We start from the raw sequence: 71,015 nt of genomic DNA, 5'->3' as shown, positions 1-71,015 counted from the left end.
AAAATCAAGAAATAGAAATCAGATCCATCTCATGCTTATCTGTCCAGTGAAATGATCTTTGTGCTGAACAGCATATGAATTTACCCGTTTCTTTTGTCTTCCAGAGTAACTGTGATATCCAGGTTGACTTTGAATTCCACCTCTCTCTTCAGTCCATAGTAAGCAGTCCTTTACATAGGGTCACAATGCAGGATGCGCTTGGACTTCTGTGTGAAGTAGAGACAATTTTTACACTTAAGGCAATCCTAGTGCTTCTTGAGCTTTAGAGAAGAAAGCATGTGGGGTTTTTTTGTGGTACTCATAGCTGAAAGTCCTAAGTCCTCGCTGCTTATTCTTCATTTGGAGTCCAATGCTAGCTTTCCTATTTTTATGAAGGATGAGGCTGGTGACTGTAGGTTTGCTGAAGGGTTGTTATGGGACTCCTGAGAAAAAACCCACAAAAACTAACCTAAAATCTCATTCTACTCCAGCTGCAAAGCAGAGGGTTTTGGTCTGCTTTCTTTAACATAAACACTGAGCAGCATCTATTAGGACAGCTTTACAAAATAAAAACCCTATGAAAACAGAAGGCATGGCATACGCTATTGCCAGTGGCAAAAGTGAGACTTGTCACTTAATGCATGATTGGAAGGCATTTCACTATTCAAGATATGCAAACCTGTGGGACATGTACTTATGATTGCTTGATATTTCCCAGTTATTTTTAACTGATGTATTATCTGATGCACATCTCTCTATATAAAATGCGGAGCAGCTCAAAGAATAGGGCTCCTAAAATCTTGGTTCAGGCAGCATTTTATCAACCTTTGGAATTCAGTAAGAACTAAGAAAAACTTACGGATCTGTCTCAGAGCAACAGGAGAAGTAAACATCTGCTAGGCTGTCTCTTGCATCCTGGAGGGAGTTTGTATGCTTTTTATAGCAGCTCTTGTCTTTGCACAGCACCTAACGCAGAGGGGTTTTGAGCTAGTGCTTGGGATCCCTTGCCACTATTGCATAGCACTTAGTTAATAAGGAGACATTGTTCCCTGTAATGTAATGCTGTTGTTATTTCAAATATTTTGTTAAAGTTCTTTAATCTCTCTTTGTGATCGTCCCCCTCTGTATCTTTAATTATCAATGTTTTAAATGAAGAAATGCTGAAGTACAAAAGATTAGATAAGGAAACGTTCAATATCAAGAAAGAGGCTTTGAATGGGACTGTTGTATTGATTTGTTAAACTAGAGCCTGTATTTTATCAGCAATGCATAAATCAAATGGCATTGTGCACAACAAATGTACTTACAGTGGTTAATGGGAAAAGAGACCCTGTTCAGTGAGGTACTTCTGCTAGATGTGAGAGAACAAAAAGAGTTGTGTGGGGTGGGTTTGGGTTTTTTTGGGTTTTTTGTTGTTTGTGGTTTTTTTAAATTGGGAATGATGGAGTAGGTCTGTGAGAAAAAGATTCAGCTCATTTCAAATTCGAGGGAAGCCAGTTTGTTCCTGATTCACAGCAGTTCATGAGCTGTCACGCATCGAATACAGGTTCAGCCCAGTCTTCTAAAACAGCAGTGCCACCTGACAGGGTGACACAGAAAGGACCAGGAGGTGAAGCTCCAGGAGGCGACAGCCCATTGCATTGCTGTGTAGTAGCAGCGGCAAAGCGTTTGTCTTGACTAAAAATCAAATGAAGAAATAACTGAGGCTGTTGACACAGGGGTTATTCAATGCTTGATCCAGCATGGCCTCAGCCAGCACCCAAGGGAGAGAGGGCATCGCTTAGGGGTCTGCAGGCTGCCTTAGGACCATGTTCTGAGGGGGAGCTAAGTCTGGAGAGGAGATTCAGCTAGAATGACCTTAAGCTCTTCTCCTGTGTCCTCAGCCTGGGGATTTCATCTATGCCCTATGGCTCTGTCCTTGCCTTGTTATTTTCCTGGCCAGCATGGCTGTACAGACCCACTGCTTAGAGTACAAAGGACAGCAAGTTGTGATGTTTCTTTCTGACAGATTTTGCTTCATTTTATCATAAAACAACACCTAATCAACTTAAGCCAAGCTTTACAGGTCTAAACCAAAATAAAGTCCCACTACCCTTCTGTACAGGTTCACCTTATGTTAAACTTTGGCAGTTGTCCCAAGTGCAAGTTCTCTTGTTCCTGATGCATTGAATGATGTTGGGCAACACCTACCAGCATCTCCAGCCGGGCAGGAACTCTGTTCTCCCTTAGACCTGAGTCTAGCTGTGAATTTTGGGCCCTGTTTAACTTCTTTCTGTCCTGCAGAATATAAGTGTTGAAACGGGAAGGAAAGGGTGTGTGTGGGACTATTTGTAGTGTGTTGAACAAACCAGGTAGGTGTAAATAGCATCTTTGATCAACCTTTGAGCTGAGTATTGCTCAGGAAGCCCAACATAAACACCCCTCCTCTGGGTGAAAAGATGCAGCAGCCCCCTGCCTTCTGTTCTGCTGGCTGTGTGTCCATGCAGCACACTCTCCAGCTACTCTTTCTTGCCTCAGGCCAGGGGTAATTGCAGTTATTTCACAGGCAGCACCATCCAATGGGTTTTCTTAAATACACAGCAGGGATGGGCCTGATCTGACTAAGATCAGTTGAACAGGTATGTTCTTCCCACATTAAAGCAAATTAGTTTTGGAGGGGTATGAGTGAGAGCAAAATTTAGCCTAGTTTGTCTGCTTTGCGAATTGGCTCACATTGGCTGAGATTGAGTCTCACATCTTTCCTCGAGGCAGAGGCTTCTGTATGTGTGAAGACCAGGACTTACACGGAGCCATTAGAGCAGGCGAAGGGCTTTGATCTCAAAATTGCACCACTTGAAATTGCAGATGAAAAAAAAAAGAATTAATAAAACAGCAAGCAAGCCTGCAAGTGAATCATTTTACCTTCTCCTAGAGCAAGCTTAGTCTCAGTGCCTCTGAAATGGGAGCACGACTCTGGCAGGAGCCATGTGTTACCCCAAGGGTACTGAGATGCAATGCTCCTGATGGCCTTGTTGCAGCAAGAGCAAGGACATGCCACCTTTGGGAGGGGGAGATGCCAGCAGAGGCAGAAGAAAGCAGGATTCACTGTGGATAGGAGTGCAGCACATCTCACAGAAAGCGGTGGCAATGGGGAGCTGGGAGCCAGAGCAGGAGGCTTCGGAGGAGCTGGTCTGCACAACCTCCACTGCTTTTGCCCTGAGCTGGGTGCATGCTGTAGAGCCATTTCAGTGTGGCACGGTGCCCAAGCAAATTCAGCTTGCTTTGCACTGTAAAGCTGCTTTGCAGCTTCCAAACCAGACCTGACTTGTACCCTGCCAGCTCGGAGCAGCCTGAGCCTGGTAAATAGACATGCCCTGAGGATATGTCTACATTGCAGTGCAGAGGTGAGACCTGGGCTTGGTGAGACAGACCTGAGCTAGCTCCTGGGAGCCGCAGAGCTGCAATGCACTGGGGGTACATGGGGTGTGTGCTCCTCGGCTCTGGGAGGAGGGTGGAGGAGGAGGGAGGTTTCCAGTCTCAGTGAGTCTCATGACACTTTTGGGGACTGAGGCTAGGTGGTGGAAGGACCTTCTGGGCTGGTATGTGCTGTGCTCACCGGTGGGATGGCCATTCCCTAGGGATCATGCAGGAAAATCATGGCCAGCGGTACTGGGAAGTGGACAAAGTGGTAGTGCTGGAGTTTGGGTAAAAAAATACATTGCCATCCTTCTTAGGATACATGAATCTCAGGGTTTGACTGAAGGTCCTCAGCCCTGTACCCTAGCACTGGGACAAGCCTCAACCCTTCAATCAAGTGGTTCATCTCCTGGAGACCAAAACCATCTCTGCAGGGTGCAAGAGGAGACAAGTGGTGCAGCATTTACTGGGTGCCCAGCTGTGGGGCAGGAGTGCATAGGCAGATGTGATGGGCCAATTCAAGCACCTGTGGCTGCAGGTTGTGCTAGTGATCTAAGCTCTGTGTACATGAGGACATATAGCAAGAAAAGAATAAAAATAGTAGAAACAAGGAAAAACAGCTTCTGGTGAGAAGAATACAAAGAGATCAATTGAAAGAAGTTGCAAGGCATATGAAGTCTTAAGTGCCAGGCTGTTTTCTGCCTGTTTTCCCTCTACCTGCCTTGTACCTCGTGTAACCCGTGAAGAAAGATCTTATGTTTGAATTCACCATGTTGCCTCATGAAAATCTAACCAAGCTTTCCCTCAAAAGCAGGATGACAGCCCTGTATGGGATCCATGCTGCCCACTGAAGAGGTGGCTGTATCCACATGAGCCATTTTGGTTCACTTTACAATCAAATGGAAAGAAACGGGCACTTCCCACCCTATGGCAGCCCTCTCTTATAAATCTGATAGACTGACACTTCAAGGAAATATTTTCTTTCCACTAATTGGAAACAGATTTTAGATGGCTTCAGCAGATGTTATCCACTGAAGGAGTCCCACCTCCTGAGTCTGCGCTGCCATGTGGTTGCTGAAATTATACAATATTACAGAGACAAAAAAAAAAAAAAAAAAAAAAAAAAAAGAGGTAGAGAAAGAAACGGTTGGAAGAAGCTTTATCAACCCAAACCACAGGTGATTTTCAGTGAGATCTTGGGAAATAAAGCCTGGTGTGAGCAAGCACTCAATGCCAGAAGGATGGTGGCAGCCCCTGGAAGAAGAGCGGAGATGACCTCCCTTCCCAGCAGCTCCCAGTGCCTCCGAGGCTCCTCTGCTCTCAGCACTGAGCACTAGATGGCATCCAAGAGGGGAACTTGGGCTCCCGGATACAGTCCTGGGCTCTGAAATAATAACTGCAGCTGGATCAGAAAATGGGGATCCCATCTGGATGGGGAAAAAACCAAAAGGGCCAAGGAGTTGGACTTTTTCCAGCTCCTGCTGCCATCCTGTTGGGGTAGAGCTCTCTCCAAGTTCTGCTCCACCCTCTCAGCCAAGTGCTGGGCAGGAAAACAACGTGATGGGATGAAGAGCAAAGGCATTGTCCATAAATCAAGGTGCATTAAGGCCTGCATGGGTGCATTCACCCATGTCTTCTTTTCACCAGAGTGCTGCCAGCCTTGTGGGCACTTGATGCGCAGCACACTGCATACGTTGCTGTCTGTTTGTGTGCTGTCCCTTAAGGTGTGCAGCCTGGTGACAGCTGCAGGCGGCTGGAAATGCAGCTGCTCTGAGCTGGAAAACATTTCCTAATGAGCAGATTGCCTTTGCTTCATCCACCTTGTTTTATATATAAGGCAAGCTGTCCCTAGGCCATTAATGGGCTTTGGAAGAAAGCAGAGGCACCACAAGAGATAGCTCTTGCCTGGGTGATTTTTCCTCCTCTTTACCTTGAAGGTGTCTTTCTGCTGGCATGGGATGAGGAGGGGGAATGTTCAGCATCTCTCCCTGTCCCATGTCTGTGCCCTCCTGGGAAGAAGCATTCAACTTCAGCTCCAGGCAGGATTAGATTGCTAGCTTGAGTATCAAAATATTTGCTTTTATCATTTCTCAAATAAGCAGCAACCATGAATAAGCTCCTTGGGACAGCCGTGCTTGGCCCTGTGGCTCAGCCCTGGTTTGGCATGTGGGGTGGGAGCCAGCACCCAAGTTGGGGCTGAAAGGTGCTGATGTGTACGGCACAAAGGTGCAAGCAAAGGTGTGAGGAGCCAGATGGGGTGCCAAAATGAGTAAGCAGCTGTGGGTGGCTGCCTGGAGGTGCAGGAACCAAGGGAGGGACACGAAGCTCCCTCCTGCCTTGTTTGCACACTGCAGGTGACCTTGAATTAACAACTTAATGAGCGCTGGGCAATTAACCGGCATCATTTGCATGTGCCCTGTTCCCTGGTTAGGAGGATGTCAAGTTACAGGTCCCAGTGCATACTGGAGGTGACTTTTTGGCCGTCTGTCCTGACTCTTTTCATGCTCTCTCTAGATGAGCGAAGGGGTCTCTCTCAGGGCTGCAGCATCTGGCACTGCAGAGCCCCGCTGGCCTGCCTGTGCAGGCAGCAGCCAGGCAGACTGCAGCAGGTAGGAGCTGCCCTGACCTTATCAGAAAGCAAGTATCTGCCGTCTGCAGCACTCCGCCTTGCCACCCCCGCAGCCCTGCAAGGGAGAAATGATGGGGGCAGGCGCTTGATTTCCTCACTTGCTTAATCACAGGCATTCACTCCTGGGCGTAAATTTGTCTTGCGATTCGTGTGACAGGCGGGGAAGGAGCCATTGGGGTTCAATGGTTGCTTCACTGCCTGGAGGTCTGGCACCAAAAGGGTCTGGGTCTCATCACCACCCAGAAACCATTTTCCCTCTGAAACACCTTTGTGCTCACACTGTTATTTTTTTTCTTGTGTTTTTCCTGGTGTGAATACAGCTCCAAACAGGGATGCAGGAGAGCTTTATTGAGGTTCGGTTGGAGTTTGAAATAGTTTTCTTCCCAAAAGTATATGTACCTACAAGAAATAGCTTCAACTCAAGCCCTGGGTAGCCCAGAGTTACTACAGACTGCTGTTTGTGTGCCTGTTTCTTCTGCCTGCAATTATGGAGAAATTGCCATCCTGTGAGCAGTGAGCTGTATGAATAGCTTTATTATTTGTTATTATTAGACCTAGATGTGTGTTTTTCTTGAGATCATATCTGCACAAGAAGGCACAGTAATAATAGCCTTTTGGATTGGCCAGGTTTAATTTCTCTGGACTGCAAAACTTTTGAAGCAAGGTGCTGTTTATTGCTTTCTTTTAAAATCAATGGTATTAAGCAGACAGTTGCAGCAGAGAGACTCTGTGTTGTCCGGGCTGAGTTCTTGTAAGGGCAGGCGGTCAAGTTGTGCTCACTCCCTTCAGCTAGCATCAGCAAAAGGGTCTCTTCTTACAGCCTGGTGTCAAGCTATTTTAGGAAGCAAGATTCCCCTTTTATGGAATTATTTTTTGTGTGGGTTTAAGTACTGCCCTCATTTGCACTTTTCTTTTTCTGTTTTGGTCTATTCTATCTCTCCCTTCAGGTATGGTGTGTAATAGAGACAGCAACAGCTTCTCACCTTCTGACAGCAAGGTGCTCTCTGAGCATGGAAAACATGACCAAGAACAGGTCAAGAAATAGGAACAGATCATGTTTTCTCTTTGATGACCATTATCAAGAGTTTTCTATCACAGTCCAGTAGGAAAGAGAAGGGCTGGGTTCATTAATGAATGAACATCATGACCTACCAGTATTTTTTGGGCTGCTTATCAGGTGCTCATGCCCATGTGGACACAAGCAGATGTGGTCACAGAGCCACCCAGGCTGGCACTCTCCGAAAAGATGAAAACAAAACCAAATTGAAATGGTGCCTTGTCAGACTTGTGCGATTTGCGCTTTTGGCATTGGGTTTGTTACTCCAAAAGTCACCTCACAGTTGGTATTTTGCTCCACTTTCCAAGCAGCTGGTGGTATGAGGCTTTGCTAAAAGCAAGGGGGCTGTAAATGTGGGTGTGTGGCTGGAGAAAGGCAGGCAGCCAAGGACAGATAAAATGAGAACTCAAAATGCATCACTTTGGGGGATATTTTTTTCTTTTATTTTTGAATCCCAGTATTTCAAAACGGTCTCAGGGTTTGGAAACTGAAGGATTTTGACATTTAGTGTTTGGTGTTGGCAGTACTGGATAAAGAAGATAAAGAGCCCCATGATGGAGCACAGGAGCTATTTGTGCAATCTGTTGTGCAACAACTGTCATTGAACCCGTGTCTTTGTGCATTTAAAGTGTGTTTCCTGACATTTACTGGTAATTTTAAAGGGATTTGCTCTTTGCTATTTCATAATCGCTGGTTCAGAGCAAATTTGCAGATTTTGAACATCAGGAGATACCATTAATGCCATAGTCTGAGTCTCTGGATAGCTCAAGCCACTTAACTTCATCTTCTCCTGTATTGTGCCCAATACTTTGTGTTCAGCTATACCATGTCTTCTATAAAGGCCTGATATGAAGGTGGAAATACCAACCACCAACCCAACAGTTTGTTCCAAGACCTGATCATTATCACTATTTAAAATAAAATGGGTGATCTACTTCTCATTTTTCTTTGTCTGCCTTTGGCTAGAAGAAGAATTTATGCCAAATCATTCATATAAAAGCAAATATTTCTTTAGCCCTTTCAAAATAAAGCAAAAGATAGCTAGATATATATTGCAGTGAATCTGTGTACAGAGAAAATGGAATAGCATCCTTCCAGTGGTTTGATGCTGTGGTCTGCAGGCAGCAGCATGCATTTGTAAAGTCATTTGAGCTGTGTTAAGGTCAGTATCGTAACTTGAACATCATTTCTTTTAGTGGCTTTTCTTCTTTGTAGACATTTCTTCAGCCTTTTGAAATCCAATGTCCCAAGCAAAATTAAACTGGCACAGAAAAGTGAAGTGGGAAGGGAGGGTGGTGCGCTTAAGGGGAAGAAAAAAAAAGGCATTTAACTGGAAGTTAGCATGTGACAAATGTGTGGCTTGACCCCTTCTGGCTATTAAAAGGCTATACTGCAAAATAATTTGGGAGAATATTGTAGCTTGACAGAGGGTGTGAACCAAATGGTTCATACCAAGCCAGTAATTTGAGCGCTGTAGTTTTGTAATGTGCTACTATCCCAAACCTTGGATCCCACCACTCCTGAATTTTTGGGTCTGGCTCTTATCACAGTATCAAACAGCCTATGTGAAAGTATTCAGAAGGCAAACGGGGGAGAAAATCCTTTTCAGAGCTATAAAACCATCTCTGTTGTAAGGAGCTTGATCATTTTTGGCAAGGCTTTCAAAGAAAACAGTGTCAAGATCCTCCCAATGAAAAGGAACATTAATATATTAGGTATGTATTATGTAAATCCGTACTTTGGGGGAGTGATAGATAAGATAAATGGGAGCAAAGAGCAGGCTTTGAAGGCTATTGGTGAGATTTCGTGTGTGTGCTGTGCCCCTTGAAGGCTTGGTACAGCACCCACAGCCCACAGGGACGTTAAGGTCCTGCAGCCCCCTCCTGCTCCTGGGCCACTTGAGGGGCTGCTGCACTGTAACCATCTACATTTTGTCAGCCTGTGGCACACCTCACTCGGGCCACTGCACTGCAGCGTTACCCCTGAAAAACCTCTCTTCTCCCCGTTTTGTTTCAAGGGTTTCCTTTGCAATTTCAGTGCAGGTGGAGGAAAGCTTCATGGCAGAACCGGGCTGTGCAGGCCCTTTATGCCCCCCTGGACATTTCAAGGCATGGATGGCCAGGGTTGCAGCAAACCCAATTTGTGTGCTGAAGCAAATATTTGGGGAGGGTCCAGCTTGGCCCTTGCAAACACATTTAAATACTTCAGGATCTCTGACAATGAATTATTGAGATAGAGACTTGAGAGCAGATAAGCCCAGGCACTTGTGCATTGTATACAAATACACAGCCTGACCCTCGCATCTCAAGTGAGGCAACAGAGAGAGGGGCGTTGGAGCTATTCCCTGGCGCATCTCCATTCTCATGTTGTATAGTTGTGCAAGACAGGGTTGATAGAGGGACTCCCACACGTGGGGCCATGTGCTTCACTTTTTTCTTGCAGTGCTTCATCTCTTGATGAGCCCCACCATTGTTCCATGTATATTTTGCTTAAGATATCTTTCAAAAGCCTCTCCCTGCTTCACCAGTTACATGCCCAGGTCCCACCAGTACCAACCTATCAGAGCAGCATCTTGGCTCGTGTTCAGAAGACACAAGCCTGTGCATACCTCCTTCAAGGTTGCTCCTCAGCTCAGCATCACCTTCCTTGCTGCCCCACAGTGCCAGTGGCCAGCCATGCACCCACGCCATCAGCGCCCGTGTTCATTGTCAGGGGCTTGACACTTTGGAGGTGATGCCAAAAGCTAACGGATGGCCCATAAAATGGTTTGATCTAGACGTGGAAAAAGATATTTTATTTTTTTTTCTTTCACTTTTCATTTGGATGCTGAGAATTTTCAACCAGGTTATTGAGACAGTTTGCAATCAGAAATCAATCCAGGCTGAAAAAATGTAGGTGTACCTGTTTACATTATAAACCACAAATGTTTGTATCCTGCAACAAACATCTGGGAAGTGTCCAGACTAGACATTACAAATGTGTTAACTACCCCGAGTTAACCGGTAATCAGTTTGGGGCTAAAAACTCGAGTGTGGACCTTTCCTCTGAGACTGCTGTTTATAACGGGGCTTTCATTTAGATTCTGACCTAGAAGCGTAATTAAAGCATGGCACATTCTTGACTTTCAAACAAATTTCTGGGAGCTCGCCAGCACAGAACACAGACCCAGGTTTTACCAGGTTTGAAACGAGCAATGATGTACCACCTCTTTCATTAACTGTTATTGACGGTGAAAATGCCTGCCTGGTAGAAATTGTGAATTATACAGACAGCCCTTTAAGGCTCTGCTAATAAAGACATGAAAAGATTTCTGAGAACTGTATGAAAATACTGGTCTATTGAAATCCTTTTTAATGACACCAGTTGGGGAGAAGGTGTATTATTCAGGGCTGGAATTTCTAATAATTAACGTGTGTCTTTTGTATTTAAAACGCTGCTTTTGATTTTTGCGGTCCAAGTTTGCTCCAATTTCTCCATCAATACTGGGCCGTATCACCAGGCAATGGGAAACTATAGCCACAACCTGCTGGAGCTGCTTTGATGGAGCTGAAGGGTTTGGGTTTTCCAAGCAAATGCTAAAGAAGGGCAGTAGATGGTGCTGTTATTCTCTTTTTTGAGGACAGGGATGTCAGACGGAAGACAAGAGGCACAACTAGGACTATACGCAAGGTATTACTAGTCCCCAGTGCCCCCGAATCGTAAATCAGGCTACTTCGAATCGTGGGATTTGGCCTTCAGAAAATCTTCAGAGTAAATCGAAAAGCGTCCTTTTCTACAGCTTGTGCATTTTCATCTTTCAGATGAGATTTGGAGGTCACTTTTTCAAGCTTTTTGTTGTAATCATGTCACTTGAAATTTATCCTTTTTTTAATTTTATCTTTGTAATAATGCAAAGTGGAATCTTCTAATCATGTCAGGAGCCAGCAAGATTTAGGGGAACTAAATTAAATTATGGAGAAACACCAGGATTGTGAAACTAGGCAGTAGTACAGATGCTGGTTTCAAAACAGACTGGACTTGATCGTTGCTGGCAAATCAAAGGCATCTGACCCTGAGTGATTTGGGATGCCAGGAACAGGTCCATGACCACAGGGCTTCCTACCCCATGGGTCACAGCAGCACATGCTTAAGGGATGACCCTCCTGGCCTGCATCCATCTGTATACCAAATTTCCTGAAGAGCAGTAAACACTGTATCAGAATGACATTTATCAGCTAATTTTTTTGAATGACCTGAAGATTTATGAGGCTTGATTCTTCTCAGTGGCACTGGAGAGGGCAGAATTGGGGCCTCTTTGGATTTCACTTTTATTTGCCTCTCTCCGCAATGGCAGGTCTAAGTCCAGCCTTAGCAAACATTTCTTAACGGGGCAGCGATGGTTGCACAGGTTGAACAATCTGGTGCAGGTTGCCAGTATGTGAAAGCAGACAGGGGATGTGGCAGCTCTCCTGCCATTAACCTCCTCCTGCCTTGGGGTGGGCTTGGCAATGGCCCCAGCTTCCTCCCTGCAGTTTGCAGCCCTTCTCATGGTATTTTCTCCAGCAGCAGCTGATGGTGCTAAAAATAGTCTTGAACAGGGTAGTGGTGGTTCAGCTTTGGACTTCCCAGAAGTTTACTGGTATTCCGGCCTCATGTCTCCATTTTAGGCCACCTGATGTGCAGCACGTAACTTTGCTCTGATTTCCCCGTTTGGTGGGGAACAATCTCAGATAGCATACGGATAACAATCAGCGGACTGAACAGAGCTCACTTTCTTATTTTAGGATTGCTATAGACATGGTCATTAACAGCTCCACGAAATACAATAGGCAGGGCCTGGTCCTTCCCTGCTGCATGTCCCCTCTCCAGAAGAGCTGCTGCCAAATCCTTCCCGTGATGGAAAAGCAAAGTGGGTTCCTATGTAAAACCCTGCTGTAGGTCTGAGGGGGCAGCAGTGGTTTGGTGCTGGGCTGTGCCTCAAAATGAGCATCCAACCATGCACACTTTAGACATCAAACTGCTCTGCAATGTCATTCATGTTTGCAGCACATCAGGAAGAATAACAGAGATTCTCTACACTTGCAAGCAGAGCAGCCTGGAGCACCAGGGCTGCATCCTGCCCAGCCAAGGAGCAGCCCTGAGAGCAAGGGGTCCATGCTGGCAAGTTGGCAGAGCTGCTTGCTGAGCTGTTGCTGAGCCCCAGCAGTAACACTGGACTAATGAAACACGTTGTAGGGACTAATTAAAATTGTGCTGGGCCAAGGGGAGTGGGGCGAGGTAAGCGGGAGCGTAAGAGCAGGCTACAGATCCACTCCCCACTCCAACAAACAGTTATTTTACATTAAATAATGTGTGGGATAGACTACTTCCACGAGCCTCAGAGCACAAACCAGGGATGCTTCCCTTCCCTTCTCTCTCCCCAAACCCACCATGTGTATCAGGTGGAAATACGAGCTCTGGAAAGATTCCTCTTTCCCCAAGCCAGACCTTACTGTCCCCTTTGGACTCCTTCTATGGACAATAAGAAAAACAGGAACTATTTTACTTCTGTTTTGTTTTGGTTTTTGACCGAAGCAATACACTTTGACCTGGACCATGATGATGGGTCATGCTGAATGAGGAAGAGCTGCTTTCAATTTTAAGTTATTGCCATGCAATGAGCAGGTAGCTGTGTCCTGCAGATATAAAGGTGCAAGGGGCAGCATCCAGTTCCTGACCCTTTTCCAGTTCCAGGACTAGACTTAAAGAACTTACTCTCTTAAAATGACAAGATTGAATGAATAAAACACAAATCTTGTTTTAATCTTGTTGAGTTCTGAAATATAAAATCATAGAATCATTTAAGTTGGAAAAGACCTTTAAGATCATCAAGTCCAACCATTAACGTAGCACTGCCAAGTCCACCACTAAACCATGTCCCTAAATGCCACAAAAAATAACCCAGTTAATGTTTAAATCTGGGCAAGAACAAGTGTTAGTGCAAATGTTTTGTCTTCATATAGGTTATATCAGTGCTTCATTCCTTGTTCACCAGAAGTCTGGTCCAGCTGAGACAGGAGGGTGGTGAAAATGCGAGATCGGTTGGTCTCCAAAAAGGCAGGGCAAAATTCACTAGTAACATAAACTCAATTCGTTCAGTTGATCTATACAAAGAAAAACCTCAGTCCATACTAGGAATTCGGACTCTGAAAGGAAAAGCTGTGCCCTAAAAGGATAGCTGTTGTATTGTGTATTCCATAATTGCACTTATGAATAAAAAATTAATTATTGCCAATGAATCTCTTGCATATTATTGACAAAGGCACAGAAGCTTTTTTTTGGCGCTGCTGACTTACTCATTGTCAAGTGTGAACTGAGCAATTGTAGTGGCTGCTCCCTTAAGAAATTGTCCAAGATTCAGAGTTATTTGTGTGCCTTGGCTTGCATCAATTAACAGTACAATCTTTTTGTTATGAAAATGCAAACATTAGCAGCCTGAGGGGTCTTGTAAATGCAAATATAAAACTATAATTTCAATTTCCCTTTAAGTACAATAAAGGCTCTTTTTTTGTTTGTTGTTACAATGACAAGTCCCCTTTTTTTTTTTTTTCACTTTAAATGCAAAATCAAATTTAAGCCAGGGAATTTCAGTGGGGATCATTTTCAATCAGCAGTTTTGGGGTTGCGGGGAGTCTGAAGCTGGCTACTGAAAAGTGTGGGCTTCTCTCGCAAGGGCCCGGCTCTGAAGGGTGCAGGGAAGGGTGGATGCTTGGCCCTGCAGCGGAGAAGGTGAGCTGGGCTGGGCAGCGTGCCCACAGCTGGCGCGGGGCTGGCCCCCTCGGCTGGGGGAGAATTCCCATGTGAAGATTCTTTCCACTCACTTCAGGCATCTGAGGAGCCTAAATTAGGCACCCGCACTTCTGCCATGGTCAGGGGAAAAAGAGGGAGACCTTGAGATGCATCCTCCAGGGGCAGCTTGGCCCCCCGGATAGGTGACCATCACTGCGGGGCACCGTTTTGAGCCAAAAGTGATGGTTTTGTGCTCAGTGCCATGCAACGATACTGAATAAAAGAGAGCTGTCTCCTCAAAAGTAAGGTGGGAGATGGCACCTGAGTGCATGTCACTGAGACGTAATGAAAGAACTGGAGGAAAGTCCAAGGTCTGTTTTCCCCTTTCTTTTTACACCACACATATAAAAGTAAAATATGAAAACATTTATTTTGCTTTCTTCCTCCCAGGCTGGCCCCAATATGCCCAGGTATGTGTCTAAACAGACTCCTGGAAAACCTGCCCTTGCCAAGGCGCAGTCTAGCATTTGGGTTATAGTCTGCAGCTCTGTGAAAAAGCAGTGGGGAAGCATGTTCTTGCTGGGGGGTCCTACCTGCCCTCCCTGCCTGTCCGCCTGCCTCCACAGGCAGAGAAACACCAGGGATGCAGCAGGACATGCACCTCGGTACAGGATTTGGCCCAACGTTGGGTTGCCATCACGCAGACGGAAGGCTAAGGTCAGATATCAGACCAAAAAAAAAAAAGAAGAAAAGTGGTTAGATGCTGTCCTGAGCAGTTTCCTTTGGTTCTACACACTCTTCCCACCGCCTGGCCACCCTGCTTGGAGCTGCTAGCATCGCGATCCCACCAGCCTGGTTCCTGGGAAACCTTTCTTTTACTTCCCTGGTGATTTTTAATTAGACCAAAGGGGCAATTAACCAACATCATAATCCCTCACCCAATCCTGAATGTTCTCCTTACACTCATTTTATGAAGGTGGCGTTGCTGATGCAGGAGGGCAAAGCTGCTGCGGTTCGGTGGTGGTAGCTGGCAGGTGGGTGGCATGGCCAAACCTATCCTTCAGCCCTGAGCAGGAGCCGGCCTTGCCATGTCGGCCCCATCAGGGCCTGCCAGGCACCGGGGTCTGTGGGTAGCACACACACCGCGTCCCCTCGAAAAGGGCCTCTCTCACTCTCTCAGCACGCTGAGCAGAGCTGGAGGGCAAGAAGAAAAACCGGGAGAAAAATGTTTAAAATTATTTGTTACTGGTTTTCTCCCCTTCACACCGTTACCACCTTTCTGGAGTCCTCCAGCCTCGGATCGGCTGGCTGTTTTCCTTCCCCCTCTCCCATTCCACTCCTCTGGTTCGTGAACGCTAGAGGCTCCCTCCTGATCTGCGAAAAACTTTAGTTCCTGACTCTTTTTTTTTTTTTTTTTAACTTCCCTCAGGAAAAAAATGTGGAGTTAATTATCTATGTAAAATGTCAGATGCAGGAAAGGGGCTGTGCTTACTTGGATATCCCATCCGAGGCGAAGTGACTGATTCCCCCCTCCTTTTTTTTCTTTTTTTTTTTTTTTTTTTTTTTTTTTTCCTAAGGGGTGGAAAGGGCCTCGCGAAATAAAAGTGCAGAAACAAGCCGGTGGCTCCCAGAGCGGCCGGGGCGGGCGCGGCGGGAGCCCCCAACGCAGCGCAGCGCGGAGCAGAGCGCGGAGCGCCGTCGAGCCCACCTGCCCCTGGGAGTCAGCACCGCCCGGCTCATCGCTCCGCACCTTTTCCCCTCGCGTCCTGAGATCTTGATACATATATATAGTTTGTTGGGTTTTTTTTTTATCCCTCCCCCCGGCTCTTCCTCCAGGACTTTTCCACCGCCTTGGGACACCAGCAAACTTCTCCCTCGCTCCCCTCCTTTGCCTGGTGGTTTTGTGCTTGTTTTGGTTTTGTTTTGCCTTTTTTTTTTTTTTTTTTTTTTTTTTTTTTTTTTTTTTTTTTTGGAAGACCCGCCTGCGTTTCGCCTCCCCGTGCCCCACCGGAGAGGCCGGGAGCGGCTCCGGCAGCGCGGGCAGCACCTCCCCGGCGCACCGCGTGTGAGCCCGGCGGCCCGGCCCGGCCCGGCTCGGCTCGGCTCGGCTCGGCGCGGCACGGCACGGCTTGACTCGGCACGGCTCGCCTCGCCTCGGCACGGCACGGCACGGCTCGGGCGCTCGCCCCCGATAATGCAGAGCTACAAGTACGATAAGGCGATCCCGCCGGAGAGCAAGAATGGGGGCAGCCCGGCGCTGAACAACAACCCGGCCAAGAGCAGCAGCAAGAAAGCCCTGCTCATCTGCCTCGACTTCCTCTGCCTCGTCATGGGTGAGCAGCCGCGGGGGTTCCGCGGGGCTCCGCGCCCCTTCCCTCCGCTCATCTCCTCTCCAAACACCCCCCCAGCCCCCGGGACTCCCACTTTGGGAAAGTTTGGCGGAGAGAAGGAGGGCGGGCAGAGCTCGGCCGTGCCCCGGCCGCGCCGCTTCCCAAACAAAAGCGGAGCGGGGCGCGGAGCGGGGCCGCCGGCCGGGGCGAGCCGAGCCGGGGAGCGGAGAGCGGCGGCGCCGCGGGCCGGGCTGGGGAGCGCGTCCCGTCGGGGTCATAGCGGGGCTGGCGGCGGGGGGCGGGGGTAGCGGGGCAGCTGGCTGTCGGTGCAGAGAGGTGGGCACAGCCCCCCGCCCCCCCCCCCGTTTACTGGTGATGATTATTATTTTACTTATCGTTTCCCCCTACTGCCATGGCCTGACCTGGTGCTGGGACACACACAAGGAGGGCGGGGGTGGGGGGGCAGCCGGACCGCCGGCGGTACACAGGGGGCACTGTGGGCTCGGAGATGCGCCCCCGGAGTCGCCCCCCGGGCCGTGCCCCGCACCCCGCGGCACCTCGGTAGGCGGCAGGGCCAGCTCCAGGTGGAGGTAGTGCTCTACGGCTGCGACAAACCCTGCGGCTTGGGTTTCCTCGTATTTTTGTTAATAATGAGAAAAAAAGAGAAACTCTTGCCACTCTGGTTACTTTGAAGTGCTCGGATGTCGGATTTCGCGGTGGTTCTGCCTTTCTTCCCTCTCCCCTTCTTGCACCCAGTGCAGGCATCTCGCTGAACTCATTTCTTTAAAAGATTGCTTTGAAGTGCTCTCAGGCATCTCGTAGTGACTGGCAGAGGTCTTAGTTTGCTCGCCTGCTTGGCTTTTGGAAATGGTATGGCATGTAAGGAAACTGTCAACAGTCTGTCTCAAAAAGATTTTGCGTGCCAGAACATCAACCGTTCAATTGTGGCTGCAATGCTGAATATTTAATTGACAGACACAGGCAGGGGAAATCAACTGGCTTCCAACAAAGAGATTAATAACACAACAGCACGTGAGTTTAATACTCCAGACACCACAGTCTTTAAAACAATTGTTTCTGCTTAGAGCCCATTTTTTAAAGACTGTCAGTTTGATTTAATTTTTATGTAGTTTATTGATCATCTGGTGTATATTACGAGGCACTAATACATTAAGAAGAGAGGCATGGTTTTCTCTTTATATTCCCACAAGAATAGAGGCCAGTGCAGAAAGCTTCGTCTTCTTGTATCTGGAAAAAATAAAAATACTTGATATCCCATATATGAAACTAATGTAAGTAGAAACATAACTAGCTTGACTTACCTCACTTAAACAGAAGGTTAGATTCCTAGTAAAACAACTCCTACAAATCAGAACTTTTAAACCTTTATTTATGCAAGTTTTCTTAACTTCAGGCGTTCCTGGCATGAGTAAGTGCTATTCGAACGGGTAAAGGGTTTTTCTTCCCCTTCTCTAGGCTAAGGGTCCTAAATGAAAAAGCGATTAGTTGACATGTGTTATTCTACTTGTGATAGTTTGGGTAAACAGAACTTAATCAAGCATCACTGGGAAGGTATTGTTATCGGGGAATGATGTGATACAGCGAAACCTGTGGTTGTTGCTTTGTTTCACATTACTACAGGTGAAAATCAGAAAGTAAACAGTTGGTTTGGGTTTTTTCTTTTATTTTTTTAAATTATTTTTGGTGTGAAGAGCATTTGAAAGTAAGAGCATGAATTCAACAGCTGAAGGAAAGTTCAGATCTGGCTGATCACTGGCAGGTGAAGAGCACAGGTGGGACATGGTAAGGGAGGTGACTATGTGATGGATAGCCTGTGATGTGTGTTTGGGGATGGGCTTTTCAAATACACCCAGACCAGTAGTATAGGACCTGCTGGTGGATGACTGGGCATGAGTTGCTGTGAAAGCCAGCTGCCCCGCTTGCAGGAGGCTTGGCTTCCTCTTCTCTCTTGTCTTTTGCTAGGGAAGACTAAGAGCTTACAGTTTCCAAGCACTTGATTCCCATTTTCTTCCTTCCTGAGCTTGCAAAACAAACAAACACTTTGAAGGTGAAAAAAAGGTGCTCTAGCTGAAGCCTGTAAGAAGTTGGACAGAAAGCTGATGGGTATTTACATGTTCAGTAAAAGGAAAAAAAAAAATCCTATGTAAGATAATGAGAAGCGGAATTGGGTGAAATGACTTGTTTTAAGGTGGAGGTGCTTAGTAGAGGTCTTCTGCTGGTGCATGTAGGCACATGGCCAATGGCCTCCAGTACAGTTACACTGAGTTATGCCTCTTGAGCAACTGCCCAAAGGTGTTTGGAGTAGCAGGGAAACAGAAGGCTTTTTCTCATTTGAGGACCACTTTAAGAAATATTAAAATCGGTCATTTGATTTGGAGAGGTCTGTGATGCTGCATTGGCTTCTACTGCAGGTACTGCTTAATTCTGACTGGAATCATTTTTCTGTGGGGGCAAAATGAAAAGAATAAACTATGGCTGAAATGTCTTCCAGAAATGACACGCGTCAGCTGTCTATGAGGTGATAGATATGTACAAACCCTTCTTTGTTTACATACAAATTTAAACAAATTACCCAAAAGGCAATTATCATAAACATCTAAGAAAGTCAGAGTAAGTAAAGCAGAGCTATCAGGAGCTTCCTTCAGCTTTAATTTGGTGTGAGTTGTTAGGAAGATCCACTTTCGTCTTTCATCCTTAAGTACAATGGTTATCTTACAGTAAATGCATAAGGTGAAGATTTGTATCTTTGTTCCTTGGGGACCCAGAGAGAGAAGTCATGGAGCCATTTTCAGGAGTATGTTGCTGGTGGAGCAGGTCAGATGAAGGTCCGCTGAACCAGACCTCCCATTTCTCCTGCTTTTCCAACTTGTGTTGAGTTGGCAGGGAGCTGAATATTTGGAATACCCCTCTCCTCTAATGAGCACACTTGGCACTGACAAATCCCTGGTTTCTTGCATGAGCAAGAGGTTTCATCGCCGACACTGTGAACTTCCCAGAAATTTCATGTCGGCGCTTAACTCTTTTACAGAGGCAGAAAAGAACTGAGTGTGCATTTATTAAAGCAGGTCATCCGAGGGGGGAAAATAACTTTCTCCATCTGCTTCCTCCTCTTGGGAGGGCTCTGTTTAGAGAGTTAGAAGATGCTTCCTGAAATTGTTAGGGCTGCAGACGAGCTTGGTGGTGTGGAAGTGTCCCCGCTGCCCCATCCCTGTCTCACTGGTCACCATGACACATCTGAAAATGTGATTGAGGAGCTCAGCTGGGGGGGCCTGAAGTTGTCCATGCTAAGCCAGTCCATGTCTTTGCATTGTAGAGCTGTGGGGAACTTTCTGAACTGCAAAATAAGTGGTGTGATGGGAGGACCTCTCTCCACCTTCATCTGGTCATCCTCAGCCCAGTTGCAGCCCCATCTCTTTGCCAGAAGCATCTTGCTCCTCCTCCCTGGAGTGTAGAGTTGTTACTGATGGGGACTGGCGTGACCCTGTCTGGGACAGGTCCCACAGGGCAGCTTTCCCTGGTGCCGTGGGGTTTTGCTGCCCAGATGCAGCACTGTGGAGCTGCTGCAACCAGCCACCACCTTTCTGCAGGAGACATGGGCTGGGTGGGGAAAAGCCTCCTGCCCTGACCCTTGAGGTGGGATATTTTGGAGCCTGGCCCTGCAGATGTAGCATCTAGGGTTAAATTTACTCCTCTCAAACCTGCTTTTTTTCCCTTGGCAGGGACTCCCCGCATTCAGCAAGCTCTGAGCAGCCACCTGCGCTCTGCTGACGGGCACTAAGTTGAGCATTTAATCTCGGAAAAGGGGAAGGCTGTGTCAGCAAGGGCAATAGGGCAGATGAAGGTCTTCGGTAGCTTGTATTTGTGCAGCTTGCGCAGGTAGAACGGCTTCCAAAAAGTCCTGCTTGTGCTTTAAAGTAGAAGGATTTCATCTGGCATACCTGCTTTCTAGGCTCGTGGAAATCGGGTTTATGGGAGCATATGTTTCAGGCTGGTGAGATGTAAACTGCACATAATTTACTGCCCTTCTTATTTTCTGTCTCTAATTTAATTTTCTCTCTTCTGTCAATCCCAGTTAATCTGTACAACACAAGTTTTACTGCCTTTGGGAGGTTTTGAAGCAACAGATGGATAGGCCTCATATGACCTTGATATCTCTTCAGCTTTTTCACAAATTTGGCATTTCCTCTTCTGTAGTGAGCTTGATGCTAAAATGAACTTTGAAAGTAAATATTTATGCTAGCAGGACCTTGACATGTTTATGTAAGTGGGGATATAACCTTATAATTTGGGCTAACAGTTTAGATTACGCTTAACTTTCCTCTCCTGTGTAGAAAACTGTGTTGTCATCCTGCTTTCAGAAGCAAAAAGGATTTGAGCTCCACTGGGGCCCTGTCGCTCCATCACGAAAATTGGCGCAAACAGGCCTGGGATTGTCATTTAAGTGTAAGGAGTGGGAGGAATTAAAGATGAGGGATGAGGTTAGAGTTACTTGGATGCTGTAAAGTTGAATTTGATGAGCTAAGCAACTTTGCTTTGTTTGGGTTGGGGTTGTTTTTTTTTTTTTTTTCATTTTTAAGTCTATCCTGCTGTGCAGGGCTCACTTGATGTGTACGCAACATCTTTCTATACACTCCTGAAGAAACTGCTGACCCAACCGTTTCTTATTTTCAGCAAGGGACAACAAGATCCGACTGTACTAAACCAACTGGGCAGTCTCAATGCCTTGGCGTTGTCTTCTCTTTGTTGGGGAGGACTGAGTCCATACCACACGCAAGAAGCTGTGTGGGTGGAGAGTCGTCATTGTGTTTTGAGCATCCCTAGATGGGGTTTGGTCGTTAATGTTTATGTATTGCTTATTTTAATACCTGTACGATCTCTTCACAGCAGCGGGCTCCCTGCGAGGCAGCAGGGCCTGTCTCACGGATAACTGGCCTGGAAGTGCTTTGGCAAAGGCAGGTTTGGAGAGGTGGTGTCTTGGCATGGGGTTGTGCAGTTGTACCCCACCATAACTTGGGAGTAAAGGAGCTTTTTTGAGCCTTGAAAAGTTTCTTATTAAACCAACAGTCAGCATCTAAGCATGATACCCATCCTTAGTTTTGCCCCTCTCTTGAAAGACCAAAGACGACTGAAAGAAAAGATGAGAGAGAAATATTTTAGAGGTGTTTAAAATACAATTTTTCCTTGTGTTGACTTCATGAAAACCAAAAAAAAACCTATCAAGAGCAGGTTATTAGTGACAATTATACTTGAGGTGTTAATTGCAGAACAAGGAAATGCTGTACCTATGTCAGACTGAGTCCTCGGGGGTATAAATCTGCTTGCTTTCCTGAGTTGGTGGAATTTGGCCAGCCTGAAGATGTGTCTCCAGGAAAGCAGAATTATGTGCAACTGCTTCATGGCCAGAAGTGCTTTGAATCCTGTGTACCTGCTGCTGAGACAGGCAGGAGATGGGATCACAATTACAGTAGATGACATTTTTTTTAATTGTCTGTTTGTAGTGAGCACAGAAAATAATATAAACATTGCTCCCAGATCAAACAGATTATTTTTATACCCTTTAAATGTCAATTTCATATGCATGCCTTTCTTAGGCTGCTTTGGTCTGACTTTGTTTGTCTAGATACAGGCTGACGGTGTATCCTCCAGATGCAAGTGTCTGTGTATACCACCGAAAGATGGTTTGCATACCACAGTTGGGGAACCCGTGCTGCACGGGCAGAGTCTTGCAAAGCAGGGCTCTTCTTAGTGCCTGCATCTGAGATCGGAAGGGTGTTTGCATGCCTCCATGTCTGTCTGAAATGACTTAGAAGAGGGGGAGAAAAAAGCCCCAGCTCTGCTCTGTAGCTCGTTCTGGCGGAGCAGGCTCCATCCTCTCCATTTCATTCATACAATGCTCCCACTTCATCCATGGTAATCCAGAAGGGACCGTTGTGGTCACCCAGTCTGCCTGTGCCTCGAACAAGGGCATGCCTGTTGAAGGCAGCGTGGGGAAAGGCAGCAGCCTTCAAACCTTCCTATCCCAGCATCCACACAGCCGGTGCTGAGAACGGCAGCTTTCCCTGGCCCCATGCATCCTTGAGATGCTGTGTCGTGGTGCGGGGGGCAGCAGGGAAACCCCCTCCCCAGATGCAGCTTTCTCTCCCACGCAGCAGGATACCAGCTGGGGTTTTAGTACAAGTGCTGTCATATTATTTTTTATTCTTTCTTTCCTTTTGTTCTGTCTTAGGGCCCTGGCTTCTGCAGTTGTGTTGGGGTTTTTTTCATAGGTCAGGTTTCATATTTCAAAAAAAAAACATAGAGGTGTCTTGAAAATGAGAATCAAGTGAATGATAAAAAAAAAGAGGTGAGTTGAAATAATCCAGCATTTATTCTGTAATTGTAAAGTCTGAAGTCAGTCTTCTGAATATACTTCGTGAAGACTTCCTGTGAAGACGGCCTGAGAGTTGGGGTTGTTCAGCTTAGAGAAGGCTCTGGGGAGACCTTATAGTGACCTTCTAGTACTTAAAGGGGGCCTACAGCAAAGCTGGAGAGGGACTTTTTACAAGGGCATGTAGTGATAGGACAAAGGGTAATGGCTTTAAACTGAAAGAGGGTAGATTTAGATTAGATATTAAGAAGCAGCTCTTTACTGTGAGGGTGGTGAGGCACTGGCACAGGTTGCCTAGCAAAGCTGTGGATGCCCCCTCCCTGGAAGTGTTCAAGGCCAGGTTGGATGGAGCTTTGAGAAGCTTGGTCTAGTGGAAGGTGTCCCTGCCCATGGCAGGGGATTGGAGCTAGATGATCTTTAAGGTCGCTTCCAACCCAAACCATTCTATGATTATTTGAGGGTTTTTTTTCCACTGGCTGGTGTGGTGGAGCTGTGGGACCCCTGGTACAGCAGAGGCTAAAGTAGCCCTATGTGCTTCCCCCTTTGCTAACACGGTGATGCAGGCTACACTGCTGTGTGTGTGTGTGTGGGGGGGATGTCCTACCTGCACCCAGCGTTTGGTCTGGCTTTGCAGATACTTCACCAAAAGTTGGGAAGAGGCTGCCCTGTCTGTCACATATCCTTGTGGATAAGCATGGCCCCTTTCTCAGAAGGACATTCGTATCCCTTTCAAAGGCACCCTATCTATCCCTGTTTTGCTTTCTCCCATGACATCTGCCTTGGGGAAGCACTACCTGCTTCACAATTTTAACAGGTGAAAAGCTCCTTAGCACAGATTGGGTGTCTGTGTACAGGGTTGTGTTGGAGCAGCTGTTGGAAGTTACGCTTGAGAATCCCTTCTTGCCTTTTAGCTGCATGCAATGGCTTAGTTGTAACAGTGGGAACATGATCAGCAGAAGCTGCTCCTCAAGTTAGATCTGAGGAGGCAGAACATCACCAAAAAAGAGGAATTTGAAGTGTCTTCATGCAGCTTTTAATGCAAACCATTGGAAAACTTGCCTTAAGCATAAGTTTGTTACCAAGACAATGTATTAACAAGTTTGAAAATTAGGTTTGTCCTGGTGGTTTACAAAGTATCAGAAATTCCTATAAACTCCGTCCTTTCAAGGTGGTCACGTAAATGGGCTTGTTTTTCACATGCGTTGGATGTTTTGAAGACAGAGGGTTGAAAACTGTCTCTCTGCATAAAGTGAACATCATAAGCAGAACATGTAATTTAACTCCAGAGCTTCTGATACACTGGAAATGCCTGTGCTCTTGATGCCGTGCATTCTTGTTTCAGCATTGCCTCTAGCTTGCATCCATATATGAGCTTGTATTATCTGAGCATATGGTGCTCTCAGTCAGGAGCTACAGGGCTAGGATGGGGCTGCCAGCCAAAGCCCAGATGAAGCTGCAGTTGTTCTGACAGTGCTGGTGATACTGAATCACTGGAGAGTGTTCATAATCCTCTAGTACTTGCCCATAATTTTTCATCCCTAGCCCAAAAAGACGTGACATCTGTGTTCACCATGGCACAGAGAAGCTTGGGAGATGGCTCCAGCCTTTCCAATAAAACATACCAGTAAGTTTAGCCTATACTGCCCAAGAGGCACAGAAAATTTAGGCTGGATTGGCATTGTTGGGCTAACCCAGACCTTGCCCTGAACACCGAAGGGAGCTGTGGCATAGAGGTGTTCTTCACAGCTTTGGGATTTTGCAGGTGGCAGGCCATACTTCTTGGGGCTGCTGGTTGGAGGAGCTGAGAACAGCGCGGTTCTTCCTTCCACAGGTTTAAACAGAAAAAGTGAAAGTTACTGGTTAGTGGTTTTGGGCAGCCATCCCGCTTGAAACAAATGATGCTCCCTCTGAGAGATCGCTTCTCCCAGCAGTGTCAGGGTTGTAGCCTGCTGCTGTGCAGAGGAAGTGACAGGCTGCATGACATCCTGTAATTAGCTTTCACCTGGTTTTACTGTCAATTAGTGAGAATGGCAGCCATTTTTGAAAGCTTTTACATCAATGCCCCTGTCTCTGATCATGGACGTGCTGGAGACAGACATTGCACGCAGATATCAATTGCATTGCTGTTAATTCAGCATGTGCTTGTGCAAAGCTGAGACGTCATCGCATGCCTCCATGTCCAGCCACTGAATTTGAAAGCCTATGTGCCAAATGGGGTCTGCACTGCCTGTCTTCTTGCTGCTCAGCAAGTTATTTATGACCTCCATTTTGCGGTGGTGTGGTGGGCCTTTCTTTAAGCCTGGCTGCAAGGCTAAGCTTGAGGCTGGCTGGAGTGAGCAGCCAGGCCAGCCCTGGTTATCATTCCCACCAACCTGGACAGTGAGGTCTTTGCTCTGGTCTTTGTAGCAGCACGGTGGCCATGGCAACCGGTCCTGCGCACCAAGCACTTTAAGGGCTTCCAAGACTTTTCTGCAAAGCCCACCACTCTTTAAAGTGTTAGTTTCCAAAGGGAGAGTTGAAAAATAGTGGCAAAGTGCTGGTAAGCAGGTCTGGTCAGTGAACGCTGGGTGCATTCATGTTCTGAGTGATGCTCAGAGTAGTTTTGGATGGATGATAAGCTGATGGGAGGCATCAAAGCTCCTTTGAAATAGATAGCTGTGAATTAGTTTGGTATTAGCAGGTTTCTGAAGCTGCTCTTTGATCTCTCATCAGATGGCCTTTGCTTTTTGGGGAGCTGCTTCTCCTTCGATTGCTGGGTTGCAGACTAGCTGAAGTGCCAGAGGCATCCTGTGCCAGCATTTAAGCCCTGCTGCCCTTAGTCCTGCTTGGGCACATGACAGGGTACATTTATGTCTCTGGGAATTTCTAATCTAAGGAGACAGGGAGCATGAAGGAGCATCACCTCCATGCATGGGCAGGGAGCTGGAGCCCAGTGAGGGCACACTTCGAAGGTGGTATTTCCAGTATGGATGCACCTGGGTGTCCAGTGGGGCTTTTGCAGCTACTGAAGTATCTTTAATTCCTAACAATTTCAGTCAAGCTACAAACTTCAATGCTTCTGCCAATCCTGCCAGGCCATCGCCTGCCTGCCGAGGTATCTTTTGAAATCAGATCCTCAGCAAAGTGCAACTGTGGAGGAGGTCTGTTGCTCCCAGGGCTTGGGCCAAAGTGTGTCCCTAGGACATGTGTGCACCTGTCCCGGAGCTTCCCACCTCGATTCCTGTGAAAGCTTCCCCGTGTGGCTCTGTTCCCATGCTTCTGTGTTCTGCGGAAAAGCAAAACGACCTTGCATCACCCATTGCAGCAGGAACTGGCTTGTCTATTCCCAAAATAAGAGCTGAAGTTTTCCTGCTTAAGGATATGAGGGGAAAGGTGCACTGAGACATCTGCCAATTGGTAATGCATAAGACAAATGGCTAATTTTCAAAGGAAGGGCTTGGAGGGGGATTTAGCCTACTTGTACTTGCCAAGCGAAGAAAAAATTCACCTTACTGCCTAACCACAGGAGGCTACGTTTTCAGCAGAGGCTGAGGGGTTTTGTTTAGTTGTTTGTTGTTTGGGTTTTTTTCTTATTTATTACCAAAGTTTGCAGCAGCAGTGACTTATCAAATAATACCATATTTTTCCCATAATCTGGGATGGATATTTTTTCATCTAGCATTCCTCGTTCCTTGACCATCCCTGCAGCTTTAGCATGCAGCTGTCATTCTGCTGCAGCTCCCACAAAGCGGCTGAAAACCAAGGTAACAGCAACATTTTGAGTGAAGGGGATGAAATGTGGAATAGGTTCAGCGTATTTCTTTGTCATTGTTGGAGTCCTATTCAGTCTGGAGCTGAATAGGAGGCTGATTAGCATGTGGAAGCATTTCTAAAGCATTGGGCTGGGAGGGTTGGATGGTGGTATTTTTTGGGGTGGTTTTTTTTTTTTTCCTTAAAGGAGAAGTTTTGTGGCATTTATTTTTCTGACTGAGCTGGTATGAATCTTTGTCAAATGCAAAACCCATGGAAAAGTCAAGTAGCATTTTAGAGAAAGCCTGTTTTGATAAATCACCACATGCATGGGCACAAAGTTTTCTAGTGCCTAAAGCTCTAAGAGCTGCTGCAGGGTCTAGGGATGCAGTGTGTTTAAAACAGCCAGACAAGCGGGATAGTTTGGGATGCATCTGGATTGTGGATATAATATAAGGGACTTTGGTTTTTCTCTGTCTGAAGTTGTCTGCAAAACTGGGTATTGCTTTACGAATGCAGGATTGGGTCCACAGTCTGAAAATCCACCTGCTTAAATGCTCAGCGTTTTGCTTTCACAGAGAAAGATATAACGCTGAGGTCGATTAAAAAGCTAACTGCAAGTGGAAAAACAACTTTTCCCCAGTGAAATTGCTTCAAGTCCCAGGCCTAAGGCTGGTTTCAGAGAAGAGGGTTGATTTTTCGCTTTGGTGTCAGGGGAAGGTGTGGGGCTGGTATTCCTGTTACAGTCCCTTGCTGCCAGATTGTGTCTGCCTCTGAGTGGTAACTGAAATTATTGCCTGGGTGCTAGTTGTGGGTCTGTGCTAGACCCGAGGCCCTGGTACGGGAGTACTCTATCTCCTGCCCTTTGTGTGCTTGCAGACCCCAGGGAGATGGGGAACCCCGTTGCATGCTGAGGTGGTGTGGATGTAGCACACTTGTGCCCCTGAGCTTGCAGACAGAGTGAGCAGTGCAGGAAAATGCATTTAATTTCTGAGTGCAATGAGTGATGGACTGGAGGTTGCACAGAAAGCTCATGGCAGCGGTTTGAGTCAAACCCTCTTGGTGATACATGTATGGACCAGACCCCATGCCTGGGTTTCTCCGATGCCTTGTCTACTTTTCTTTCAAATATTCTAGTTTGAGAGAGGAAAAAAAGTGCCTCTCCAGCTCACTGGTGTGCCTTAATGTAGGCTATTGAAGGCTGATTAAAGCTATTGTTTAATTAAGGAGAACTTAGCTCCTCTGTTCGCAATTCACGATTAAAGGATTGTTTGAAGTAATTCTGCAATACTTCCCCCCCCGCCCCCCCTTCTTTAACGTAAAGAAAGTTCCTAGCACTGTACGTGCCCCAGCACCGAGGTTTTGAACGCTATTACAGGACCGCAAACCTGCTGGCGAATCTGGCCGCTGCCAAAGGCATCTGAACATTAAAAAGCCCTGCAGAGGGGTGGGAGGGAGTTCAATCTCAGGATACGCTGATTTGGAAAGAGAATCCAAACAAAGAGGCTTTTCAGCAGAGGCTGAGGCTTGGCTTCTCTCAAGGGCAGTTTGGGCTTGGGGAAGCATCCGGGAGGCGGCGAGTGGAGCAGGAGTACATGAGCTGGATGCTGCGCGGTGTAAGGTTTCCCAGCACAGCGTGGTTTTGTGTTACAGGCTGGGGAATTGGCTGTAAGCGGTCCACTCTTCTTTTTTTTTTTTCTTTCCTTTTTCCCTTCTTTTATTTCTGTTGGAAACAAAGGGGAGGTTTAGGCTTTTTTTTTTTTTTTAATAAAGGTTCCCATCCCTTGGAGGTTTGGCAGTGCCTCTTGCTGTTGATGCTGGAGGGGGACCTGTTGGTGTCTTCGACCTGGAGAAACCCTTTGCTGGGTCCCACGCCAGCCTCACGGGGACACTTTATTTTGCTCGGAAAGCACAGCCCTCTCACAGGCTCACTGAGAGCACTCTGCCAGGAGCCTGTGTTGCTGAGGGGACAGGCACCTCTTATCTAAGCAAGACCCTTCTTTAAGGAGTGAAATGGGATGGATTCTGGGGCACCTTCTTTGCAGTAGGAGGGGTGTAAAGTGATGTTTTCATCCACCGGGCACCCTGTTCCCACAGCAGCCCTGTCTGTCATGGTGGCATCTCTGAGTGCCACCACGCTCTCGAAGTGCCAGGAAGAGCTGAGCAGGGAGGAGGTGCTACCAACCAACCAGTTGGGTTTTTTTATAGGCGCCAGATGGTTTTAATAGAGGAAAGCTGAACTTCTTATGACCCTTCCCCACAGACGTTGTTTGTTGTTTTGTAATTGTGGCCAGGACAAAACCATGTCCCAGAACCTGCAGTGAGTGTGAGAGCTTGTTGCCTGGTGCCTTCTCCTGCCCCACTGTGAGCACCCCACTGCTGCCCCCACACTCATCTGCCTGCCCTGCCTCCAAATTATCCAGGGGAAGCTGCTGGGCGTGAAAGACTTGAGGCTTTCCACCGACACCCAGTTAAAGAGATTAGCAAGAGTACAAATTGGAGAAAACCGAAACATCTAAAACCAAAGCGCAAGGAAGCCATAAAATGCAGGGCCATGTTTTCCCTTCTAGTTGATTAAAAATTCTCCTAATAAGCAAGAAAACTTTCAAGGCTGGACAAGACCTGTATTGTGGCAAATGCAGTTTATTAGAAGGATAAAGTGGTGCAAATGTTGGGTTGTTCTCGCAGCCCTTCTGGTGTTGAGTTATCCCGCAGGGCTGAAGGCATTTTGCAATGGTATGGGAGCAAGAAGTGTGATGGAGAAACTACTTCTCCTATGGAAAGAGTAAAATGTATGGAAATGAGGTGTCTGGAGGGGAGAGTGGGAGACTTGCGTGTCTGCATGCTGAACAACTGTCAGAAAAATTAACATAGAAACTGTCTGTTTGGGAAATCTGTATAAAAAAGATAAAGGAAGAAGAGCAAAAGTTATCAAATTACTGCTAATGAACGTCTCTGGGTGTTATATGTATATCCATAATGCATCCAAACCCATGATTTTTGAGTGCGTAATTGTCCTGTGGCTCTTACCTTTGGGAGTAATCTTACATCAAGGCCGACCATGTCTGCAAATTCCCTCTTGTGGCCCCTGTGTCCAAACTCATTTCTGCCCAGGAGCGTCAAACCTCCAGTAAATCTGAAATCATGCCCATCTCGTGTGACTCTTGTTTCATGGTGGCTCTGGGAACAGGAGGCTACCAAGGTGCTGCAGACCTGGGGGAGAAGTTCAGTGGACTTGCCTTGACTTTTGGAAAGTAGAAGGTCAAGCAGAAGGAAATGGAGGGATAGGTCTCCTGCTCTCCATGGGAAAACCAACAGTGGTGGCAAACTAGTGTACTTGGAGATCTTTTCGAGGTCACTGCTAAGATGCTCCACTGTGCCCATGGTTTCCTGTAGCTTGAGAAATCTGTTTGGGGATCAAACACAAGACAAGAATGAAAAAGCAGGAAAGCAAGAGGCTCACTTCCGTGCTGTTGTGTTTGACTTCCCAAGGTTTTAATTGCCAAAGGCTGCATTGGGAGCCAGCTGGCTGCAAAGGGATGCAGATCTCAAGTAAGAGAAGGGTGGGGTTTTTGGGTGGTTTTTTTTTTGGTTTGAAGATTTAATATTTATTTTCCTGCAGGAGATGCAGCTTTGTATACATCCATATTCTGCCCCCCCCCGGATGAATTATCAGTTTTAGGTACCTGCTTCCTCAGCTTCTCCAGCTGCTGTTGAAGCTCATGCTGTCGTTTTACTGCCTATAGGAGTGAGAGGGTAGAAGCAGTAGGAATGGCAAATACAGAGTCTAAATTGTACCTCATTTTTAGAGTTTTCATCCTTGAAGCAGAAAGTATGCTTTATATGAAGGGAAAGTACAGTAGGTGGTTCAACTTGCAAGCCGTTGGCCCATGCGCCAAGGGATTCATGTGTCTCTGCAGATGCTGGTGCACAGTGACAGCAGGATCAGGCCCACCACTGTGTCGCCTAGGAACAGGCCGGACAATCCCAATTTTGCTTCCAAAACCTGGCTTGTACAATAATTTGAAAAGAGGAAAAAAAGGCCAGCTTAAAAATAATAATAGTATAATAATAAAGCATGGGATATTTGGCACACCGGTTGTATAAATCTTGACATTAGCTACCTGTGAATCATCCAGCAGCACGTTAATTGGTACCCCTCAGTAGATGAGGATTTGGCATCAGGTCTGCATGTAATTACAAGCCACACACAGAAGGACACAGGCAGCTAATGAACTCCTGCCAAACTCCAGCTCCGCTTCTGCGGCTTTTGAAGTTTGCTGGTCTTTCAGCATTTTGTATAGTAAGCACTGAAAGGCATCAAATCACTCCTTTGACAGCATTTAGAAAGGGTTGGTTTGTTGAATAACTAAGTCCCTCCAAACTCCCATCTGAGAACTAGAGCATCTGTAGGCGCCTTTCTCAACGGAGCAGTAAATAGGCTGGAAATAGAGGACACCCCCTACGAGCTGCTGAGCTCCTGCCTTGCTGGCAAGCTTTGGTTGCCACGATGGGCTGCAGGAAAAGAAACTATTTCCATTTAAAAATCCTTCAAGACAACCCCACCAGTGGTATGGGCTTTTTCCCAAGCCTCAAAATGTTTAAAATGGAGGCTGTGCAAAGTGGGTTGCAGTGTGTCACAGGGGTCTGCGATTGCATTGGTGTTACGAGGGAGGTAGTAAAAGGGGTTTGGGAGCGTTTCTGCCCCATGGGAGGGCAGGTTTTCATGATGCTGGGTTTGGAAGGTCGTGGTGCTTTTCCGCAGATGCTTTGTTGCTGGGATTGGGTTTGAGCCCAAGCCTTTCTCCTCCTCTTTTCATGTCTGAGGTGACAAAGGGAGTTGTTGTTGAGATAAAAAGAATTTCATGAAAACCTGCAATTTTCAGGCAAACATACCAGGCAGGTTTCATGGCAGTACCATGGTGAAGAGGAATAATGCAACTTGGTATGAAGCCCTTCCAAAAAAAACCCAACCAACCCTAAAAAAAGGGGGAAACAGAAAAGCCTTTGTCAAAATTAGCCGCAATAAGGAAAAAGGGACTACTATTCCCTTGGGCTTCTTTAACCTTTTTTTTTTTCCCCCAATTTATTCACACGTTCCTTGACAGCAGGGCACAGCATTGTTACAGGGAGTCTGGAAAGGGAAATTGGGAGTTATCCATTTTTGGTTTTAAAAGGCATGGTACATGTTGTATCCCTTGAGTCAGTGTGAATAAAGACTTGGCCATTGCCTACACAATTTGTATGCAGCCCGATTTATACCATCCCCTAAGGAAATGGGGCTATGAAATGTCACCTAGCTGCAAAATGCAGCCATCATGGGGAGGTTTGGGCTGTGCGTGGGAAAGGGGCTGTCGTGACACTGAGTGTGACAAGGTGATGTGTCCACTGTGGCTGGCCCTTGTGCCAGCGCTGGCCCTATGCTTGCAGAAGAGGCTGGTGAAATTTTGTGTGTTGCCATGGCACTGCTGTGTCACCTGGATTTGCAAAATATGCAGTTTCTTAAGGGGATAAAAAACACCCAGAAGTTTGAGGTGGTGTGCAGCGTGGAACTGTGCTGTCCTACCACTCGAAAAAAAAAAAAAAAAAATCTCTGTTTGGCTTTCAGGGACCCATGAATTATTATTCATAGGGTCTCGCTCAGGGGCAGATAAGTCAGGGTAGGTAAGTCCTTGTGAGCAGCACAGGATGGGCACCTCTGTCACTGGGTGATGGCTTGCCCCCAAAGTGTCCCATTCCAAGCTGCTTTCCACCAAAGTAGCTCAAACTTCTGAAGGCAGTGAGGTGGCAGCAAGGCCAAGGCAGCAGCCATCGCACCACCACCTTTCTCTGCAAAGTCCTCCCCTCTGTAATATGAAGCTATTTTAAATAAGAGCATGGTTTTTAATTATTTTCTTAATATTACCTGGCTACTTGTGCAATCTGTTATATCATGTATTGTTATACATTAGAGTGCAATAACTACAATCAAAATACAGAAGAGGGAGAAAAGAGATAATCTCACACCTTTTTAACCCATCAGTGAATAAGCAAAGCCTTACTGAGCTGTGCTCTAGGGAACACTAAGATCAAACCCCCGTCACTTGAAGGACCTTTGGATCATTTCCACCTATGATCATTTTTTTTTGCCTTTCAGCACTGTGTACTGTGCATTATATCCTGGAAACTCTACCAAATCTCGACTACCGAGGGGGAAAAGTTTCATTTCCAGATAATCAAGGGAGTTGTGTAATACCATTTTCTCCTGGGGAACTTCCAGAAAAAAGAAAGGGGGGGGGGGGGGAAGAGGGGTATTATATAAAGCAAGTATATTAAGAGGAAATAAATTATGAATTAAAAGTGATTAGTGAACTTTTAAGGAAGAGGTCAGGAGTGCCTTTTGGACTACAGACTTTTTAAGCTTTCAGTGCTTGTATTTGGTTACAGAGTTATAACCCAGCCTTATTTGTGCAGGTGGCTGCTGCTTCAAATCCAAAGGATTTTGCATTTACAATAGGTACATTGACAGAACTGGGTCAGCAAAGCTACTTGTGGCAGGCTTCAGTGCTGCAGACGTGGTTTCTGCTGCCTTCTGCACAGGAGCAGTGCTCCCCAAAACATGCTTAATTACAGCTGCATTGCCTGGCCAGGATGCTCCAGGAAGGGGGAGAGGAAGCTTGGGAAGTTCAGCAGATGAATTTTTTTTTTTTTTTTTTGAGACATCGGTGTTGACCAGGTGAACTGGCTTTATTTTTGCTTCAAAAGCTGTGTGTCTTTATTGATTTAAAAATCATTGAGAGAATTTTGTTGGCTGCAGTTTTATATTTCCACTCATTCTTGTTAGGGTTCGGCATGGCTGTGCAAAGAGAAGGAACCAGGGCTTATATGTGGTGGTATTTTGGGGCAGTAAGCTGAGATAAGGAGTCTCTGCTTGATGTTTTTTTATGTATTAAAACACTCACAGGCCACAAAACTTTCCTCTTTAATAGAGGTTGATGAAGTGGAGCAGATTTGTTATTATATGAGGAAATATTAGGGTTTACACAGCAAATGTGTGCTAGTGGGATGACGTAGATGAAGAGGAGCAGAAGCTCTACTTGTCCTTACATTGGTTTGGAAGAAAGCTCCTAGATTTCCCCCAAAGAAATGGAGTGTTGTGCCCCTTTCCCTCAGCGTAAGCATTGCTGGGGCTGGGCAGTGGTCCGAGCCCTTCCTCGAAGGCAGAGCCTGGAGGAGTCGTGGTGAGGCAGGGCTCGTTCCAAACCCCGCTGACCGGCAGAGTAAACCGTGTTCGCTTCGTTTGTAATTGAAAACATAATAGTCGCCGCAGTGTATTTTTCACACGATCTGTTTGCCCTCAGTATTGCAGAGTTCACAGGCACATTTTTAATTTTTTTTTTTTTCCTCCCTCTATTGAAGCTGGGTCATCCTAGGTCAGACTTGTCACATCTGCGAGCCCTTCCCAAGCACTTGGATGTGTAGAGGTGCCTCAAAAGATGCTGACACACCAGGGTTTTCGTGGCATATCGCATTTTATTCCTTGCTGTAGACAATGTGAAATGATGGCTTTGTTTCCATCATGTTTGACTGGAGTTGGCTCTGGATTACTGTTGATAATGTCTTTTATATTCACCCGTTCCAGCTTTTGCTGGTTGGCCAGTCTGACTTAAATCTGGCTTACCCCACAAATGCGGAATTTTATATGCATCTAGGTATTGTGGCTTGGATAAGACCTTTTGTTCTTATTAATGCATTTTTTAGGTATTAGAAATATATGTGCACTTTAATATAAAGCTCTTTTAATACATCAGCTCATGCCATACTCCCAGGAAGAACAACTTAACACGCTCCTTAGAATTCCCTTCCCCTCTTTCTTCCTTCATATGTGGTGTTTACCTCTGGAAATAGGTAACAAGTACTTTCTAAAAGCAGTATTACTCCTAGAAAAACCAATGGCGGCACTGCTGTTCATCTGGAGCTCTTGGAGCGTGAGGCTGGCACGTTGTATACCGGCCGCGTGAGTAAGCATTTCTAATGAGGTTTCAAATCCAGAGGAATTTGCAGTGCATGAGAATAATTTGACATTTGGTTTGAAGTATCTGTGACCAAGAGCCTTTCTATAATAATATTCTCCCAGGATGGTTGGGTCAGTAAGCATGCTTCAGGTTGCACAGGGCTATATTTAGTGTAAAGGATGGGTATGTCTCTGGATGATGGGTTTAGGCAGCAGGTAGAGACACCCGTCATTCCTGCCACCACTGTCGGTTCCTTTTAGAGGCACTTCCTAAATACCTCTGCAGCTTGTGGTCATCAATGTTATAGGGTTGTCCATATAGAAAATGAGTATTCTTGGCTTTCTTCTTGTTTGCTGTTGCACTAGCAGGCATAAGAAGTCATCTTGCCCAGCATTCCTGAATAACCAGTTGTTATTAAAAAATAAACAAACAAAAAAACTTGCCCAAAAAGTAAGAACCCAGAAAATATAATCATCTAGGTCAAAATGAGCCTGTATCTGCCCACTAGGAAGTCTCCTGGACTCTGTAGCAGCTGGTGGACCTAAAAATGGTGAGGTTTACGTTGAAGTTCCTATGGTTCATCTGAAATATAGTAATGAAGTGGATTGCAACGTCACCCTTTTAGTAGGCAGGCACAAAGGTTAGTGTGAGTGACGTGGGAGAACATACAGCAAGTAGAAAGTGAACTATTGTCTTGGGTTTTGTGGAAATCAACCCATTGTGTTCTAGGACTTTTCAAAACAGGTCAAGTGAGAGAAATGCAGCATATTCTGATCCTTGTTTATAGGTTCTTTAGTACGCTAAAGGAGGTACCTGTTCTACAGTAAAGTCTAGGGTTTGTTTGTGTGTTTGGAGAATTTTCTATCCTCATGTGTCTGTGTACTGAGAGTGGAACTGTTAGAGTTGAATGGGAGTCTATTTTGCAAACAAAGACATTAGATGTGTTTCCAAAATACAGGTCGATGCACAAAGCAATCTTCTGGACTGATGGAACCAAGGTGAAAAACAATTAAGACTGAGTAGGTAATAAAATAACACAGTTGATGGTACTCTGAATTTCTGATGTTAGCCTAGTTGTCTTCTGTGAATATATGGGCCTCCAGTATCCAGATTCAGTCAAAAAGTTGGGAAGGAGGTGCATCGCTGGTGCTTTCAAGACCTTTAAAAATCCCAACATAATGGCCCAATCCAGTCTGCAGCAGGATCCTTCTTTTGGCTGCTGCTGGGCTGTGAGTAAGATTGCTTGAGATTTATGTTTTGGTTGACCAATCTTCTACTTCTCCTTCAGCTACCCATTTTGTTGGCACTGGTGCAGAATCAGGCCCTATTGTGATTGGCAGCATATGCCTGTTATGATGGAAATGTGGAAATACTTATATTCTTTGTGTTATATATATACACACACAGATAAAATTTAATATGATGTTAACTGGCTTCAAGAGTTGTTCACTCTTGCAGCAGCTGCCAAGGCTCATCTGCAGTGCTGCAATTCTTCTCTAAAAGTTGGGGAAGCCCACTTCTAAAGCCCCAGTAAAAGCCTACCGTAGGCTAATCTAGTTTTTATGCATTTTAAAATATGTACAAATATTGTAAACCAAATAAGGTTTATATGTACCCAGGATTAGCCACTAAGTACTTCAAATAGAAAGCCTGTCTTTTGTAGGTACCCAAATATTTACAGAGTGTCTTGAATGAGGAATTAGATACCCTACTCAGCCCTGCCAAATTATTTAATGATCTTTTTCGCTTATTAAGCTAGATATCTAATCTACCGAAACCTTAAAAACACGCCCAGGGCCTGGACACTGGCAGCCAAACACATCACAGAGTGCTTGTTAGAAATTACCATTGCGTTGTTGAGATAGCCAGCAACATCCCACTGACCTGCAGGGTTGAAAGAAGAAAGATTTAGTGGGGAAAAAAAACCCCAACTGCCAGCAAAACCAAACATTACAAAAAAAAAATAAAACCAGACCATGATGGTGTTTAATTTAGTGCAAAGGTGAAGGTTGGGCTGAGAAGATGAGCGTTGCATGGGTGGGTAACTGCAGAAACTCCTCTTCCCCCTCCTGCTTCCTCTGTGGCTTTTCTGATGGGCAGCAAATGAAAGCTTATCCCTTTTTTAAATTATTTTTTTTCCCCCATTAAATCTGCACAAGCATTAACTTTTCAGACTGTGAGATTCAAAGTGCTATACCCAACACAGAGCCCTTTCTTCTGCCTTTGATTTTATGCACATTTCAAGCTGGTCAAGGGAGTACATGGGGGTGTTGCAATGGGTTTTGTTTAGGTTTGGTGATGGGGTTTTAGCTTTCATGCTGCCAGCCTTCCCAGGATTATTGCCTATTAATTGCCTCTTAATAAAGATGCTGACCAAGGAAAGGAATATTTTTTCCTTGGTGCTAGATTTCCAAACTTGATTGGCTTTATTAAATGGAAAGACAAATAAATTTAAACCCTGCATCGAGATATCTTAGTGTAAGACACTGGCGGTTAGAGGTCACAGAGTCATTTGGACTTCCTTCCAACAAAAGCAACATCATTTTTCAGTGTCCAGCCCCACAGCATCCTGCGGTGCCTCACAAGTTGTTAGTGTCCACACCTGCTCTGTGCTGCGTGGAGTGGGGCTGAGCCCTTGGATGGGGCAGGATCAATCCCCAAGACATATCTTTTACGCTCGTGGTTTGGAGCCCTGTTTGATCTCCTACAGCGTAGTTAGATAAAAGCATATGGTTGGGAATTCCTTGTTCTGTTAATAAAGCAAAAAATCCCCTTTATATAAGGAAAAGTACCCTTTCCTTCACCTTGTGAAGGATGTTACAATTCAGCAGGTAATCTCAGCTGCATCTACCTTTTTTTTGCATGGGAATAAGCAAATCCCTTTGTTTTGTGCTTTGGTTTCCTCTGTCTGTGAGACGGGCATAACAGTGCTACTCTGGTTGCACAGTCCTATATGGATGTGCCAGGGTTGCCTCTATGCCTTAGGGTATGGTCCACATGCTGCTGTGTAATTTCTCAGCATGTGGATACCAGTACTAAGGAGGATGTGAGGCCCTTCTACAGTGATACTAAAGATTTTGCAGTAGGTCTGTACATGTAAATGAGTCGTAGCCACAGACAGATCAGCCAAACAGGACCTTTTTTGGAGAAGAGTGATCATCCCCAAAATCAGTGTATTTTTTTTGCCTACCGTGTAAATCTGTCGCTCGCTTCAGTGTGAGTCACCATTTGTTACTGTTTTCTGAAATGTATCTCTTTGCATTCTCAATAGTTTTGTGCTGTGCGTAGGGATGGGAAGTGGTGGAGGTTGAAAACTTAGCACTTTTATGGGGTTCAGCTGATGAATTTGTAGATGCAAGTCGCTGCAGCCAGGGATGCATAATCTGAATTTCCTATTAAAACACTGAATTGAAGGGTGGACTTGAACAGAAGAGGTGATGAGGCCAGGTGTACCATCTTGATGGTATAACCCTATGCTGCTTGCCTTCCATTTCCAATGGCCTGTGGGCTGTAGCCCCATTTTTGGATACCTTTGCCTCTGGCAGATCTCCTAGCATGAATAATGTCTCCGTGGTGTTTTCCTGAGAGATCGCAAAGGCATCTCTCTCCACATTTAATTTTCTGTCTTCTTCCAAACTTCCCCCTCTAGTGTTTTTGGGGTTTGTTTTGGGTTTTTGTTTGTTTGTTTGTTTGTTTGTTTTCCTGCAAAACCCATTCTCTGGCTGCCTTTTGGCATCGCTACAGACTTCTCTGTGCTGGAGCCCCCTTGCCAAAAAAAATGTGGGTGGTGACCTAGTCATTTAGACAACCCATCCTCCAAGAAATAACCTTGTGGAAGCAGGGCCATCTTGAGCACGATTTACTGTTTGCCATGGGCTGGGGTCTTCTCTTCCATGGATAATGACAGCTAAAAGAGCAGCCTCTCACCCAGCCCTTGAAATCAAAGGCATGTTATGTCTCCTAAGTAATATCCGTTCAGCTATGGAGAGTGTGTTTATGTTTCTCATGTTAAAAAAGAAAAATGAGGGGAGGAGAATCTGAGGTTACTGTTTTGCTGGAAAAATGTCAAGACTTGATTGGCAATATCCCACTAAACCACAAGTTTGTAGGAGAGAAAACAAAACCATTGGTTTTTTCTGAACTATGCCTATGCGCGCTTTAAGAAAATGTATACCATTTAGGTCAGTTATGCTCTTATTATAGCCGTGGCAAGCGTACATATAATTGAAACGTGGAAATACTACCCCATGCTGTTCAATGAACGAAGGGAAAACAAATCTTTATTATTCCTGCGTTCACATAATATATAGGAACACTATTGTCTTTTTTAAGGCCAGTTTTAGCTTTCAGATGTATTTTATTGTCTGTGGGAACATGTGTTTTACAGACCTGTCATGTGAAAGCTATTAACAAGAGGAACTGGAGAAATAACAATAAGCCACGTAACCGTGGCATGTCTACTCCCTGAGTTCAACTGTTATGCCGCTGCTTCAAGTGCATGTGAAATTGGATCACGCCGAGCGACATTAGCTCTTCTCTTGCAATTTTTCATTGGGAAACTTAAGGATTATTTAAGTGGCCTATTAATATCAGATTGCTGGCATTGGAGGCACATTTTGGGGCCAAGCTGGCTAGGCATCAAAACGGTTAAATAATGGAATGAAGATCAACTGGATTCACACGAGATGTCCGATTTTATTTACCAAATCTGAGCTGGGCGGTCAGTTCTGAAACCTTTCCTCACTGGTTCACACGTGTAGTGGAAAGTGTCCTGCCCTGCCAAGTACCACGGGGCCCAGCATTTGCAATTAACCCATTTCCAGAGTCTGAGAGGATCTGAAAGGGGTCCTGAGTAGTGGCCCTGGCTGCTCTTGAGTACCTGAGAGGATTTGGGTCTATGTGTGATTGTCCCTGCTCACAGATAATGGAGATTTTCCTTTTCTTAAGACTAACAAAACCCCCTAATAATCCTGGATTAGGCAAACCTATTAACATATAGGAAAAGGAGGCAAAATGGATTGCGCAAAGTGAAATACAGAATGTGGTTCGCATGGAGATGGGGAAGATTATTTTCATTACTTTTTAATAACCTGGATGGTACCCTTGCTAATCATATCTAGCAGATTGTGATCGCTACAAATATAGTGGAATATACAAATTTAGGTCAAACCCAACAGCACTTCATTTTTTTTTAATTTTTTTTTTTTTTTTTAATTTTGGAAGGGAAAACTCTCTGTCTCAGACTTCTAGCTGTGTAAACAAATCCACAGATACTTAAGCAAGTTAGTGGTCAACAAATATTCCCTAATGCTTTCTGTATGATCTGGGCGTGAGACCTGTTGTCTTGGCCCAAGGACATCTTCAACCACTGTGCATTTGTTTTCCCCTTGAGTTTCGCTCTGCAAGTGGTAGGAGGGTTTCCTCTACCTTGTGGTTTGTAATTTACTCTGAACACAGGTTTCAGGGAATCTGGGACTTGTTTTGGTGGAGGATGTACCGTTCCTTTCAGTGACAAGCTTAATAGAAAAGATGGAGGGGGAAACTGAGGTGAAGGGAAGGAGAGTGCCCAGCCCAAGGTAACATCGTGGCTGGGAAACACCTCAGGGCTCTCCTTCCAGGTTTGAGGCAATGCTGTATTTCTCTGAAAGACTTGGAAAAATACGGAGTTACAGACATGCAGCAATTTTGAGATGTGCCCTCCATAGTGAGTGTCCTAACCCATTACCACATGTTTTTGAGCATTTCTGCTCTATGCCTGGTGCTAAGGTCCAGCTGAGCCATGCAGATGCAAGTCTCCTGCATAGAGGGTTCACAAACAGCATTTAAAAACAGTTTTCACATGGCTTTGTTGTGATAGAAGGTGAATGGGCTCTGGGAGTTCAGCAGCTCTTGTGGATGGGCTGGTTGGATGCATGCCCAGCTTGCATGGATGCTCAAGGATGGATGTCCCACAGCTGCTCAAAGCATGTAGTCTTATGGCATTAGTAGGTACAAACAGACATATACCCTGTAAATACAGAGAGAGGAGGGAGTCAAGGAGGGCGTTAAAGGCATAAAAGTAGTGGGGATGGAGTGTAGCCACGCTGACCAGGTAAGAGAAGCTGTGCTGATACTCGATCCTCCAGTGTTTGTTTGCACAGCTCTGGGCTGCCCTGCCGTGGGGTACTCGGCAGAGCATCGGGCCCTCCCCAGAGAAAAGTGCCAGATTCGTTTTCATGGCTTCTTGCAGAGGGATTGCTTTAGGGGTCCATTCCTGTAAGTTAATATTTGCAATGCCCAAGGCTTAACTGAAACCAGGCAGTGCAGACATCTGATAACCATAACAGAGGAGATGCTTTTTCCCCACAAGAGCAACTTGGAAAAACAAATCCCAGCGCTATTCCCTTTAGAAAGATAGCAATATGGAAAGAAAAGCATCAGAAATGGTGCTGTGTGGTTTGCAAGGGGTTTTCTAGTTGGGTTTTTGGGTTTTTTTGAGTGAGTTTTTTTTTTTTTTTGGTGAGCTGCTTGTGTTTGCCTGTATTGCTCAGGGGTTTGGTTATTGTCTCTGCTTCTTTCTAGCTGGGTTGCCCTTCCTCATCATTGAAACAAGCACAATCCAGCCCTACCAGCGGGGCTTCTACTGCAACGATGACAGCATCAGATACCCGCTGAAGACGATGGAGACTATCAACGATGCAGTGCTGTGTGCTGCGGGCATCCTCATCGCCATCCTTGCTGTAAGTACCACCTCCAAAACCTCCTCTCCTGTCCCTTGGGCATCCTCGATGGCTTTTTGTCACCTCTTTAGCCGATGGCACCAGCATTCCGTCAACATTGGTGCTTTAACAGTCTTGCTGGTGTGTCCACACTATCTACCGAGGCACACATCTCCTCTGCAGTTATTTGACTTCCACTTGAGTGGAGCAGTAAACATTTGCAAATGAAAGCTTGTAATGGGAGGAATGAGATTACTCTTGAAGCCCATAAACAGGCTCAAAGCTGTTTGGGCAAGTCTGTGAGCTCCACAGGAGTTTTTTCACTCTCCAGTAGGAGTTCAGAGTAGAAGCAAAAAAGACTTGAGTGTCAGTAAGGACTTGGCATGGTTTGTCCCTATTCAAATAACTCTTGGTGTTTGCCTATTTTATAAGGTTTTAAAAAAAAACAAACAAAAACCAAAAACAAAACCAAAAAAAGATACATCTTTTCAGCTAACTAGTGCCTGGAAAAGTTTCACAGGTTGGTATTAGATTTTAAGAGATTGTATATTACAGCCATTTTAAAAAGACAATTAAAACCTTCCATGGGGAGCACATTCCCAGAGTTCTCACTGTAAAAAGTAGCTAATGCACCACCTTCCCAATGCCTCCTCATTTCTCTTTTCCTGCCAGCTCTCCTAGAGCTGTGCTAGGAAATGATTGCACAGTGAGAGCTTTATATGTCAGCCAAAAAGCTGAACTCAGCCCATGGAGCTGAGCTTCCTTATGCCAGCATGTATCTGGTACTGAGGCAGAAGGCAAGAGCTGTCTCCTGGTTGTTGGTTAAATGCTTCCAGCTGAAGATGAAATTCCCCTGTGAAAAGTACCTACATTTTCCTTCTCACTTGCAGCCAGCAGAGCTCTGGTGCGTTCCCAGAGATGCTGCCGCCTTCTCGGTCCTTCAGCTGGGAGGGATGGAGATGGAGAGGTTGGGAGCACTTGTTCCCCTCTTGGCTTTCATCTTTCCTCATAGGAGCAATGTCATGGGTAATAGGTGTTTTAGCATGGCACAGTGCCTGCTTTGGTAATACCCCATCCCCAGCCTTGCTGCTTCATGCTGTGAATATCTCCATAATTTCCTGACCACATATACTCACTTAGCAAAGTAGGTCCCCAAAACTTCCTTGTTTCTATGCCCCTAACCTCCCCAAAACAAGCCTGGAAGGTGCCAGACCCCCAGTTCTATAAACACGGCAGAATTTTATCCTGCAGGTGAATTAGCCTCAAGTGTGGAAAAGCCATAAAAACAAAATGAAAAAGCCTCTCATTTTCACATTACTGTCTGAGCTATCGGCACACCGGCTTCATGCGGAGTGTGCTTCTGATCAGTAATGAGGCAGTGGCAAGTACAGGAGTTGGAATAGAAACTGGAAACATAATTGACTGCCTATGTGATGCATCAACTTTCTACCACGAAATAGCAGGTCAATTAAAAGAGAAAAAAAAATCCCCAAAGAGTTAGATGTTTCTGCCCTGGTTTCACTATGCCCACAACAAATGTAACTTAATAAGGTAAATTCAAAAGCTCAGTTATTTGCTGTTGAGTGATACAAATGGCTAATGAGGAATCGAAGCAGCTGATTTCTTTACTATGGCAGTATGCATGGAAAATTCAAGTCAGCCTGACCTCTTTTTTTCAGATATAGCCCAGATACCAAAATTACTGTAGCATAATAGGAATTCCTTCCAAATCCACAAAGCACTGACTCTGCTCCTTTCACTCACAATGCTTGCCTTCGAAAGGCAGGACAGTGGATATGAGGACTTCCAGGGAGTTGGTGTTTTGGATGGTGCAGCCAAAACTTCATGCCCTTGCTTTACGTGGCATCATGGGCAGTCTAGCCTGGGGTAAAAGATCCAAGTCATGTTTTAAATGGCTTGAGGACACGCAGAGTGCTCGTTAAGTAAACGTCAGAGGCAAAGACCTTTGCTTTGATCAGGATGTGAGAGGATATGAATTTAGTTTTAATACTTTGATATTTACTGGCTTCAGGCAAATTTCTGTGCCGATGACCCTGGAGAGGCTCGTGCCCCTTGGCTGTGTGCTCTCCCATCTCTTCTGACTCTTCTTGCTGGAAGATGGTTAATTTGATCAGCACAGAAGCCTGTTGATGGTCCCTGGGATGGCCAGGGGAAGGTGGTATTTTCCTCTTCCTGAGCCTTGTATGGCTACCGCTGCTATGGTGCCTTGTGTCCCCACACCTTATAGGTCTTGAAAGCCTATGAAAAATACCTAAGGAAATTAATTTCCTAGATGATCTAAATTACACAGCCGGATTAGCTGGTGTTTTACAGTTGAAGGTGATACGCTTCAATGTGATTAGACATAGAGAATGTTACACCAGAGACGTAAGTGATTAGAAGAGCTCTAACAGTAATTACAGGCTAATTGGATTGCTGGTAATACCTTATAATAATGATACAATGGGCACGACAACCAAAAGACTGCAGAAGGCATTCACAGACGGAAAAGTTTGATATTGGCTTCTCTTTAGTGAGCATCTTCCTTAAATGTATGTGACTGTCCCCCAGGAGCTGTGCCCATCATGTAGGTATGGTAGATGTCCCATATGGATGGCTCTCCAGAAATGCAAGGCGTAAGAAGAGCTTAATATCTTTTAAGACTTGTTTTCTTTTCAGGATGTCCTTTCAGTTTGTGAACATCTGTGCTGCATTAGTTTTTCACCATCCTGCTTTATCTGGGACAGCACTGCCAAAAAAACAAGTTTACCCACTTTTTAGCTTCTCATTAAGATTGAGCCATGGGTTTAACTAAGCGGGGAGGGTTCATGGCTGCCCAGCAGCATGCTAGTGAGGGAATGAAGTCTCCAATTTACAATCTGCTACATGTGTGCAATTACCCAGACCACCAACGGTGAGAGAAAAATATTAATCCCCGGACTTTTGTTGGTCCCTGTTTAAAATGGTCACATGCCTTTCCCAGGCCAAGAGCCTTGGATTTACGTGGATCTGTTTGTGAGTTTGAAGTAATGGCACATCTGCCAGTATCTGATGTCATCCTTAATTTGTCTCGTCTGCTCTCTGCAAAAGCCATGAGTTTTGAGCCTTGTAGTTCCCCTTCTTCAGAATTCAGGTTTTCAACAGGCTGCAGGCAGTGGCTGTGCCCTCGTGCATGAGCCTTTGTGTCCATCAGAACAACCTGGAGTTGCCTCCTGACAGAGGAGCAAGAGATGCTCCAACGTCCCTCTGCAGTTATCGTGCCAGTAAACTTCCTGGCTGACAGCTTGCAGTGGAAAGTGGTCCAAAATGGAGATAAACCATGGTCTCTGGAGTCCGTGAGGATTAAAATGATGCTGGAGCCAGTTAGCTGCAGCTCCCCAGATAACTCTTTGTCAGGACCAGATTTCCGAGAGTAAATCTCAGCGGTAACTGTAAACCCCGAATGATGGTACAACCACCCAAAGTATTTCTGTGCATGGTAGCAGAGCACTCTAGCTTGACCTTTATTTTTTATAATTATTATAGTTGTATCTTTCTTTGATAAGCCTTCTTAGCTGCAATTTCAGCTGCCTTAGGTCAACCTTGGTTTTTTCAAGCTGTGGTATGAGTGAGTTCAAACAATGATACCGCTTCATCTCCTCTTAGTCTAATTGCCATACTTTTCCAGTTTATTAGTTTCCAAAGGTTGTGCCAAGCTTTTAAAAAAGGTAGGCAGGGGAGCCTTGTCTCCTGCATGCTGCTGGCAGGCTGCCAAGCTGGGAGGAATATTGCTGTCTGCTCCAGAAAGGGATTAATATGAAGGCATTTTTCCTGACAGTTAATTTTACATATCACAGTCCTCGTGACTAGAGAGGGGCAGGGACGAGGGGGCAGCCAAAAAAAACCCAGAAAAAAACCCCAAAACACCACCAACAAAAAAACCCACCTCTTTATTATTCGGGTATAAAAACATTAAAAGTAATGAATAAAATCCTAAAGCTGTAAATCTGGAGCTCAAAACCTAGGTGTGTAATGTGACAGAGAACAATTTAAGCCTTTGCCTCTTTGGGAGAGGTGCGACATTTGGACTTCATTTCACAGCCTGATTTTCATTAACCTGCCTTTTAAGAGTCAGGATTATGAGAAGCCAGGTCCTCTGCTCCCTGGCAGTGATTTATGGTGATATTGTCAAACCCCAGCACCTCTGACACAAGAAAAACATTATTTGCTGCCATGCAATGGCAAGACCCCTTGAAATGCCCAGAAATAGCTGGTGTTTATGGAGGCTTTGAGCAGCTTGAATTGGGTGTGGTGGCAGCAAATTTTGGGTGAGAATCTGGAAAGTTTGGGGCTGAGTCTTCCTCTGTTGTGTTCGTGGTTTTCGGAGAGGAAGATAAGCAGGTTCTGAGGTTGTTAGTTTGTTTTCCTCCAAAGTGAGTTTGATATGAGACTAGTGAATCTGGCCTCTCCTCCCCAAATACACATTGATTCTTTATCTGGTTTATGTTAAATTTTTTTTTCCACTATGCTAGTACAGATCTGGGGCAGTATTTCACTTCTGTAAAGATATGCCAGCGTGCTAATCCAAAATCTGGCTTTTTTTCTTTCTTCTTTTTTATGGAATTTTTTCATAAACAACATTTTGAGTGCTGCAGTCTCTTCTTGAGAGGGAAGAGGAGGAGGTTGGAGAGATGCTGGGCTATGGGCTCTCCTTCCTCGCTGTGGAAGCAGATTCAGTTTGAGATGCTTGGAGCACAAAGAGCTGTCTTGGCTCTGGATTTGCCACACAGCACTGTTTTTTCACAGCATCTTTCCTACTCTCTAACCTCTGTAATGTTTCCCCCCCCCCGCCTCCAGATTATAACGGGAGAGCTCTACCGCATCCACTACCTGAAAGAGAAGTCACGCTCCTTTATCCAGAACCCCTACGTGGCAGCGCTCTACAAGCAGGTGGGCTGCTTCGTTTTTGGCTGTGCCATCAGCCAGTCCTTCACAGACATTGCCAAAGTGTCCGTCGGGCGCTTGCGGCCACATTTCCTGGAAGTCTGTGATTTGGATTTCTCCACCATCAACTGCGCCAAGGGAGTTTACATCCAAAACTACACCTGCAGGGGAAGTGACAGCAAGGTCCAGGAAGCCAGGTGAGAGCCCGTGGCATCAAAGTGATGGGTTGCCGCCATCAAAATGGTGTCTCACACTGAATACATCTCAGGGTTTCTCTTCCAGCAATAGATGATTCAAACGCTGCTTTCTCTGCAAAGGCTGTAACTTTGTCTGCCAGTGACAGGCAGTTTCCCTTGGGAATTATGGGACTTGGCTGAATAATATTTCTTTTCCTTTCTCTTTACTCCTACACTATTGTTTCCCCGAGCAGTTGCTCAATATGGGAATTCACCATAAGAGCTGAGCTCATGGTGAGCAGCTTGAAGTGTCCCATGCGGTGGAGCAGAGGGTTTCTCTTCCAAGGAGGCTCCACACAGGCTGCCAGCACCTCCCGTTTGAGCTCTCTATCAGATCCATCAGATGCTCAATTTTTGACATTTCCAGGGGTGTGTTTCACATGCTGCAATTAAGCGACTGGAAAAGTTGCTCGCTTCTTATTTCTTTATGGTTTCCTGGTTATTTGAGGCAAGACGAGTTATTGGGCTATCCTGGAAATAACTGCTGTCTCATGAGTACACCAGGAAGGGACGAACAATGCAAGCATCCTGTCCATCCGTTCGCTTTCTGCCTCACGAGTGAGTGGGGTGGATAACAGGGGTTTTATAACCCAAAAGATTGGGGGTAGTGGGTCACTCTGCTATTTGGCACGCTCTCAGTAGCAGCAGTCACCATATTACATGTAAAATTATAATACCAAAGATTATACTGGCTGGTTCTTAGCACCTGCTTTGTTTTGCAGGAAATCCTTCTTCTCTGGGCATGCGTCTTTCTCCCTCTACACCATGCTGTATTTGGTGGTAAGTAGCCTTAGCCATGCTTGAGATTGAGCTGATCTGTCCCCTGTCCCCTTTTCTTGAGGCACTCACCCACATTCGGTAGCAATAACAGCATGTTGAGCATTGGAGGTAGAGGGTCAGTTGAAAAAAAAAAAACAAGCCAGTTGTGGAAAGATTCCTTCACGGCCCCTGTGGTGTTATTTGGGATGGAGACTCCTGGGGTGATACTGAACTGTGCAGCTTTGGGATGGAGCCAAGCCTGCAATTGAATTCGAATCCTACTAAACCTGTGGACGACCTGTGCAATTTTGTTCACCCCACGTTGTGGTTTCCGCTGGGGAGAGTTTGGGGCAAGCCAAAATGTTGCATCGATGGAGAAGGGAGGACATGCCATTGTGGCTCTGTCAGGGGGTTGAAGGCTGGTTCCCAAATGTACCAGCGGAGCAGGTGGAGCAGCCTCTGCCCGCCTGGATCCGGAGTGGAGGGCTGGGACTTGTTTTTCTTTGTCAGCGAGAAATGGCTCTACCCTTCCTGCGCCGGGGCTGGGGCTGGGGCAGCTGCCAAGCTGCTTCCTTCTGGGGCTGCGGGAGACATGCTGCCTGCACCCCGCAAGGGGCTGGACCCTCACACAGAGTTTTGGGACGATCTGGACAGTGATTTGCATTTGGTTTTGGTTTTTGTCATTAATTTATTTTAAGAATCAGGGAAAAAAAGATTTTGGATTCCTTTCAAGATTTGTGACCCACTTCATCTCCTGTAAGCTCAGACTAGTAAGCAAAGAAACAGCATGGCACTGATAAAAACAATAAACGTGAGCTTTTATCTATGAGCAGTGCTTCCCCCCATTACGTTACGAAAAGATAAGTTACCACTGCTCCCTCTTGCCTTTTCAGTCCTGGATCCTCCCTCCCCTTACAGTGAGCAATTTCTGTAATTTAATTACTAAGCTTTCCAGGCTGTTGGGGGCAGTGTATTAAATTCTTTCCTCGGTTTCCTTTTTATTTTTGTTTTTTGTGTGTGTGTGTGTTCTTGGAAAACTTTTGAATTTCTTTGGTAAACATTTTGGCCATTTCCTCCCAACCGTGTTACAATGTAGAGCAACCATGGTGGTGCTTTGCAGGAGACACAGCCCTCCACTGCTGCTGTTGCAAAACTTTCTGAGCTGAGTTTGGAAACCATCGCTTACATTGGCATTTATTTTTTTCTGAGGAGATCTGCAGGCAGTCACATAAGTCAACCCAAGATGCTATTGAGCCTGGCATCCAGAAACGGCGAGGACTGCCAGTCTATTAAGTCGGTGGTGGGTTCACTGCAAATACTTAGCAAGATTCAGGTTGTCCTTCCAGGTATTTTCTTAGGATATGCTGCTCACTGGCCTTTTTGGAAGCCAAGCCCAATGCTTTACCTTTTGCACAGGATCATACCCTGCAGCATTCTTCAGAATAGGGGACAAACCCAGAGAGCTCACCCCCTCCCCACGTTTCCACTCTGCTCACTTTGTCAGTGGCTGCCCGAAGTCGATTTGGGCTTGACTGGATTCCTTCAGGGCACTGGGCAGACCATGTTGTTTCGCCAGGTTTTTTCCATGGTTCTATGAAAATCCAGCAGTTACAGAGCAGGAGAGAAACAAACAGAAATGCTGGTGGCAGGGGGTGCACGGAGACCCCAAAACTGCAGCATGCATGCAACATTCCCATGGAAAACCTGCATGGCTCATTTCCCAGAGCTGCTTTGCACCAATGCCTGCTGCCTGATTTTCTTTTTAACTTTTCAGCAGGCTTCAAAATTGGCATTTACCTCCTGCATAACACTTCAGAGCAGAAAGCTGCCTCTGATCTCTCTTTGCTGCCCTTCCCTGTCCCCATATGGGAGCACCCGAGCTATCAGCACTCAGCAGCCTCTGCCCTTCTCGCTCCTGATCCAGGACAACAGGCTGCTTCACTTATCCCTCTCCATGGAGGGGTTTTGACACCCAATCCCTTAAGGATGGTTTTATTTTTATCCCTTGTCCCAAATCTGAGATAAGGTTGGTACATGTTCTGTCTGATCAGCTGCTCAGTTACCTTGTGCCTTAAAAAGTCAGGGAAAAATAACACCAACTGTTTGGTCATAAATTGAAGGGAGAAAAAGCCAACTTAAGACAAAGTCAGTGTGATGCGGTGTGTATCAGAGGCAAGGAAATTATAATCTTTAGGGTCTTTTCCAACCTAAGTGATTCTATGATTCTAACTTGTCTAGCAGCACCCTGCTGTCCATCGCTCCAGCTCCCTGGCCGTCAACAGAGACTGAATGAGAAATCTCATAGAAAAAGGGAGGAAGAAAATCTGTTGCACTGGAGAGGCTGATAATACCCCAAAATAATAAAATAATAAAAAAGTACATATTATTATAACCCAGAGGGATTTTATTTAATGTAAAATAAACCCTGCTGTCTTGCCCAGCTCAATGAACAAGAGGGATTTTGGAAGCCTGGCTAGAAATGTGGCATCTACCATGCCAGTGCCTGCAGGAGGTGGGTTTGGTGGATTTAATCAGGGAATCATCTCAATCAAAACAAAACAGCTGTTCCCTGGTTCCTGGGAAGTGAGGGATGTGCCACAGCAGGTTGCTGCTGGCGGTTTGGGTACCGGGAGTTTGCTGGGAGCCTTTGCAGAGTAGGGGTATTTGTGGTGCTGAGCACGTGCTGCAGAGGGTTGGCTGATCAGCCATGTCCTGAGTGGATTCCCTATTGAACAATACTTCATATTTCAAGGATAAGTCACTTCCTGTCGTTCCTGGCGTTCCCTGGCTTCACTCTTATAGCCTGTTCTGATTATAATGTTTTCAAGTTTGCCTCACCTGAGAGAGACGGGTGCCAGAAAGTTTTAGTCTGTCTATTAAAAGGTACCTAGATTCCCACGCATCCCAGGGGCTTTGCACCATGGAGCTGGATTTGTCCAGGTATTTGGTGGCCAGTGGATGGGTGACCATGGCTTCCCCATCGCCTGGCACAGCAGCAGCACCCTGCAGTATCCATCAAGAAGAAGTGGTTTGGCCACGGGCTTCCAGTAGGAAAACACAGGTAGATGCCAAGCCCCAGAGGGCTTTGGGGGAAAAGTCCCAGGGAAAGGCAGTTGCAACGCAGTAAAATCTCATGGGTTTTAATTCTAAACATTAGGAATTCAGGACCAAGTTTCTTGTCACCAAGAATACTCAATTAACATCAGGCCTTTGTATAAAAAAATTTAAAAGGGGAAATTACGCTTGGGTAATCCTCTTTGTCTTAATATTCCTTGCTTTGTTACTGCTTGGCTGAGCAAGCCTGTAATACGTATTTATAGCAGGCTGAGGAAAGAGGAGGTATGTAACAGCTTATTCCACACAGCCCTCTGGACCTGACCCACACCTCTCAGTTTTGTGCCACTGGAGTCTTTGCAGAGAGTGATGGGGGCTCTCTGCTCCCCTCGAGCATGTGAGACTGTAATGCTGATGTTTTGGTGTTTTTTTTTTTTTTGCTGTATGAAGTTACCTGAAACCACATAGAGGATGTAGAAAAACTAAATTAATATCAGAAAAGCTAAATTAATATCCCTCAGCAAGGCTGGCTGATTCTGGATGAAAGGGGAGTAAAACAAGGCAGCTTGCATATTTAACGTGCATTGGTGAATGAGGCTGAAGACTTCAGATCAGAATGGGGTTTAGTGTGTTCTACTAATTTCCGTGAAAAATTGGAAATGTTGCTGGTTTTGTGTCTCTGGGTGAGTGTGAAGCTTTGCACTGGGGCTTCTTGCTGAAGGGTGAAGAAGGTCCCAATGCCCTCATGCTGCTGCATGATGATGTGCCCCTGCGAAGGAAACTCCATGGTGGTTGTGGACTTAAGAATCAAATTTAGCAGTGACCTAAGTAAGCAGATAAACTGAAATTACATCAGAGGTCAGGGTCAAGGTGTGAACTGTATTGCTGAACTGATGAGGGTGTTCCTGATGGGGTGGGAGGATGCTGTACACTCAGCAAAGGTAGGGAAGAGGTGAACAACACATCCCTTTGGTGCTGGGGGAGGTCTTTGTCCTCCTTCTGTCCTTGTGCCCTGGCTATCTCGGTGCTAAAAGCCAAATTCTGCCATTCCCCTTCCTCCAGCTGGCTTTGACCCGCCAGGGCAGTGTGTTACATAGAGGTGAGTTTGGGTTTGAGGGGTTTTGGCCTCATACCACTTTGGGTACCACTCTGTTTGCAGGTGGGGCTGGAGATGGAGGTAACTTCAGGTCAGACAGTCAGAAACAAGACCAGCTATTTCCCAGAAGGAAAACTTAGCTGTGACTAAGGGACATGGTTGATGGAGTTCAGCCTTGCGGTGAGGAGAGCATGAACAGGATGGGATTTCTGGGTGGGAGAAAGCCTCAGGAGGCTGGAGGTGATGCTTTTAGTCCATGTCCCCTGCCAGCTCCTCCTTGATGGGTTTGTTCAGGGGTCGCTTATGGCCATGGGCTGTCCCCACCAGCACTGTGGAAGTCCCCTGGCAGAAAAAGCAGTGTGACATCCTTCAAGCCATCTGCTTTGTGGTAACTCGGCCTCTGCCAGGAGACAGTGGATGGGAGCTCCAAATAACTCCTGCTCTGTGTGATCCCTTTTCATTCCATCCAATCTTGCTCCTGTTGATGCTCCTCCTGACTTTCACTACCCTGTGATGATCTGTGGTGAAAATAACCCTTGTTGTGGTCTTGCTCCTCCATCCCCTTCCAGGAAGGGCTCCATCCAGCCCCATGTTCTCATCCAAATCTGGTAGTCCTTAGCAGGCAGCACTTTGGATTTGCTCCTAGGTTTCAAAATAACCTACAAAAGCAGGTTTTCAAATAAATTGCCAGGAACTTCCCATTTCTTAGTATAGCACTGATTCCTGTTTTAGGGAAATTCTGATCCTTTTGGCCCCAAACCCCAGCCTTTTGCTTTTTAACCTTCTTTTGTTAACTGTGTTTTTCTTTCATGCTGAGGTCAGAGGCAAAGTTTGGAACACCCTGAGGCTTGCTTCTAAACTTCTTAGAGGATCCTCAGCACCCTGGTGTTTGAGCACAGTTTTTGACATACTGCATTCTTATAAAGTGCCTGTGGAATATGAAAAGTACTGTTATCCTTTTCTTTTTTTCTCTCTTTATGAATGAGTAACTAAAGAGCAGTTTTTCCAAGACACTTATTGCAACAGTAAAAGTAGCTCAGTCAAGATCCTCACACTGATAGTGTGGTGTCTGAGATGCATCTGTTTGGGTGGGTTTTACTCCTCCAAGATATGCAGGTGTGGGTATGAGTTGGGTGCTGGGGACTTGGATGGTACCCAGCACACCCCACACTGTGCCACACTGCCTTTGCACACCTTTTCCAGGGCTAAAGCATGAAGTTCAGAGCTGTGCTTTGGGAGGAGCAAGTCAGTATACAAACGTTTATTTTTCAGTCACTTCAGCCCCAAAAGTGTCTGCTTTATTGTGTGTTCAAAATCAGGGTTAGCTTTTTATTCCTAATTTTTAATTGATACTTTGCTTCCTCACCTGTAGATGACCTATTTAGTCCAAGCATGTGAGATGGAATGATTTGAAGGGATGTCAAGACTGTGCAAAAGGGACAAATGTCAGATTACCCAGCAGAAAATTTCTTTCTTAAGGGGTTTGATGTGACAGAGCCTCAAAACTAAAGAAAGATGTTAAGGTTCAAGTCTTCCTGGTAGAACTAAGAGTAACCGTTTATAAGATGTAATACTTGGAGCTAATTTTACTCTGCAGCAACATACTGGAATCTGAGTTTTGCACTGTCACCTGGGCTGGGCTGAGACTCTAGAGTGTGAAAATAATCCTGAGCCAGTTTAGCTGTGGCAATAGAAGCCTATGTTTATATCTTTTGTGTGCTTTAAAAATGCTACTTTCCACAAATGCTAATTTTTCAAGGCACATTCTCTCTACACTGAGAAGCTGTGTTTAAAGATATCAGGGCCTCGAGCTCACTCTGTCACCAACTTCCCTGAATATTTCCCAGGAGTATCCTGCCCGCGCAGTTCATTTTCAGTGGCAGATGACTGAGTGCGCAGATACCATGGCAATGAAAATGCAACCAGCCTAAGCTTTGCAAACTAAAATTGCAGTTTCCTGTTAATCAGCTGCGTAGATATTTGCTTGCAGGATGAAGTGCCTGCTGTTAAATCACTGCAAGTGACTGTGCAGCATGAGGTTGTGCTATTCTACAGCTCCAGCTTTCCAGCTCAGCAGTGGCTGTGTTTTACCTGGAGGGAAAGCACCTCCTCATTGGCGGTGGGTTTTTTGGGTTTTTTTTTTTTTTTAGATCTTTCTGGGCAGAACATGCCTCCTAATTTTGATATGTTGATTGTTGACTCTTCTTTCTCCTGAGCGTAGAAATTGTAATCACAAACTAAAGAACCAGCCCAGTGGTCCATTCACTGGGCTACATCAGGGTGGGTTTGCTGTGGGGATCGAGAGAGCTGTAACTCGTCCCATAGCATTGCATGCATGAGTTTGCATGGTGTGGGGTGTGCACTGCAGTGACGTGGCTCTGTCCCCAGACTTAGGCTGGTTTGCAGATCTGCTCCCCAGAATCGTAACGTGCGTTAGCCAGTGCTGAGCTGTTTTGGTACCACTCTCTTCCATGTTAATTGGCTAACAATTTGGATAATTTGGAGCATCTGCTTTATTCAAATGACATGATGTTTAATTTCCTCTAAAAAGCCCAGTGTGTGTTCTTTCCAAAAAGCGGTAAATATAATGTTTATGCAACAGCCAAACATACTAAATTGGCCAAAATGATGTTTCCCTCTTATCAGCTTTCCAATTAATTCTGCTTTTATAGGTAAATGGTGTCATTAAGTTATTTGTGGTTTCAGGGAACCCGGCGAGAACTTCATTCCCTTTTATATCAAGGCAGTGTAAACTGCTCTGAGTGTGTGAAAGGGATCGTAAATAGGTATTAAACTCCTTTCCAGCCCTCTGATATTGTGGAGTTCTCTGAAGCATGCTGGGTCTGACTTTCAGTGCTTCATTTAGGAACAGGCAGAAAATACCTGCTGTGGCTGAGCCCACGGGCCACAGAGCCGAGCTGCATTTTTCCAGGCACTTTTACACTCTTTGAGCCATTGAGTGCCTCTCTCCTCCCCAAGCCTGAAGGTTGCCGTGGCGTCCCTCCCTTCCCCAGGCTTCCTCCCCGTGCTGCGCCCAGCCCTGCTCATCTATGGGCAGTGGGTTGCTGTTTTCCTGTCTTCTCTTCCCGCCTGGCTTCCCGGTTCCCGCAGGAACTGGCCATGTCCACTGGCCAAAACTGAAACAGGCCAGAGATAGCCATGTGGGGGGACAGTGTCCATGTGACGTCACGTCAGCTTGGTCTTCTTGGGTCAAGCCAGGACCTTGCATTTCCCTCGCTGGGTAGGAGTGAGTGACTATGCCATGCAGTGGGGCAGCTGCTCCCTGCACCCCTGCAAACCCCGGGGCTCAGGCTAGGAAACATGATGGCAATGTTAGAGGATTGCATTCTGCACCCCCGTCTGCAGCGGTTGCAGCTGTGACTTGGAAGTCCTTGGGGCTGGCTCTGGTGGTGCCGCATGCTGCGCTGATTCTTGGTTTTCCTCTGAGAGATGCTGTGGGTCCTGCATGGCCCAAATTTGGGACTTTGCTTCTGTTATGCACTGCATGGCAGTGGGAAGGAATTTCCTTACTCTGCCAGATGGGATGTTGTGTGGAGGCTGAAGCAGGGCTGCAGTGTGGGCCAGAATGCAGAGGGTCTCAGGCCCTGACTCTGGCTCACCAAGGGCTGCACCCATCCACCTCTGCCCTCATCCCTGACATGGGTTAAAATCCCTCCAGCTGCACTCCCCTCTGAATGACAGGCCACACGTTTGCAAAGAGCAGCCTTCTTCTTTGACAGCTCCCTCTTCCTTGAGGCACAGGGGTGCAGGTGCCCCACGGCCAGCCCCACAGAGCAGTTGCTGCTGTGTGTGCACAATTTGGGCACAGCTTTTCCTTTGGTGCCCTCAAATTAACACCACCTTTTTGTTTTCCCTTCTTCCCTGCAGTTTTATCTGCAGGCCAGATTCACGTGGAAGGGAGCCCGCCTGCTCCGTCCCCTCCTCCAGTTCACCCTCATCATGATGGCGTTTTACACTGGCCTGTCCCGTGTGTCGGACCACAAGCATCACCCCACCGATGTGCTGGCAGGCTTTGCACAGGGAGCCCTGGTGGCTTACTGCGTGGTGAGTATGACAAACTGTGCAAGGAATGGCAGCAGGGATGCTGGTGGGGGTCCTGGGGAAGTAGTGGGCATCACCACAGCCCATGCTGCTGTGAGCTCAAGTAACCCCTGTTACAGCCGGGGACATGGCAGGAGGCAGTGCTCTGGGGTCTGGGGTCATTGCTGCCTGTAAACCTTGTTTGCAGGTGGAACATAGCTCAAGAGTGGAGCACCCTACCAGTCTGATGGTGGGTGCTCTGACAGGCACCTGGCAAAGGAGGGTGCACCCACCAGCACTTTCCACTCCCCATGAGCAAATATCACTGCCATGCTGGAGGAGTGAAGCAATTCCTCTTCTCCCCCACCACACAAACTGCACATTCAGCAAAAAAATGCAACATTGAGGGGTTTCCCCATCAGCCTTGAGCTGCTGGAGGCTCCTGGGCAAGGGGCCCCTTCACCCAGGCAGCTTGGGGCACTGAAAAGGTGTTCAGACAAGGGAGAGTATTTCCGTCTTGCCCAGCAGCATTTGCTTCTCCAGCTGCTCTCAGTAATGAGCAGAGCACCAGGACCCAAGTGGGAAGTCTGGGTGGTTGGGATTACGCTCTTCCCTTACTGCACAATCCAGCCAAAAGCTGTCCCACGGGAGGAGGACCTGCTGTCTGCCCAGCAAAGGGAGGCAGGGTGCCTTGTTTGGTGGTGAGTTTTTAATGTAGCGAAAGGGCTCGTGAGAAAATGGCAAACAAAGGCCATGCCTGCTTGTTTTCGGCTGCTGGGCTTGTTCTCATGCAATTTGCTTTCCAAAGAGTGACCTGATTGTGCAGCCCTGTAACTTGAAGTGACACATGTAGATGTTTAAAGTAGACAGGGTTGGGGGCACTGGGTCGGGTGGCTGCCTCGCATAGAAACAGAGGGGCTGGGGCTTATGGTTGTTCCTGTGTCTGTACAAACTCCTGAAAGCAAGATTTTTGCAGCTTACCACTTTTTGTTTGTTTGTTTGGGTTTTTTTGATTATGGGTTGGTTTTTTTAACTGATCTAAAAGTAAAGCAGCCCTGGAGGCAAGGAATTAAGTTTGCTAATGTTATATTTTGCAAGGGGAGAAAATAGGTCATTTGTGTACTTTCCACTTATTGACAATATTCCAGAGCCAAGACAAAAATGGCATTGTCAGGAAGTTTTTATGAAGTCTTATGAACTCTCTGAGCAGTAGCTGTTGGGTTTTGCTGTTGCCTGACACCCATGTTCTATGTGGGGCTGGCAAATTCAGAGGGGGAAGCTAGAGAAGTGTGTGTGTACACAGACATGTGCTGCTACTGTAATGCCTGCTCACAGCAACAGCATTACAGGTCCAGTGTCCTTCATTCCAGTATAGTATGGGACAAGAGGAAATGGTCTCAAGTTGCGCCAGGGGAGGTTTAGATTGGGCATTACGAAAAATTTCTTTACTGAAAGAGTGGTCAAACATTAGAACAGGCTGCCCAGGTTGGTGGTAGAGTCACCGTCCCTGGAGGTGTTCAAAAAACATGTAGATGTGGCGCTTTCAGACATGATTTAGTGGGCATGGTGGTGTTGGGTCAATGGTTGGACTTGATGATCTCAGAGGTCTATTCCAACCCAATGATTCTATGTTTCTCCAAATCCTGGTGGTCTTTTCCTATCCCAGCAGCCACCACTCTTCCCTGTGGCAGCAGTACTGGCAGCCCTGGGAAGAAAAGGCCATGGGCCACACAGGGAGCGATGGAGCAGCTTGTCTCAGTCTCCCTCAATTTGTATTGTGTGGGTTTGGTGAGACACCAAGCGCACATCGCCAGGTGGTTTTACAAGGGGGTGTTTACCTCTCTGTGTGCCTTCCTGCTTGAGAGGTGGGATAACAGCAATATCTATAGCAGAAGTAGGGACCAGGCGATCCATCCCTGGATCCCAGGAGCAGTTTCAGAAAGACAATAGTTCTCCGGATGCTCAGGATGGGTGTCCGGATGCTTCCTGGCTGGGATGAGTGGCAGGGCTGGCTGCCCCCTCCTGGCCCTCTGGCAGCTGGAAGCTGTGCTGGGAAGGGGAAGCTGTGGCAATGCTGGGCTGGTTTTCCTGTGTCGAGGTAAACTGACATAGGAAGCAGCTGCTGGAGTATCACAGGCAAGATCGGGTTTGCCTGTGAGCCCTGGGCAACCTGTGCTGCTCTTCCCAGTGAGCTCATGGAGGGGGCAGTTGTCTCCAAACCCTTTGCAGGCATGGCTTGGTGGCTGGGGAAATCTCAGGCAGCAGCTTAGGACTCAGGGCAGGGTTTAAATCCCACCCTTGTCCCATTTCATCAGCTTGCAAAGAACCATCAATATGTTCTTCTCCCAAACCTGGCTTTGCTGGCATGAGCCATTTCCTAGGAGGGGCCGTCAGACTTCCTCCCTTTTGGGAGACGGCAGCAAGGGACAAGAGGAAGTCACCCCAAAACTCCCTGGAGTTTGCATTGAATGTATAGTTTAGCAGCTTTTTGCTAAAATTACTGGTATATCAGAACAATTACTGATATGTCCTAGGGGTCCTTGCTGAGCTCTGGGGTCCAGCTCTTGTGCACAGGATGCTCTGAAGCAGAGGAAACGTCCTAGAGACTCATTACCTCCAAACCACCTGGGTGCTCCCAGACACCCCTTCCCACTTCAAGAGTCCACACCATTACAATATGATATTTATCAGGCTGTAATTTTCAGTAGAAACCAATTGTGGGTTCACCTCCAAGGGGTGCCAGAGCTTAAATCCAGGTTGTGCTGCAGCAGACACATTTGTCCTTCAGTGCCTGAAATAACAAGCAGAAGACATTAGTGTCAAGCGCTTCCAGCTGATGAAACATTTGGACTCGGATATGGGGTGAAATATACGGTGAAGATTTCTTAAATGGAAATAGTTTTTTGTGTTGTAGGCAGCCTGCTGTATGTCGTGTAGTTTGTCTCATCTGATGGAGAGAGAAAAGGGGAGGTGTCAGAAGGACGTGCTCTTGGGCTTGCTCTGGTTAGCTTACATGAGTTGTTTTAACCTCTCTGTATGTGATTAAAGATTTCTTCAATATAATGAAAAGGAATAGGAATTGTTAAGTGGCAATATAAGATATTGGCTTACTTTGTATAATACATACTCAGCCTTCTGCCATCAAGTTTTCTTTATGGGTGGAGAGCACCTTCTACAGGAAATGGAGCTAATCCAAGTGAAAAACTTTGCACGTTTATTAGTCCTTTTTTGTGTTAAACAGTTCAAGCATTAGGAGGATTTAACACACTGTTTTAACCCCCAAAGATCACATTTCATGATTCCTGTAAGTGTTTAAATAACCTCCAGCCACGTTAAAGTGAAATACGGTTTAAAGAGAAATGAAACCTCTTACCCAGTCTCTGAATTAAACCCTGAAAAGCAGCAAGCGGCACAGTAAAAGCTAAAATACCCAAGATGACACTCCACCATAACTCATTTCTGTCCAAAACAAGGACCAGACTTGGTGTAATCCCCATATGCTTCTTGCACTTAGCAATCTCCTCCGATAAATTGATTTGTCATGTCTATCTTGGTGCAGAAATTGGACATCTTTTTGATTGAATCCAGCTTTCCAAGGTGGGCAAGCAAGCAAGATGGCATCAGAAGTGCACCGAGCCAGCCGAACGGGGGTTTGACAGTTATTAAAGACCTAAAAGAAAACTTTTGCCAGAGCAGTTCAACATGATTTTACACTGTGATGCAGCAGCAAGAGACCAGATTTCAGCTGCAGCCCTTGGTGGGATCAGCTGGATCTTGTTATTTAACCAAAGGTACAAATGCTGCCACTCAGATGCCCTGTAAACAGCTTTATCAGCTGTGTTGTACAGCTAGGCAGCCAAACACCAGCACAGACACTGAAAAAAGAGCTGTTTTGTGTATCAGCTCCTTCCCTGCTTTTCCATGAAGCCATAAAAGCCAAGCAACAACAGCTCAGCTTCCTGCATCCCCGGTTATAATTGTAGGAGTAAATTGCCACTTATAGCAAGTTTGCTGTCTATTCAGCTCAGCTCCTTATCTGCCCGTGCTGATAGGGACTTGCAAAAGTTGTTTCCAAGGACAACTAGACCTGCTGCGTAGGGCTCTGGGTAGCTAAAAAATGTGGAGATGCAGATGGGGAAAACCCTTGTTCCCTCCCTGTGTTACCCAGCCTGTATGTACTAATCTAATATTATTCCTTTGAGCACCTTGGACTTCCCACCCCGCTGCCAATTTATCTTGTTGCTTAAATGTTGCATTTGAGTACTGTGGGAGAAAACTCGAACATGCTGCTAACTCTCACAACTGCATGCTGCACCTCCTGGGGCTTCAGCTCAGCAAACCTATGGCTTGGTCCAAGTTGTCAATTCTTAAGGATGTTTGAGCTGGCAAATTTGGGCTGGCAGAGGCAGTTGGTGCCAGTACTGAAATTTGGGGCTTTGGTGCCAGCTAATAAAATTATGAGACCTTGCCAGTTTTTGCTCCATCCAGAGGATCCGTGCTGTCTGACTTCTTTCCCCTTCTGGCACGGGGCTGATGTTTGGCAAGGGAGAAGGTCCTGGTCCTGGAGGACTGATAAGCTTTGTGCAGCAGCTGCCAAGGGAGGATGTGGAAGTTTCCTTCCAGCACTTTGTTTCTTATTGTGTTGCTACCTCCCAGAATTGCCAAACATTGGCTTTTTCACATCCGGGAGAGGGGTTACATCACGGGATATTTAGGAAGAAGTAGTCAGGAATAGCTCCTCCTCTTCTTAGGCTTTGGCTTCAGGACCAGACACTGGCTCTGTACTGGTGCCTTGGTGGGGTGTGAGAAGAGCATCACTCACCATTGACTCATTGCTGATAACTTTTAATACAGCTTTGATTTGAAAGCTTTTAATTGCCTACCTAGTGTCTGGCTGAATGAATTGTTTCATGCCAAATCCATCCCTAAAACCACTCACTGTGAGTCAGGCCAGCCCTTTGGAGACCTTTGTAATTTTATTGGAGTGTGGGCCATGTATCTGTTTCCTGGCTTTTCAACCCATTCAGCAGAGGTTTGGGTATTGCACTCAGTGATTACGCAGTGAGAAATGAAATTGTTCTGTGATGTTTTTATGCTGTTTTGTGAGGTTTGAGGCTTTTTCCCATATTGTACAGAAAGATGGTAGCAAGCGCTTGGGATTTTGCGGTTATCAGTGTTGTGGGCAGGCATTCAATAGCACAGAAAGTGCTATTTTTGCAGCTTTAAAGATATGTATATATTCTGTGAACCAAATTTTTGAACAAAGCATCACCCAGTGTGACTAAGGGTGCCTTTTCCACTTGTTCCTACAGGTGTTTTATGTGTCAGATCTCTTCAAGCCCAAGATAAAGACTTGCCTGCCTCCACCGCCCATCCGGAAGGAGATTCTTTCACCTGTGGACATCATTGACCGGAATAACCATCACAACATGGTGTAGACCTTTGAGAAATCGGATGGGTGTTGTATTTTATTTTAAATTGTTTATTTTTATTTTTTTTTTCAACAAATGACTGCTGACAGCAACTACCTGCTGCTCTCAAATCTCATCAGACAGTAGAATGTAGGGAGAGACTTTCTTGCCCGACCAGTAAAGTCTTACTCTGTGGTCTTTTCAACTTGTGACACTTGGATGAAAGGGGTGGTGGTCAACTAAGTCAAAAACGACAATGAGAAAGAAAGAAAAAAGAAAAAAACCACAAAACCCAACAAAATACAAAAGCCGAACAAACAAAGAGAGGTGCCGGAGTTCTGGATGTGCAATTGGTTTGAGTGTTCATGTTGTAGTGAACGCCAAATTGTTCATAGCCTAATGAACACTAAGGGATTTTTTGGAAAGCTGGCCGTCTTAGGTTTTTTTTTTTTACTATGAAGATTTCCACTGCCTGCGAGAAAAAAGACAACTCGCGACTAAATTGTATAGCACTATATACGAGAAACAGCACTGAGTCAAGATCTGGGATTGGTTTGTAAGAGTTGCTTTTTTCTGTTTTTGATACTAGTTTATTTTTGCCTCCGCTTTTCCATACTGTGACTTAGTTTAGAAGAAACTTGCCCAGTCAAAGATCTCCGAAGGATCTCTGATCACACTACACGCCTTTAACAAGCAGTCCTGAGACACGCAGTGAGGCTGAATAACTCCATCCTCTGTGCTGAGAAGCCACATTTCTTCCTCTCTGCTCGCTCCCTGGCGAGGGTTCATCCTGCCTGAGCCCCCAGCTCCTACAGCATCCACAAATGGCCCTTCATGAAAAGAGCATCCTCCACTTCCCAGCCATCCCCGCCCCACCCCCCCCCACCAAAAAAAAAACACAGCAGATTTTCTGTGCACCCGTGGGAGCCAGTGGTTTGCAAGTGGGTAGTGGTGGCTCTGCTGAAGATGCGTTCGCACTACAACCTCGGGGCTGAGTCCCGGGGAAACTATTATTCTGCAGTTTTGGGACGGGCTGCTGGGCGGCACGTCCCAGCCTGGGTGTCCGTCAGTTTGTGCATCCACCCCCCTCCCCCCTTTTCTCTTGGCCCACCTCGGTGTGCGCCATGGCAGGTACCAGGTCCTGTGCTCCACTTGGTGACACCAGTTGTAAATCAGTTGTACCTGTATCAAGTGTGATGATTTTTTTTTTTTTTTTTTTTTTTTTCCCCAGAAACCACAGGTTCTTGGTTTGCAGCCCTTTCAAAGAGCGCGTTTGCAAAGGGATCCTGCAAAGCATGCAGAATGGCCATTTGCACATCCTTCTTACAGAATCCGTCCTATCATTTCAACTATAGCAAGCTATGATTTTTTTTTATATAAATATTATATAAATAATGTATAAAACCGTAAAAATTAACTATGTAAAATATTATTTCTGAAACAATTTTAGATATATCCACTATGACTATAAACTGTGTCCTGACCTGTGTTATTTACATTTTGCTGCTTAAAAAAGCATTGAGTTAATTTTTTTATAGTCGACTAAAATATTGTAGTTCTGTGGTAGTAATATTTTAATGAAAATAACTACAATTAGAGACATTTGTATAAAAAAAATCATATTAAATTGTCTGTATTTTTGTAATGTTCCATTTTGTAAAGAGAAGAATATTCAAAGACTTTTGTAGAATACAAAATTGAAGTTTGTATCTGCGAAATTATTGCTGTATAAATGTGCTTTTTAAATAAAAGCTCATAACACAACTAAACATCCCAGCGCAAGTTGCATTCTGCCATTGGGTTGACCTTTCCCTGCTGAAGAAATAGGGCCCTTGCCCAGTGGGATGGTTGGAGGTGACCCCTTGGGATGTGATGATACATGAGGGCATCTGGATAAAAAAGACCTGATGCTGCTTTCAATGGATGTGCGAGAAGGTCCCACCAGCTCCTGGCTGGGGAGGGTGTGATGGGGACGCTCGTGGGTTTACATTGAAGTGCTCTTGGCTATGCCTGGTCTTTGAGCAAAATCCCTTTTTATTGAGGGCATCCCTTTTTCTTTAGCAATATTATAAGCTTTAAAGAAATATTACTGAAATGAAATGGAGTCTGAAGAGCCACGGCCCAGCTGCTGGGTGGCCTGGACAGCCCTTGCCTAGGAGGGCTCACGACCCCATTCTGTGCCAACACCTTTTCCATGAAAAATAATCACTTTGCAGCTGAACAAAAAACTTGCAGCTCGCTGGGTTCAAAGATGTGGGTGGGAGGGGAAAACGAAAAAAAAAAAAAAGCCCACAACAACATGTGCTCAGATACGCACATGTGCACAGCATACAGTTACAAGGCAGCCTTGATTTATTTTTATTTTTTTACTTCTTTCCTCCTCCTACAGAACAAAATTAACTTCTTGGTGGTGACACATGGTCAGAGCTGCATTTCGGCCACTCCTTGGGTGAACCACATCAGCAAGATAACACGGCACAGAAATAATTTGCAAGAATGCATGACAGGAAGCGAATACCACATCAAACTGCAAATAAATAGCAGGTGGAAATTAAGCAAGCAGAACTCAGCTAGCACTTGCTATTATTATCCTAATTAGCAGTAATATTTTATTACGCGTGGAAAAACTTTGTAAACCTGCACCTGTCCTAAACGCAAAGGGAGTTTTTGTGGTGCTGCGTGTGATTTGAAGGCGCATTGGGGTTGAGTGTCTTTTAGAGGCGAGACTTTAGCTTCAGGGCAATGGCCATGAGGACAGACTTTTAAGCCCCAGTTTATCTCCAAAATATGCTGTCCAGGTCTGAGTAACCCACGTGGGATGAGGAAAGCCTGCCACGTCTGCCTGCGCTTGGCGTGAGCTTGGCCCTGTGGACCCCTTCCTGTGCAGCGCTGGGTCGGGTGCAGCAAGCACTGGGCTGAGAAAAGTGTTTGCTTTGCATCTTGACCCCCAGCTCTGAGAAGAAAACAGGAATACAGATGTCTGGGTGAAAGAGGAGGGCTTGGAGACATGTCAGAGGGGAAATGGCACAAGAGGTGATAAGAACTGGGACAGAGCTGGTGGCTACAAGGCCAGTGAGTTGTGGGACCTCACTCAGGATGCACGGGTCAGGTTGGGGAGATGGAGAAAAGGCCATAAACATGTGGAAGGCAACAAGCTTGAACATTATAAAACAGTGCTGAACATCAGCAGCGCCAAGTCCGATTTCTGGCTAAGCAATGGTCATTTCCTCCTCCACTTCCTGTCTGCCTTCCCTGTGCTGTCTGGTCCCTCCAGCTGGGAGGGTAAGGGCAGCTTCACAGGGCAACCTGTGCCCAGGGGGTGCAGCTTTGCTGGGCTTACCCCTGCTGACTGCTTGGGAAATAAGTAAAGCAGAGTGGTAATTGCTGGAGGCATGGATGGGAGAAGGCGATATGGGGTGTATGGTTCACAGAGACCTTCCTGGTAGTGTAGAGCAAGTGTTTAGGTGCTTACAGGAGGAATGAGCACTGATATTAAATGGGCATTTCAGTGAAACCCCATAGAGAAGTGAAAACCAAAGGAGCGGAGGTGTAGGTACCGCAAATGTGAGCATGGTGACAAGGCGAATCTATTGCCATCGCTTCCTTGCAGGGCAGGAAGGAAGTGAAAGAGAAACGGGTGAAATGGAAAAAAGCCGAACCCATACAAGCACTAGGATCCCAAGGCAACCACTTCTGCAGGTGCTCCCTGAGCAATGTCTGCATGTACAACTGGAGCTTGCACCTTGCACCACTGTGATGTTTGGTCCTTCACACAAACACACATCAGCAGGGATGCCGAACAGCCAGGAGACTTTGGGGCTGGCAGTCTGCATGCTCCTCTGCACGCTGCAGCTTTCCTGGGGAGGGAGACGGATGAACAAACTCAGATACGTTCATGCAAACAAAGCCTGTTGCTGGAGCCTGAGGCTGGATGCTAGCTGTGGCCTTCAGTGCTGCAAAATCTGGCTCTGCTCATGCCAATGCTAATCAGAGGCTGCAGAGCACCCAGCACAGCCATCTGCCTTTGATGCTCAGGCCTGGCTGGCAGATCCTTTCTGCACAAGGGGCCATTCTGGTCAAACCTGTCTTTTTTTGCACAGAGACCGGTTCAACTTGTTTTCACAGGCAGGGATTCGTGCATGCACCTGACTGCCATGGGAGCAGGTCTTTTGTTCCAGAGTAAGAAAGGTTTACGCAAGCCCCAGGTTCAGCCGTGTTTCGGTGTACCTAAATAGCCTCACTCAGCAAGAACGCTTGGCAGCCTTCAGAGGCTGAAGCTGTTGTACTTCTGCTCAATGATTTTCGGATATGAAGTTCTCAATCGAGGGAGGGGGAGGGAGGAGATTCGTCCCGCAAGCAGAGACCTGTTTTACTCATGCTCCAAGCCTGCTTTTCTTTTCATTCAGCTGTTCGTAAAGACAAAATTAGCGTTTAGATGTGGCGCCAGAGGACATCTCCCGCTGAGGTCCTGCAGCACCAGAGGGATGATGTTAAGCCCATGTCCATGGTTGTGGTGCAGCATGGCCGTCCCTGGAGCCAGCACTCCGTGTCAGCTGCATTTCTCCCCTCCATCTACCCTTTCTCTTGACACACCCTCTGCCTTCATCCACGGTTCCCCTCTCAAAAGGCAAGTGATTCTTACCTTGTGTTTATCTTTACCTCTGGAGACCAGATCAGAGGTTCAGGTTTTATGAATGAAGTGAATCACTTTCTTCCTGGCTTCTGTAAACATGGTCTGTATGCCTGCCCACAGACATGAGCTACTGCCTGTCTCCTCCAAACTTTCCTACCCTTGTTCCCTGCGTGCAAGGTGATGGTCCTGGCACAACCCTGAAGGCCAACTGCTTGTCTTAGCAAGTTACATCAAGGTTGAACAGAAGCTGTCACCTTCACCAAAGGAAGCAGAAGGTAGGAAAAAACCTCCTGTTGACTCAGCGGGAGAAAAAAAAACACACAAACAAACCCCAAAACCCAACAACTTTCAATTATCACCTTTGCTCACCACCCCCACTGGCACCAGTCGGCGCAGGAGTGCCTGTGTTAGCTTGTCTTGAGTTATAATTTCCTCGGGGCACAGACTACACCTATGTGTATGTTTGGGTAGCAAGTGATCAGACTGGTTGTGATGAATCCCCACCCCATCCTATCTGTAGCTAGAAGGGAGCGAAGTCACCGGGAAAATCTCCTGGTTTCCTTAGAAAGTCTCGTTCTGCAAGTTCCTGCCCTGCTCGAGAGCCACCGACTGCCACCGCGGCGGTAGCTCTCAGGCAACACTGCTTTTAATATATAGTGGTGCAGCCTCGCATAGCATTTAATTTTTGTCTAACCCAGAAAATAACCTTCTTGGCTTTTTTTCTTTTATCTCTCATCAGGTGACTCTCAGCGCTGTGTTTTGGGACACATGAAGTGCAAGGCTGCCAGCTAATTCACTGCTGGTGGCAAAGGCATCAGCATCTGTAGTGTTTAAAGGCATGAACTCTACTGGGTTTGATCTCACTTTATGCTAAGGGTTCATAACCAGCAGGAACAATGAGCTATTATTTAAGAAAAACACCTTTTAGTGTTTCCACGTGTCAGCAGAAAGTTGAGAAAAAGAACAACCAAAACACCAAAATATGTGTACACACACATCCACAGATGGGAGAAATGGGAATTGAGGGGAATTCAGCCTCTCCTGAACTCTTTGAAATGATGAAAATTATACCAAAACTTGAAATAATGTGACTTCACTTTCCCACCTGAAAAATGAATAAAATGAAACAAAGCCATCACTTAGTTTGTACAGGAACTGGTGTGAAAAGCTTGGCTTTCCAGCCGTGCTTTGACATCTCCATTTCCAGGTGTGTGGTGTGAGTGCATGCTAGCTGAGGTCAGTCTGAGATATAAATTAAATAAAGGAGCGTTTAATTCATGCTAGGCTGATCTTTCCCCTGGAGAAACATCATGAAAGGAACAGGAAGAACTGTGCTGTTTTAATAAGGAACTCAGAAATAAAATAAAATCTAAAAAACAGAACAAAATAAAATAAAGAAATAAAATCTAAAAAAGAAAAGAAACCTTCTTTTTATCCGAAGGAGGAAGGGAGCCAGATCTCCCGTGAGCACCACCATTTCAAAGGGACCTGCCTTCTGCACAAGTGCATAATTTGCTTATTTTCAAAGAAAATTTAGTGATGTCGAAGGCAAATTAATAACATTGCTCCAGCCTCCCAGGGCTTGTCTGAACAAGAAAAGGTGTTACTGTTTAATATGAGGTAAAATTTTAATCCATTTCATTAAAGTGTGTAGATATTCTTAGTTCAGTTTTAAGCAGGATTAGTCCTGTTTACCTCAAGTCAGGCAGGCCCAAGTATAACTTCAACAGATATAAGCCTTGCTTAAATTAAAGGAAGAACAGCTACCAAGGCTTAGGAGGGGAGAAAAAGCCCACTGAGCTTTTCTTTAAAACAAAAAATGGAGTTTGTTTTGATTTTTTTCTTTACAAAGTACTTCTTTTCATGGGAAAACAATAGAAAAAGTCCATGGAAGTTTTGCTTGTAAACAATGAGAAAATTGCCAAGGAAAAAGTACTACTTAATTCAAGAGAGGTAATTCTTTTCAGCAGAGACAGCTCAATCATACCCTTGAATGGATGTGGTGTGAGCCTGGGCCAGTTGAACATGGCACTTCCAACTCACCTGTTTTTAAGAGTCACCAGCAACGTCCATAAACAAATGAATCAATGCCAAGGCCAGCAGGATGCTCCATCCCTCGCCCAGAAATCATCCAGCAGCTCTTACATTTAGCCTTGTAGCCTATGGTACTGCAAGTCCTTTAGAAAGACATCTAGGCTTGATGTAAAGGTGCCAAATTATATCAGATTTACCACATCTCGTAGCCAGCTGTCCCACTGGCTCATTGGCCTCGCTGTTAAATATATGTTGTTAATACTTCCCTTGTTTTTCATTACTAACTGCTTCTGTGTTCTCATGCCCCATATCCCTTTGCTTTTATTTAACAAAAAAAAGCTTTTTCTTATTAAATCATGCCATTTTCCCGTAGCTGAATCCCCTGGTTAGCTTTTCATGGGATTTCCTCATAAATAAAGCTTCTAAATTTAAAGCTAGCTCGTTTTTTACTCAAGCTTTTGCTTCTCCTACAAGAACATAAGAAAGGCTGCAAGTTAACACAAAATCAGCAGGGAAGGGACTAGCTGGGGACCAATTTTTCTTTGTACAAGCAATTAGATAGGAACACCTTCTGCTTGTAGGTCAGATTTAATCTGATGCTGTCCAAGAGGAGAGATTCCTTATCAGGTCTTAACCCCTCCACCTTTCTGGCCTGGGGAGAATAGCAGCTTGATAGTATTCACCCTCCTTCATGCCTTCTTCAGTCAGACATCTTATTCGCTAGACCTCAGGGTACTTCTGAAAAACAGACAACCCTCTTTTATGAGGTTGTCCACAGCTGCAGAAGAGGCCTCTTTTCAAAAATGAATGTTGATGACTTCCATGACAATGTGTAAGATGTGTTTCTTCAAGCAATGCTGATGGGTGGGCAACGTTTCTAAGCTTGGGGGAGTGAGGTATAAGTCACTTTATACTTGATATAAATCATGTGTGATGCTGTTAGGCAAGTGAGCTGGGCCACCATGGGCTAGGGTATATATGGTAAAAGTCTTAGAGGTTTGGACATGACTCCTTGGGGTGATATGAAGCTGGAGGGTTAAGAAGTCTTGGGAAGATGATTTTTGTCATGACTTGACATGTACCTTAAAATTCACACAGCACAACTATCTATTATCATTTCAACTTTCCAAAGGAGCTACAGAGGAACTAGAACTTAGCTCTGTGCTAAATTCTTGCACTGCAGCTGACACACCAGTAAAGCCAGAGCAAAGCTGAATGCAGATTTGACCTTGCTGAAAGCAACCAGCAGTACACTGGGTTGATAACGGGTAACTGCACAGACACTAGCGAATGTGAGCTGAACAAAAGGCTGCAGAAGATTTTCCACCCACTGTATGCTAACAGGCTGGAGGGGTAAGGGGAGGGGTGCTAAGCAGAGGGTTACATCTTCCGTCTTATTTATTAAGGACAAAACATTCAAATAACTGTGTGGCTGCTCCTTGTCTGAACTGGAACTGAAAATAGGAAGGCAATTGCCTTTCTAAGCTCTTACAGGAAGATTTGAATAAATAAGGCAAGCTTACTGTAGGCATTAAGCCATACATGTCTTATCTTGCAATGAAGGGAGAAGTTCCCTGTGGAAGTGGGCCAGGCTAGGCACCAAGCAGGTGGATTAACTGTTCAGAGGAAAGAGCATGGAAAGTAGCTTTCTTGCAGAGCAGGTCTCCATACAAATAAGCACAAGGCAGCATGGATTAGTGCTTAAGCTAATGAGCCACCCATCAGACCTCTCTGGGAGAAGATATTAGCACATAGCGGTACAGCCTTCGACAGGCTGGCACCTCTGCAAGGAGCCAGAGGGTTCAGTAGAGAACAGGCTGCCTGTAGCCAACCTCCCAAAATACACATTGTGCTTTAATGGAAACCTAACACAAACATTTCCAGCACAGGACCTGTAATGAGCTTCCAGTTAGCCTCAGGACATTTTCTCCCTATTTGGTTATATTTATGAGCAGCTATTTTTGCTTAAGTACAGAAGGTGAAAAAAAATCGCATGGGTTGAGCTCCACTTGCCCCTGTACCCACCACTGCAATGGAGAAGGCGACAATTTTTGGGGTGGTTCATATGCATACATCAGCTGCTGTGCTTTATTTTTTCTTATGGGGGAAAATACATACATTTTTTTCAGACAAAAGCCAGTCCATCAAGGGATTTATTAAACAGAAAATGAACTTAAGAACACAGAGAGGCAAAGCTAGTTGTATGGTGCTCAGGTGGACAGGAGTGGGTGATGCTGGGGTGTGGAGATGGGTTTCGCTCAAATGCAGTCACCCTTCTCTGCCCATGGAAAAACTTTCATGGTTGGATTTAGGTACTCCAGGAAACTGGGGAGGGTGTCAGGGGGCAGAAGGGAAGCGTATACTCAAGGGACATCAGTATGGCATTTCCCCCTATCTACACTATCAGCCAAGGTAGGTAACTGCTGGTATTTCTAGTTATCAAAAATGTTTGGGGTTTCTCCTAGCCATTCCTCGCTTTATTAAGGCGCCTTTGAGTTCAGGGCTTCCCTTGAGAAGTTCCAGTATTTTACTGTGTAATTTCCTTCTGAATTGAGACAGAAAATCAAAATACTAACTTTTTTTTTTTTTTTCCATGGAATGCGAAATTCCAAACAATCCCCATTAGGAAATGTTAAACATTTTAATGCAAATCTATTTGCCCATCTACAGTGCAGCCCCACATAGTTGCAGGCACCAAGCACAAAAGAAGCATCCTTGACTCCAACATTGCTTACAATCTCAAAGCATTCAGGGAGTATACTTTTCTTTTCTTTAGTACTTCAAGACATGGGACAAGCAGCAAAAGTGTGAGTGTGGTGGCAAGGCTTGCTCTTGGCCAGCCCACCAGGTGGAGTGGAAGGAGAAGTGCAGTGTTCACCGAGCTCCTGTTCACCGAGGCAGCGCCTGTGCAAGCCCATTTGCTTACCGGCCCGTGAGATATTGCCTGGAGCTTCACTCCTGAGCTCAGTAAAACCCCATCCTCCTGGCATAGCTGCCGGGTTCCTCAGCAGAGGTTACTTCGTCTCCTTCCACCCCAGCTGCGCAGGCACCTTGAGCTAATCGTTCCTAAGGGCTTAGCGGGTGCTAGAAATGAGGCAGCCATCCCTGTGTTAAAACCTCCGAGGAAGGTGATGTTTGTTGTAACGACCCATTTCCTCTCCCTAGAGCAATGCAGGGGGGTAAAGTGGGAGTTAATATGCCAATGATAACGAAGTGATGGGGATTAAAATGACTCCAGTGACACAAGTCGCCCAGCTCTGGTTTCCTGTGCAGTTTGCCCTGCAGCACCTGCCAAGCACCTAAAGGTCTATGAATCTCAGTGTTGCTCTGCAAGGTTATTTAGGTGCTCTTTTCCTGCAGATTTTAACAGGAGCTGGTGCTAAGTGGGAGCAAGGTATCCTTTTATGTAAGAATCCCAAGTCCTGAGCATGAGCCTTGCATGCTGCACCCATGCTCTGCTACATACACATCGCGCCTGCCGTAAATAGCATAAGTCATATAATGCTTAATCTGCATAAGACCATCATAATTAGATAAAAGTCAACCAAAACATCCTTCGCCTTCTGTAAATAACTCAGGCCAGAGTCAAAATAAGTGCCAGCAGAGAAAGTGTGTTCTTACAGCAACAGGATTTCCAGGAACGCTGCTTTCCTCACCCAAAAATCTCTGTTGTCTGAATGTGCTCAGCATTTGAGCAAACAGGGGCTAAACTGAAGTGAGAACTAACTGCTGGGGCTCAGCAGCACATGTTTCACATTAAGGAGCTGTTTGAGGGGCCTATGTGGCTTAGTGGATAAATCATCAGGTTTGTCCCCTTGCAGCTCACAAGTCCAGAACAGCCTGTGGTCCTAGAGGAGAAAAAAATCTCAGTCTAAGCTCAA

The 71,015-nt window shown here is 45.9% G+C and overlaps 1 protein-coding gene across 1 annotated transcript; it reads left to right on the top strand.

Moving 5' to 3' along the window:
- Nucleotides 1-16,002: 16,002 nt before the first annotated feature.
- Nucleotides 16,003-60,494, top strand: PLPP3 (phospholipid phosphatase 3). Its single transcript, XM_086462995.1, has 6 exons — nucleotides 16,003-16,141; nucleotides 40,811-40,968; nucleotides 45,784-46,067; nucleotides 46,829-46,886; nucleotides 54,904-55,080; nucleotides 60,369-60,494. Exons 1-6 carry the CDS (start codon nucleotides 16,003-16,005, stop codon nucleotides 60,492-60,494), a joined length of 942 nt encoding a protein of 313 aa, XP_086319121.1.
- The last annotated feature ends 10,521 nt before the right edge of the window (nucleotides 60,495-71,015 follow it).

Source organism: Leptosomus discolor, chromosome 3 (genome assembly GCF_034619465.1).
Source record: "Leptosomus discolor isolate bLepDis1 chromosome 3, bLepDis1.hap2, whole genome shotgun sequence".
Classification (NCBI taxonomy): domain Eukaryota; kingdom Metazoa; phylum Chordata; class Aves; order Leptosomiformes; family Leptosomidae; genus Leptosomus; species Leptosomus discolor.
Note: the sequence above shows the minus strand (reverse complement) of the source record. Positions and strands in the feature narration are given on the sequence as shown.

Bases quoted from the DNA above. Each gene is read 5' to 3' on its own strand.
- PLPP3 (XM_086462995.1), top strand. From the start codon at position 16,003: ATGCAGAGCTACAAGTACGATAAGGCGATCCCGCCGGAGAGCAAGAAT. The intron at 40,969-45,783 runs GTAAGTACCACC...CCCCGCCTCCAG, and splicing joins TCCTCATCGCCATCCTTGCT to ATTATAACGGGAGAGCTCTA. The intron at 55,081-60,368 runs GTGAGTATGACA...TTGTTCCTACAG, and splicing joins CCCTGGTGGCTTACTGCGTG to GTGTTTTATGTGTCAGATCT.